The sequence below is a fragment of the Vigna umbellata genome, chromosome 10 (assembly GCF_029865625.1).
Source record: "Vigna umbellata cultivar VRB3 chromosome 10, Vumbellata_1.0, whole genome shotgun sequence".
NCBI classification, from domain to species: Eukaryota; Viridiplantae; Streptophyta; class Magnoliopsida; order Fabales; family Fabaceae; genus Vigna; species Vigna umbellata.
The window spans coordinates 18,625,101-18,695,667 of record NC_142174.1 but is presented as its reverse complement, the minus strand read 5'-3'; the positions used below and the strand labels follow the sequence as shown (position 1 = coordinate 18,695,667).

Genomic DNA, 70,567 nt, shown 5'->3' with positions numbered 1-70,567 from the left:
TTAAAATTTAATAATAGTTTAATTTAAATGAAAAATTATATTTTAATAATTATTAAAATATAAAAAAATATTAGAATTTTAAATTAAATTATAAATAAAAAATAAAGTTTTAAAATTTTGTTGCAGAGTTAAAGAAGTTTAGGATTGCTTTAAATAAAAAGAGAATAAATAAAAAAAATATTTATTAAGATTAAGAAGAAATTTTTGAAGAAAAAGTTGGAGGTACACTCTAAACTTGATGGAAAGATGTTTTCGCATTTAATTCACAATCGTGTTTTGAATGAGTTTAGCATGGTGGCCCAATAAAACTCGGGGCCATGTCGAAAATAAGCCCGTCAACTTTGAACCCACGAGATACGACCGGTGTGCATCCTGAACCGGGTTTAACCAGCAAAATTGCTTGAAACGAAGAAGCTAGTTAGAACAAACATCTGAACCGAGATCGTAGAGGAGGAAGAAGAAGAAGAAGAAAAAGAGAATGGGAACGACGGTGGCGGGTCTAGCGCCGGGTCTGTCTCGGAAGCTGAAGAAGGTTCTAGAATCGAGGATCGACACGCCTGATCTCTTGTCTTCGCTCAACACGCTCTCTTCCTTCTACGACGAGAACACTCCTCAGACGCGTCGCAACCTCCGATCCACCATCGAGAAGCGCTCTCTCTCCATCAACCATGAATTCCTCGACGCTTCCCACGCGGCGCAGCTGGTAATTCCACTTCCACCGTCGATCTTGCAAATCTTCTCTCGCCGTTTCCTCGCTTGCTTCCGCTGTTCTGATCCGGTTCATTTCTTTCTGCATTTGCTTTGCTAGGCCTTGGATAGCGTGGAGAGGGAGGTCGATGCGCTCGCTGAATGCTGCGACAGGTTTAGATTTTTTTTTCGAAGACTTCCTTAGTTGCAATTCTTTGTTTACGTTTTTATAACTAGTTGATGTGTGTGCGCTTGATACCGAATGATGTGAAGTTTAGTTCCTTAGTAGAATGATATCGTAGGAAGTATTTATGTGGATCCTAATTGCTTAGTGTCCAAGTAATTGACTGTCTCATTGTTCTTACCAATAGAATAAATTCTTTATTTTGGTATTGATCAAATTTGAGGTTTTATTCTTTTACAGGATAGCAAAGGCTTTGAATAGTTGTAGTGCTAGCACTACTGACATTATCAGTACGACAGAGAGGCTCAAACAGGAGCTTGAAACTACCACACAGCGACAAGAGATTGTGGCATGTTTCTTACGTGATTATCAGCTCTCCCCTGAAGAGGTTTAGATAAATGTTTAATGACTTGAACTATGGCTTTGTGAATTAAATGAAATACATGTATTAAAATCTTACTTACAATTAGTCGTTGATTATCTGTAGATAAACGCACTTAGAGAAGAGGAGCTGAATGAAAACTTTTTCAAGGCATTATCTCACGTCCAAGAGATTCATGCCAATTGCAAAGTATTGCTAAGGACGCATCATCAGGTAATCTGTTTGGATACACGGAGAAGAGAAATTGGTTAAGATGGTTAGAATATTTGAGTTAGTTTCTTGAGGTGTTAGATATAAATAGGAAAGAAGGAGAGGAGAGGGTGAAGGAGGTGAACTTTTGTAGATTGAGCTCTGTTCTTTTCATTCTATTCTTAAAAAACCTTTCTTTTCTTGCTCTTTTCAATTCTTAGTTCCTAACATAATCTTCTTGTCGTCTCTATCCCCCTATATTACGTGTTGTTGTGCAATACTAAACCTGCTGTTGGCAATATGAATTCTGAATCCAATTTGCGCATATAATTATGAGTTTAATTTGGAATGCTAGTCATTCTCTCGGGCAATATTTTCTCTCGTTGACTGAGTGATTATAGTTATGCTACCTCACTGTGCTGCAAAGCTGGTAATAGTGTTACAATGATGAATGTGGAAAATATTTATGTTAAATCTAGAAATTTGAAAAGTTATGGAGATTTAGAAGTGTGGCACAAACAAGTTGGTAGACATCTTTGAGACAGTAATGAAAATTTCTTGGATGCATGATCTCTGTATACTCATTCGTTTATTTTAAGTAATTAGTCCTTAATCACCTCTAGTCTTGGTTGTATGAGTTCCAAAGATTCCCATTATTGACAACTCAAAATGGACTGTAAGATGTTCTATAATTAAATGGAATTAGATAAAATGTATTCATTGACAACTTTATATTTGTACATCTGAGTTATAGATGACCAAAGCAACTAGGTCTTTCTATTTCTTCATGTCAATAATCATTTTGTTGTGCACTTTTCACTTTTCTGTGAAAATTTCCACTTTATATTTTTTTTTCTGGCAGGTTTGCCCCATACTTAGATGCTACTTTATTAGTTTAAAAGTAATTTACAATTTTATTAAATTAAGAAATTTCATTGCAGCGTGCTGGTTTAGAGTTGATGGATATGATGGCTGTTTATCAAGAAGGAGCTTATGAACGCCTATGCAGGTGAAGATTCATCTAGTTCAGCTCATATGGCTAGACTAGAACATGAATTGTATTTTATCTGAGTTACTACAAGTATGAAGTATGAATTTTAATCTCTGTACTGTTGGTATAGATGTCAAGGATAGATGTTTGTTTGTACTGAGATCAACTAGATTTATCATATATATAACTACTTATAATTTTCATTTCTAGGTGGGTTCAGGCCGAATGTAGAAAATTGGGGGACACTGACAATCCGGAAGTTAGCGAGCTTCTGAAAACAGCTGTGCGTTACCTTAGGGAAAGATCTGTTCTGTTCAAATATTGTGCAGAAGAGGTAATTCTGTCTTTGATTTAATGAACTGACTCTAAAATTGATAAGTCTTGTTTTTCTTGGGATTTCAAATTTGCCATCTTCCATGTTAGTATGGAGATATTTTGCATTCTGAAGCATGTTGTGTTACATCATCTATTGGTGTTAATTAAAAAGTTGCTAGTGGACCTCACATCATAATAATATAATATTCTTATTCTCTAATTATGGAAACTTGGTCCTTAGCTTGTGCATCAGAAATGATTGATTTGCTAATTTTGCAGGTTGCTAATATGAGACACAATGCATTATTTAGAAGATTTATATGTGCTCTTACACGTGGAGGACCTGGTGGATTGCCTCGACCAATTGAAGTTCATGCTCATGACCCACTACGGTATGTGGGTGATATGTTAGGCTGGTTGCATCAGGTATGACATGAAAGACGTGTGGATGAAGGCTTGAAGCCTCTTCTGAATGCTATTATTCTGCCATGACTTATTTGTTCATCATATGCTTTTTTGTATGTATGCAGGCCTTGGCATCTGAACGTGAACTTGTAGCTGTGTTACTTGATCCAGATGCTATTATTGATTCTGGATCAAAGCAATTCACCAACAACACTGAGAATGGATCTGCGAAGACAGAATCTGACTTGATGTTTGTTCTTGATAGAATTTTTGAAGGAGTATGTAGACCATTTAAATTGAGAGTTGAACAAGTTTTGCAGTCTCAACCAAGTCTTATAGTATCCTACAAACTCAGTAATACACTTGAATTTTATTGCTATACTGTGAGTTATCTCATCTTTGTCCTTTTTTACTTGATTTTAGTTATCCCATATATTTATATATTTATGACTTTTCACGATGTTATAGATTGCAGATTTACTTGGGCGAGAAACTGCACTTTGTAATACACTATGGGCACTGAAAGATGCTGCTCAGAAAACATGTTTTGATATTTTGAAAGTTCGAGGGGAAAAGCTTTTGCGGTATCCCCCCCTTGTAGCTGTTGATCTTTCCCCACCACCAGCAGTGAGGGAAGGGGTATCTGTACTTCTTGAAATAATTGACACCTACAACAGCATGATGGTTCCTGCTTCTGGCCAGAAACCCACTTTTGGTCCAGTTGTATCTGCTATACTGGATCCAATAATTCAGGTATGCTTCTCAATCTGTTACCTCCAGCTGATAATTGATAGCATAATCGTTCTGTGTAATCATGAAAGAAAAAGATGTGAATTTGTAAATATTGCTATAAAATTTGACCTTGGTAACATAATACGGTCACTTGCATAATCATTTGAAAATATTTGTGCTTGACATTTTAGCTATATACATGACACTGTTAGCTGGCGTATAATTCAGATATAGCAGTGCTGTCCTTGGATTCCAATGTTTTTTTTTTATGAACTTCAGAATTTTCTTCGTGGCTCTTGTGAGCTAAATCCTACTGCTAAGGATGTCTTAAATGGCTATAGGTTGGACTGCTAGTTATTTAAGATTTTTTTTTCTGTAACTTGTGTATTTGATTTTGGGTTATACTTTTAGGAATTTTTACATGTCTGGTAAAAGTTAATTTTGGGAGAAATAATCACGCCAATTGTTTCAGTTATCATAGAACGTTGGCAAAATAAGCAATTGTGTCTTTTGAAAGTTGAACCAAGTTGGCATCTTTATATTTAGCAACTGTCTTAACAATAGGCCCTTGCTGTAGACCCTTGAACTATTTGGCTTTAGAGTGATAAGAATCTCACTCAAAGAGTATTTGATATTGTGTTGTAGGAGTACGCTAGGTTTGTTTTCCCTTCGTTACCCATAGTAAAACATTCCAATTTGAAAAGAGATCTAGATTATGGTTATTCATTTTCCATTGGCTGTTTATTTAATAAATCATTGGAGATGAGAGCTTTAACTTCCACATGTTGCAGATGTGTGAACAAGCAGCGGATGCACATAAGTCAAAAGTAGTCAGCCATTCATCAAGGAGGAGTAGGACGAGTTCTGATTCTAATCAACATACTAAATCATCAGTGGATGCAATCTTGTCAAATAGCAGCTCTGCTTCATCCTCACTGGTCCGTTCTTGCTCCTCTTTTTTTTTTAACATTTTCCCTTCTCTTTTGAGTTTTGCAGATTGCTGCTTGTAGGATTTTAGTGTATTTTTTTATTTTCTCTTTAACAAACTTCTGTTTTTGCTATAAACTTTATTCCTCTGCTTTTTAATAAACCTTTATTCCTATTATATAAAAAATAGAGAGAGAGAGATAATGCTATTGGGCACTAATTAAGAAAACAAAAGTGGAGAGTATTCAGTGGAAAAGAAAGTAAATTTTCATATTGAAAATGCAGATGTCATGTAATACTTTTGTAAGTAAATAGAAACACTTAATATATTTATATTTCTTAATCAGTCTCTTCAATATACTCTTTAGTTAGACAATATAAATCCCAATGATCTGCAGCTTTTTTCGTCTACATGTGCTTTTCATTTGCCAGTTTTCTATTTTTATCAGCATTTGCCATGTTGGTACATGAGTCTGTCTACACATCCTTTTAAGATCAGTCCTACGAGCAATTGAATGAAAACTTTACTTGGAATCTAGAACCTGAAATTGAAGTAATATGTAACTTTACTGGAAATTATGTTGTAAGTGTATAATCTTGTGGACCAACAAATATAGTTCCATACTCCGTTATTCCAGGTGCGTGAAAGGAATATGGGAGAACTTAAACATATATATCTTTATAAAAAAAAATTTAAGTTCCTTGTGGAAGTTTTATGCAGTAGAATATCTTTTGTTTCTGTGCGACATTTGCATTAACTCGTGCCATATGTTGACAGACTAGTGAAACTCCTTCAAAAATCTTTCTCATTAACTGCTTGTGTGCTATTCAACAACCTCTATCTGGATACGAGGCTGTCGCTGATTACGTGAATAGACTCGGAGCAATGATTGATAATCACTTACGCGTTCTTGTGGAAAAAGAAGCCGAAGCAATCTTAAGAAGATGTAATTTGTCAGAAAAGATGCGTCTCTTGCAGAATTCAATACACAAGGAAGGGGAGAATGAAGGCGGTACCCCATTGGCTGAGAGGGAGGACACTAGTCCAGCCATTCTTTCGGAGTGTTTGAAAGCTCTGTTTGGTCTTATTTTGGGAAGTGAAAGTTCCCTGCCGGAATTTGAGCAGATGCAGGTTCCAAGATTGCGTTCTGAGGCTTCTATAGGCGTGGCCAGGTCATTGGCCGAAGCTTACGAGCTTATTTATAAGGCTATTATGGATCCCAAAAATGGTTATCCGGACCCCAGGGCGTTGGCAAGGCATCCGCCTGATCAGATAAGAACTATATTAGGAATATAAGTTGTCTTGCTTCGTTTATTTCTTTTGCACCGATCTCTTGCTCAATATGTTCATTTTGTTTGCTAATTACGTATATAAACTCTTCTATCTCATTTTGGATTGTACTGCTCTACTATTAAATAATTCTGTAATCTACTATTAGCCTTTGAGACGCTGTATTGGAATCTTTCATTGTTGTTGATGAATATAATTTCATTGAATGAACTTTCGTGTTATAAACTTCCCTTAGCACAATACTTTCTTATAAAAATTAGGGGTTTTACTTAAAAAGACTAAAATATCCGTAAGTTGTAACTGAATATCCAACCCTAATTCTTCTCCAACGTTCATCTTAGTTTTTCTCTCTTGTTCGTTCCACCCCTTCATTGCTACACCCACTCTGCAACTACTCCCATTGACGCATTCTGCTGTTGAGCATCGTTTTGTTTTTTATTTTTCTTCAAAAACTTTTTATTTTCTCAAATCATTGGATCATTGTTGTAAGTAGTCTGGTTTCATTTTACCTTCTGGATTATGTAGTTTGGAAAGGGGAGGTGTATATTTATGTAATGTTCTGGTCATTTCAAAACACCCTTTTAGATTGCTTGATGCGGAACATGTTTTCGATTTTTGGAATGTCTAAAGTATCTATTTCACATTTTGGATTAGGTGTTTTGGAAAGTAAATAATGTGTTCTAGAAAGTCTAATTCAGAATACATATTTCACATTTTGAAAAAAGTATATTTGTATTCTAGAATGCTTAATTTGGAGTACATATTTCACAGTCTGGAATGGAAAATTTTAATACGCGTTCCGTATTAGATGTTCTTGTATCTATGGATTGAGAAACTCCTGGTGGAATGTTTCTTTTTTTATAGTAGATTTCGGATTATGTACACTGAAAAATTCCATTCATAATTGGGTAATCTATAAAAAAAACAAGTGCGCAAATCATTAAAAAAAAATGCATTAGTGTTACCCAATAATATCGTTTACCGTTTACGCCTAGGGTAGGCCAACCAACTTTAAATTACCACCAAAAATTGCCAGAATCCTTAAGCTTATAGAAATTGAGTTAAAAAACAATACGGAGGGCAAGAAAAGTTACAGAAGGAATATACAACATTGAAATAAACTTTGAAGAGTGTTGCTTTCTGCACTTCACCTGTTTCACCCTACACCTCTCAATTTACATTTTTACACTTCATGTAATAAAATATAAAAAAGTGTAACGATGGTTTAATGATTTTTCATCACCAAAACTTTAATCATGTACTATTCTACTATAATCCTAACTCCCTGCATGTACCATTGCATTTCTTCACTGTTAATCCAGTACTCTAAGCTTATATATGCACCTCATCTCATTTTGCCATTGTTCCATTTCTTCTTTCTTGTTTTATTGAATTTTATTTGTGAAAGGTTATATTGTGAGGTAGTAATACATGATGATCGTGCTGTGGTGATTTTGGATAAGAAAGGTGTTGGACACTAGCTAGAGAGTACTTCACGAGGTTATTACAAGAGATTAACACACATTAAAACCTTAAGCGGCGCTGGAAGCTCGGTTTAGGATGAACCGACGTCGGGTTTTGTATTGCTGGAGTTGGAGATGCAGCAATCAAACATCGAAGTTAGGTTGTATAAGATTATGACTTTTTTTAAATATGTTATATGCTATTTATACGCTGTTATATGTTGTTTTTAAATAAAATGTTATATGTTGTTTTTAAATAAAATGTTATATGTTTTCTTTAAATATTCTGTTGTTGTTACGATTTTTTATATATAATATAATGTTTTAATTGTGTTATGATTTTATATAGATATTATACTATTTCATTTGTTTTTTATATATATTATTCTATTTCGGTTGTATAGAGTTATGGCTTTTTTTTATTATTATTTGTTTACTGTTTTTTAATTTTTTTATTTACATTGCATCTGTTAATCATATTTTTTTTATTATTTTGCATCTGTTAATCATATTTTAATCCACCGGAAAAAGTGTCACTACGCCGGCGTCGCGAAAGGGATGATTATTAGGGATGATTTTTCTGGTTTTTTGCAGGTTTCCATGGTTGCGCAAAAGGGAGTTTCGCGATTTGGGGGTTCTCAAAATAAAAGACACATGCAACTGAAAATCAACTGGTGCTTTAGGGTCCCAATTTTTCTAAACAAAACGTTCATAACTTAAGGTATTATTTGTTAGGTTCTTGGGATTGAAACCTAACTAAGCACACATTTAGTAGATAGAAACAGTAATGGAAGAATGAGATTTTTTTCTATTATTCATAGTGAAAGAAATCCCTTTTACAATGAATGGGTTGGGAGCATAACCCTCTACAACCTTAATCGTTCGGTCGTGTACCCTTACAACAGAAACCTTTTACAGCCTTAATCGTTCGGTCGTGCACCCTGTTCCCGCTACCACTCGGCCCCTCCCTTGATACCGTTTCGTTGGCCCCGTTACCGTTCGGCTTCTATCCTAAACCCCAACTATTCTATCATCCTAGATCCTAATATTATTCTTGTTTGGCAACCATCTTTAAAGCCAGTTCCCATGGTGTACGTTTTCCCAGAACCTGTCTGCAGGTAAAATGCAAAAAGAGACCATTGTAGTGGCATGTAACTTCCGTTCACATTCGAAACCGCTCGGCCTTTGAGAAATGTTTGGGAGTGAAGAGTTTATAAGAGGAGGAAGACTTCCTAACTATGAATACCGTTCGACACCGTTCGGTTATCGCGTTCGGCTACAATTAAGACCGAACGGTCTTAACAATTAATAGATACAAGCCTTCTTTGTAAGTTTCTCACATCACTTTCAAAAGTAATTCCAATTCCAAACTCTGTAAGACAATCTTTGCATCCTTGAAGCTTATCATCAACGATGAGAGGCCGAGCATGGACCGCGACCTTGACCCAACAATCTTCTGCAGCTTCCATGGGGAAGCAGCATTGTAATAGAGAAAAAATATTGTAAAACTGAATGCACTGGAAAACACTGTCTCTCGTAAGTGTACATGTGTCTGTTTATATATAGAGAGAAACAAAACACTGGGACAGCTGCGCTGCTGTTATGGATACAACTGTCTAAGGATAAGCTGACTAAACACCCTATACATGTTTCTCAGAGAGTGTGTGAATAATCAAAATGAGAATGAAAACGAGTTAGCTTTTTCAAAAGATTCGAAATTTGTTTGTTAAGCCATGGTGGGTGAATCTGGTGGCGAAAATACGTCGCCGGCAAGGAGGGGGCCGGAAAATGGAGCTCCGGCACCAAGTGAGAGTGAGAAAGTGAAGGAAAGAGATGTGAGTGATAGTGGTAAGAAGCAAATTACGTCGAAAAGTTGTCTCCCATTTGAAGCGAAAAAACGGTAACATTTCTCTCTCTCTCCGATTTTTCTAATTGTGCGTGGATAAAGGGAAAAGGTTAGAGCGGTGCATGAAAAATGGGTTGCGGCGCCGGCGTAGTGACACTTTTTCCGGTGGGAGGAAGAGAAAGGATGTTTGGTGGTGGAGGGAGGGAGAAAAGAACCGATGGCGTCGTTGCTGACGGAGGATGAAAAGAAGCGGAGGTGGTGATGGTTGTGGAGAGAAGGAGAGTTTCAAAGATTATAGTGTGACACTCCACCGTTAGTCAGCTCACCTTCTATTTAACGTCGTAGGTTTTTTAGGACGAAAAATTATGTTTTTCTAAAGGAGAAAGACCAAAAAGGACCAAAAAGTACCTTATTTTGAAAACATATTTAAACCTTTTTTATTAATATTTTATATTTTTATATTTTGGAAATTTATTTTTTTTATTTTTTATTGTTAAATAATATTTAATATGTTTTCAGAGTATGTTTAGAATTTTTTTTATTTGTTTGTTAATTTTTTTAATTAGTTGTTAGTCTACAAAATGTTAAATGACGTTAACATATAGATTTTTGTATTTGCTTTTTGGCGGATAGGTACACTGGAAGTGTAGTCAAAGAATCACCTTTACTCTTGTAACCCTTGAAACCTCTTCAGCAAATACAACCATTTAAACTAACCTGGATATGCTCTCTGTCAGCAGCTTCTTCCTCCTCCTCTCCTTCAATGTGCACAACACCACCACTACCACTGATCACAACCAACCAACACTGTATAACTTTCAACTCATAAAATAATCAAATAGTAAAAATGAAGTGAACAAAAGGCTACTGTGATGAAAGTCAAAAACTGGGAAAGAGGAAGGGGGTGCATGGTAGGGTTTATAAAATCAGAAAACATTTCGGGTTGTTGGTCATTGGGAGAATTGTTGGTGGTTAGGAAATCATTAAGTCACCATTAATTTTCTTTTGACTTAATAAATGAGGGACAAATATGTAAAATTGGAGGTGTAGGGTGAAACACCCTTACTACATTAATCCAGGTACCGTTGTTTATTTCGTCTATAACTATATATATAATAATATCCTTTTTTTGTGTAACATAGTATTCCTATTTTACCTTTTCTAATATATAACTATTTATTGATTTTTTAAACATTAACGGTTATTTTAACATATTTTTGTATAAAACTGTTTAACAATTTCTTTTTTATTCATTTATTTTACGAATTTTTATAGTGTTTGTTTCTCACATTGAGGTATCTCTTCTTATCTCAATGTCTATATAGTCAATTATAATATTAATAAAAGTAAAAAGATTAAAATATTTATAATAAAATAATATTGTGGATTACACACAAGTAATGAAGAGTGATGTTTTAAAAAAAAGTTTAATACATATTTTGGTCCCTTGGTTTGTGAGGTTTATTCAAAGTGGTCATACCTTTTTTCAGATGTTCAAAGTTCTCCTATATTTTGTAAAAATGATTCAAGTTAGTCCTTTTTTCTTACAATGTTAAAAACCTAATGATGTAATTGTCCCATGGCCAAAACTGAATGACCTGTCTAGTTAATAATTGCGTGACAAGCTAGTCAGTAAGGGACTATCATGTGTCAGTCTCCTTCCCACCCAAAACTAGAAGCTTCATCACCAGTTCTCCTTCTTTAACAATAACCCTCATCACGATTAACCAGCCATAGTGAATATCGAGCCACACCGCAACCTCCATCACAACAACCTTCGTCCCACCATCACAGCTTCACTCACTCATCACAACTTCTCCTTCATTCCACCATTGATTTGCGAAACCACCATGAGCGCCCCCGTTCAACTACGAAGCTTACCGCAAACCCTTATTCAATCCTTACATAGCCATTGAAATATCTTCGCACTAGAACCTGCAAATCTACGAACCCTAAAATTGCGAAAAACCCCAACATCGCAAGAAATCAAAATCGTGAACCATAGAACGTGAACGTCAGCCACCTAGTTTTGTCCATCATCTCCTCCGCAACAGCCTTCATCCCAACCTACAAGCACCACCACTATGTGCTGAACTTTATTCTCTTCTTTTCTTAATTGATTTAAAGAAATTTAATTATTCTTCTATTATGTTATTAGGTTATACAAATTAGGGAAAATTGGAGAAGAACTTGAAGCTCTGAAACAAACCTTTTGTGATTCTCCCTAATTGAAATTGTAAATGTCTCTTCCTGGGCTACAGTGAAATTCTAAAGCTCTAATTATGATATTATGCAAGAAAATAGATTAATATGTGTAGAAAAAGAAAAGCCTTATTTCCCAACCAAGAGGGGAGGAGGTGAATTGGTTCGTATTAAAAAATATGTTCTTTTCAAAACTTTTGAAAATCTTTAACCCTTTCTTGAAACACAAGCAAATAAAGATCGTAATGCAATAAAAGAGATAAAGGATAGAAAGACAAACACCAGGATTTTTATACAGGTTCGATCTCAATGCCTACATCCAATCCCTTTCAATCAACCTGAGATTGAAAATCACTTTACTATATAGATTGAGTTATACAACAAGAATTATAGAGACTCTCTCTTAATTCAATCTCCTCTCCAACTCCAAATCTAATATAGAAAACAAACAACACAGAAAGAACAATCCTCTTTCTACAGAAACCCTTTGAGACACCTTTCAAAGGAACCATAATCTCACGTTCTCTTCATGGCCACCGACAACACGGAAACCACAATTCACAAATTGCAAAATCAACACTGATCTGATTCAGAACACCTCGGAGTGAGGATGATGAACAACAAACAAAAGCACATAACAATTCCTTCAAGAATCCTTTGAGTCTTCCAAACTAAACGCTTCTTGATTCTTGAAGAATAAGCACCCCTGCAATTTCTTATCTTAACTCACTTTGTCATATATTAAAGATGAAAGATCAAAAGTCCTTTATGTAGAGAGCTATACGTCAATATATAGTTTTCTCAAGTCTGACGCATCTTAATCAATTACAATATTAATGTAATTGGTTAAGCAATTAACACTATTATACCAGAATTACATTAAAATAGATTTAACAGATTACACATTTAATGTAATCGATTGCACAATTAATATAGGTCAAAACAATTCAAAATATGATCGTTATGTTAGTTAAGACTTATCATGAAAATAATTTTCAGTGTGCACGAGATTTAACTGATTAAGAAAATCGTGTAATCGGTTAAGTATGACACTTAAGCAATTTTGAAAACTTTTTCATATGAAAACATATAACTGCACTCAGCAACTAGGTGTAAGCAAAGACACGAGTTTTAATCGGTTATACATATAATGTAATCGATTAAAACTTGTAGTTTGCCACAGTTAAGCATATGCTGATATCTGATGAATCTAACTAGGTGTAAGCAAAGACACGAGTTTTAATCGATTAATTCATACAAATATGCATTGTGCAAAGAGTTTTATCATTCAAAATCATGAATATGCATACCACATATATAAACTCATGTATAGCCACAATAAGTATGCAAACATAATAGTTCAAGCACCAACTAACATATAACACAACTTTGCATATTAAAACATTTTTGTTGTTGTGCAAGTAACTTATTGAAACATTTCTGTTGTTGTCATAATAAAAAACACACAAGGGTTTGGGTTTAGATTTTACATAGCTCTCCATATCAACAATATGTTATTCTGAGAATAGCAAACAATCAACATTGTATAAATTACAGAGTCAAAGCAACTTCCATAATTAATTCTAATCAGACACGAAGAATTGAAACTAGCAAAACGAGTAGGTAAGATAAAGAACCACGAACCCAATTTCAACACCAATTTTAGTAGATTCTTCAACCCCAAATCGCGAATTGATTTTAACCTAAGGGTAAGTTCATTTAACCCTCATTTATAAATTTTTCACGTCATTAAGTTTTATTTTTAAATTTTATACCTCAATTGACCTCAGCGTGTCACGTAATGAAAAATTAGACAACTCATTCAATTTTACCCAAGGGGGTAATTATGTTGTTAGCATTTTTAACACCGTAAGCAAAAAGGACCAACTTGAACCATTTTTACAAAATATGAAACATTTGAAAAAAGGTAGGACAACTTTGAACAAACCTAACAAACCGAGGGACCAAAATAAGTATTAAACAAAAAAAGTGACAAATCGTAAATAATGAAAATAATTTGAGTTATTAAATAAAAACATGTATGTGTTTTCACATGTTATTAATGTGTTGTATACAATGGATTCTACGAACAAGTAGAGTTCTTTTAGTAGTTTTAGTTGTCTAAGCACTCTTATAGCAGTTTGATTTTTAAAAGGTAAGAGAAGTTAAATACTATTGTTTTCAAGTTTTGATGTGATTAGAATTATGTGTGCATGTTTATTGGTTTGTAATTGATTGGAATTGTTGTTTTTTAGTTGATTGAATTGTTGCTAAAATATGTTTGGGGAAATTTGGTTGTGTATTGTTTGAATGACTTGATTTTGGTTGAAACTGATGTTGAGTTGATGGACTGAGTATCTGGTGATTTGAGCAAATTGGTATTCACTTTGACATTGAAACATGTTTTTAGACCAATCATTGAGTCAAGAATATCAATTTGGTCATCTAAATAGGTCTCTAGTTCGTCATAGCACAATTTGAAATGTTGCAGGTTTCTAGTATGGCGCTCAGTGCTAGTTTTCATTGCTGAGCGACCAATATGCGAATGGTCTAGCATTGAGCGGTGATAGGATATTGATGAGCGGCAGTTACCACTACAGGTCTGGAACTATTTCACTTTTTTTTCTGTTGAGCAATGAGTGGGTCTAGTCTCGCTAAGCGAGCAAAAGTGCGAGAGCTTTGGCGCTAAGCGCCAGAATTGATGTTGAGTGCTCTCTTTTGCGAGAGCTTTTACTTTGAGCGTTAGTCTGAGCATCATTGGTTTTCTGTTATTTTCTTATCTCTACTTATTTGAAGTTGTTTCTTCTAGATTCTAAGTATGTGTATTGTGAATTTGTGATGCCTCATGGGTTGTATGTATGAATAAAGTATGTTGTGAAAGGAATTTGAATGAGAAGTTTTTGGTATTGGTTTTAAGTTGTGTATGTATTGATGTAAGGATTCCTATTGAGGGTTATCTTGATGCTCTAATAACCATCAAATCTTAAGTAGAGAAGGGTGGGGTATGTGGTGAGAGGAACAAAAGGTCTTAGTGTAGAGGTTTTACCTTGGCCTAAGGCGTTAACAAACTAACCTTGTGTGTGGTATGGTGAAACTCATTGGCAATGACTCTACAAAGCAATAGAGACACCACAAGTTCATAACCTACAAGAGTTTGACATCATTACATGTATTTGGATGATCAAGTTTAGAATTAATGATTGTATACTTTAGGATTGTTTGATATACTTGTGTTTTATGTGTTAACATCTATAATTCAATTGTATGAATGTTCTTGGTAAATTAGCTTACCATTTTGTCTTTATTTGTTTCTTATTTGTTATGATTATTTTAATGGTATGAGCAAATGAGGATGTTTATGTTGACCAAGTTCAAGATGGTGAGGTAACATGAAGCATAAAGTAGGACGATAATTATGTTTTTGTAAACTCTAGTATTGCATTTTTAGTTTTAGTGTAATATAACTTTTAGTAGTATATGAATCCTTGTATATATATTTTGCTGTTATAGTTATGGTTAGATAACTATATATAATAACATCTTATTATTCTTTTTATTGAATTTTGGTCAATTGTGTAAAATTAAATTTATTGTAATATATTTATTAACTCAATTATGCAAATTAAATTATGTAAAATAGATAACTATGCAAAATATTTATTAACTCAATTATGTAAAATTCAATTTATTGTAATATATTTTTTTTGCAATAATTAATTCTTGTAATGGATTTAGATTTCCTGAGCTAGGTTTTAAGATATACTTAGATAATAATTATAGCTTAAATTTAACATTTTTAAATATATACACAATTACTAAGTTATTAAATTGACAATAAAAATTAAAAATATATTTTTATGTTATAAATTTTGGTCTAGTTCTAATAACCTACACTATGAACTCAAAAACTTTAAGTTTCAAAATATGCTAAATAGTTTCGATACAATTTTCCAAAAAAATATAAAGACTTCATCTTCTAAACTATCATTATCTTAAGTTATGAGCTTCAACTCTTTAGTCATTAACCCTATTTATTTTTATTTATGTTAAGATATTAATATACAATCATCACATTAAAAAAAACAAGCAACACAGGGAAAAAAACACGAGGGTAAGCTAATGCATTTAAAAATGTATGAAAGAAATAAATCTCACAAATAATTTAAAATTTATATCATAACATTTTGTACGAAATTTAGTTTTGTTAGATACCTACACAGTTTTTCTCCTTTTTTTTCCATCAACATTACTCAATCACTCAACCATGGAACAATTTCTATAAAAATCTAGTAAAACACTCAAGTGGTTCATATATTCATTAAAAACAACTATCCAACATCAACCCACATGGCTCTATTCGAGAACATCAATCACATTTTTGTAACATGACTCAAACAAAAGGAACACATATAAACACTACTTCTACAAGACTAGTGTACTGAATGGACTTGTGAAACTCTACATGTTATGCTTGCTTCCAAATCCTCCAATCATGTTCCAACATTCAGAACTAATGTCCTAAACAAACTAGTTTTACTAGAAAAGGTTACATAGAGTTGCTGCCTGACGCCATATAATTGTCACCCAACTGCAACAAAAACTACTTTAAGTGCAATGTAAGACATTTTCATCCAATTTTAGATAATTTTCATCTCCATCTAACCATCAACCACGATTTCTCAAGTCATAAAACACATATTTCGTCAATCAAATAGGTCTAGATACTAGCCAAGTTTTAATTAAATTTTTCCATGCTTCAAATTTCTCAAATATTAACCTTAATTATAAGGGTCATAAGTACAATCACCTTACTACATTAGAAATACTCAATCAAACATTATCCAAAGAAGTCACTTAGTCATATAATCACATAAATCACACTCATTCATAAGAGTTTTTACTAAGCCAACTCTTCAATTACCACTTTCATATTAACAATATTAACCACAATTAAACCCATCTAATCCAATAATTTCACCTACACTTGATAATTTTACATTACATACCAAGTTTTCTTCCTCTCAAATTTCTTAATTTTCTCTATACAAAAGAAAAATATCATAATTACTAACACTATTTTTTAACTTATAATTATCATAAGGAATTGTCATCTTCAGCAACACTCTATCACTGTAATCATACCACCAATTTTACCTTTCAACAACAACACATTAAATTTACAAGAAAAATAACTTTCATTAGAATTAGTCTATCTATATCTTTCTATAATCAATTCTAGCCCAATACTCCAACTCTCTCAATACCATTACAATTATACCTTAACATGTTCTCAAAACACATTACATAAATTATATTTAGCAATTTCTTACAAGCTAATAGTTCAAATGTTTTAGCACCATTCAATACACAAAACTAAAACCTGTCCGTACCAAAAACAATATAGAGCATAAAAACCACAAAGTTCCATTCAATTAGACTCCCAAACAATTTAAATATTTTGTAGATTATAAACGGTTAATTTAAAACAATTTAAGTGATTAACTTCTCTCACTTGTTTGATAACCTTTTATAATCATTATAGTACACCTTACACAATCCACCACTCAAAAGGTCATCTATCTACACCAAAAAACATCTATTTGATTATTTGATTATATCATTCAACTTATAAAACCATAAAAATTCAGTTGGACATAAAAACACTACATGCAACCAAGAAAAGTTGTATATATTCACAAATCATATTGAAACTTAAAAGAAGAAAAAAATCGACTTACACAAATAAAAAAATTGATGAGGGACTTTCATACTACTCTTAAAAAAACATTTTACTGTCTTTGATCTTCAAAAAAAGATGAAAAGTAAATAAATAATTTAAGAAATAAAAACTCCATACTTTTATAATTTTTTACAACTTAAACTTTTAAACATAATTTTTTTCCTTTTTTTTGCTCTTAAACTAATTTTCTGAGTTCTCACGCTATTGGCATTTGCAAAATTTATTTCATTGAAAGTAAATTGGTAAAAAAATATATTAAAAGGAAAAAAAAGAATACAATCTTTAAAATGAAAAATAAACAATATAATAATTAAAATTATCAATGTTAAACTATTCGTAAATACTTAATGGTATAACGTATTTAATTAAGTTGTGATGTGATTGCTCGTAAGATGAATTAAAAATATCTTTTTTAAGTGTGATAGTATGTACAAATAATATGATTAAAAATAATAACATTTTAAGTTGTCCAACGTGAAAAAAATGTTTATCGATAAAAAAATGTAAGTTATAATTTAAGTTAACAGCATAAATATACATATAGTTATTGAATGTACTAATAATTAATTTTTTGACCTCGAAATAATTTTGTAAAGAACATTAAAACCATTAATATTATTTACTAAGATACTAAGAATAATTGATAAATTTAAATTAAAAAGAGAAAAATTAATAAGAGTAAAATAGACAAATAAATTTTATAAATAATAAAAATACTTCTTAATTTATATAATTTTTTATCAAACAGAATTTTTTAAAAAAAATTGAAAATCATGAAATTTGAATAAATATGGTGACATAGATGCTATTTAAGTAAATAATGTGAATAGTAGCTGATAAAGATTTTTTTTTGGCACATTGCCAGGTGAGACAAATTCATCATTTAGTGTAATTTTAATGATCACATAAACTACTTTTTAAAGTATCTTCTCCTAATTTCATAATAAAGATTCCATTGAAAAATTTGGCAATAATACATTATTTTTTCTTTCATTCTTTTTTCCAATAATTGTAAATTTCTTTGCTTTTTCTTTGGACTACAAATTAATACATAATTTTTTCTTGCATTCTTTTTTTCCAATAAAGTAAGAAAACGTAAAACTAAAGTTCAAGATTTGTTGTTGAACTCTATTAGTTCAGAAATAAAATAATTGCGAACGAAAGAGGTGTTTTTTTAAAGAATAAAATAGCCTTGTTTCCACTTCTATATATGCATTTATTTAATTTTATATAACTCTTCTTAATTTTGATAAAATACTTCTCTCATATCAAACAATTTTAAATTATATTTTTCATTTAATTAGTAATAGATAAATATAGGTTGTATATATATCTATATATTATTCTCTTTAATTTATATTTTATTTTTAACCTCATTATGTTGCTTTCTATAAATTTCAATTTCTTTTTTTTTTTTGATCTTGTGTATTAGAACATTTTCAACGAAAGTTTTTGGCAAAACTAATATCGATAAAAATTGCTTTAATATAGTTTATAAATATGAATCTTCTAAAACTAAAAAACAATATTTATATAAGAATATTTTAAAATTCAAAATAAAACAGTATTTTTATTGAAAAAGACTTTTTTATATGGAAAATGACACTTGAACAACCATTTTTGACAACATTTAGACACGCGCACACGTGTCAAAATCTGAGTGGTCCAGTTAGAAAAATTAAATGAAAATGGACCACTCAGATTTTGACACGTGTGCGCGTGTCTAAATGTTGTCAAAAATGGTTGTTCAAGTATCATTTTCCTTTTTATATATAGAAAACTATTATTGAATATATATTAGGTTTGCATGTTACATGTGCTATGTTCTAAGAAAACACTATATACTTTCCCGTACTTCTTACACGTCCCCACATCATACGATAAGGATCCTCGGAGTTGTTGGAAAATAACTTAGAACTTACACGTCTTGTCATATCATTAATTGTTTATTGATATTTGTTTAAATAATAAAATAAAATCAATTATTTATTTAAAGATACTCAAAACACATCACATCTGTGTCTGCTGAATAACACCATTTTATTTTTTTGACTTTTTATCCTCCCAACGACTTTTGGCTGCTAAAAGCTGATAAATCCAACGGCAGATTAAATTAATAAAGAATAATAATATTTTTACAATATTTTTTTATAATATTTTAACATCATTTAGGTGTTATTCTGTAATTGATTTATGTTAATATTTATGATTATTATTATTGATGGTAAAATAATTTTGAATCAATTATAAAATGAAATATAAATAATATTAAAATGTTATAAAAGAATATTCTTAAAGTATCCATTAGTAAAATATGGTTGAATTTACAAGTTTTCTGTAATTAAAATAAGATTCTTTTATGAGTGAGGAACCTGCAGATATTGTTTTATATTCGTCTACTTCCACTTCAGATGTTTTTGGTTTAGGATAACATTATCTTTTAGCATTCTTAATAAAACATTGTGATTAGGTTGTTTATTAGTGTAAAGTATCTATTCGCAAATTGTACTAGGTATTCATATTCCTTAAAATAAAGTAACAGAGCATTACTTTATATATGAGTTGTCAGATGGTACAGAGATTACTGATAATGGATTACAATTATACACGTAGGATCCACGACATTGATTAGGATAAGACTTGTAGTACTCTCGCAAATCCAGAAAATTGATCAAATCAAAACCACCATTCAGCCCTGCTTAGCCTAAAGATTGCTACTTTTTCTTTGTTCTTGGGAGATTGTTTTCGAAGCCGGAATAAAGCATAAAATTTGGTGTTCTTCCATTCTCTGCTCACGTTTTCAAGGAGACATCCAACCACCCCATTTGAGATACTGTAATGGCAGAAGGTTTAGAATCAATGGGAGTTGTATCAGTGAGGAGTAGATCGTGGAAAGCTCATATGGGCATGACACTGTCACAGGCATTCTATGGTGGCTACCATGTAATCACAAAAGTGGCCCTTAATGTTGGGGTCAACCAACTAGTTTTCTGCTTCTACAGGGATCTCCTTGCCTTCACTATTCTTGCTCCTCTCGCTTTTTTTCTTGAAAGGCATGCTTTTTTCCCCCTTCTCCTTCAACTGTTACTGATTAGGTTCTATTGGAAGATAAAGAATCTAATTGGCATGCTATGAGAGAGTGTAAAACTTTTCTCCACAATCTCAAAATAAATTGATTTTCTTATGGAAAGTATTCGGAGAAACAGTGTTCGACATTTTCTGATTTGTTAACGTTTTCGTTGGCATCTTGCCTCAACTTTTACTGATTGATAGAAATTTGGATAATTTTTTACAATTCTTTATAGGGTTGGATCATGTGAAATTGAGCCTTAAACACCTTTGTAGCTTCGTTCATGTGGGGCTGTGGTTTTCTTCTTATTCGTAGTTAGAAAAGTATATGCGATTGGTACCATTTACTGAGCATATGCTAATTTGGGCAGTAGCATGTTTCTAATTGTTAAAGATGTATTGTGTGTTTTTCTCTAAAGGGCTGAGCTTTCGGAAAAAGTTGGTTCATGAATACTTATTGGAGCAATTATGACCAAATGGTGTAGGGTAAAATCTTGCATCCCTCATTTTTCTAATTAATTCTTAAATTTCAGCAGAAATAAGTATCATAAAACCATTCTCAAGTTTTCATCGGATGCTAGAGACGTTTGTGTACATATATATATATATATATATATATATATATATATATATATATATATATATATATATATATATATGGTTAAAGGTTAAAATGGGTAAAATTAACTTTTAATGTCAATTTTAAAGAGATTTAAGGCTGATCAAGTAAGAAATTGACCTCACACTCTGTCTAAAATAGTTGATGAGTTTTTAACTTTATAAGATGCTTATTTTTACTCAATGTGGCACTTAGATTCATATTTGGAATTCTACCAAATGACACTCCCTAATTTCATGCTTTGGAAAGTGTGAACTCCTGTTTGTCTAAAGCAAGCTCCCAAACACACCTGTGATAGTTGGTTGATGATACTAATTTTATGAAAATATACTCTGTAGAATACTGATACCTTTTTCTTTCTTGTAATTTAGATTATTCTTGGTATTTAAGTGTGCCAATTGGCTTAGACTTGTTTGAGGTTCATAATCATCATCCAATAATTGTAGAAATGTTCTACTTATACTTGTCTACTGATAATGGTTCCAGGGACCCGTCTTATGATGATGACCTGTTTTTTGTGCATTTAACTGGATACACAGTCAAACTTTAGAAATGGAAATTTAACCTGAAACATTTTTTGTGCTCTCTTGTGAGTTAGTATTTCTTTATTTCTGATAGGTGAGTATCCTAATTGTACATTTTTACCATATTGGCTGTAGAAGAACTAGACCACCCCTTACCAAGAAGCTACTGATGTCCTTCTTCATTCTTGGATTGACTGGGTAAGAATTCTTGCTATATTCACTTATTTCTTATTTTGGTATAGTATTTTATTGCACCATAATATTTATTTTTTCTCCATGATTCATCATCAGGGTATTTGGCAACCAGCTTTTGTTTCTTATTGGTTTAAGTTATACTAATCCAACTTATGCTGCTGCTGTACAGCCAACCATTCCAGTCTTCACATTTTTGTTTACTTTGATGATGGGGTCAGTTTCACTCTTATCCATTTCTTCTTAGTATTCAAATGTCTATATTAAAATATAAAATTTATTTATTGATCATTGATTCCCTTTTTCTTTTCTAGTAAAGAGAAAGAAATGCACAATCATATTGTTAGTAAAGAAATTTGTACATTCATGAAAATGTTCACACAGACCTGAACACAAAATAATGTGTGCTTAGCAAATTCAATCTTGCAGAATAGAAAAACTGAACTTGCTCACATATGAAGGTTGGGCAAAGGCTGGAGGAACTCTTTTATGTGTTTCAGGAGCCATATTTATGGTTTTTTATCGTGGTCCAGCTGTGATAGGGGATAACGAAACGAACCAAGTTACGCAAATTAAACCAAGTGGCAGAGGCCAGCCAGAGCCTTCAGTATGGTTAATCAACAGTTATCTTGATATTGGATTAGATAACTTTCAGCTTGGGGTTGTGTTCTTGATAGGGAACTGCATATGCATGGCTGCTTATCTAGCCCTTCAGGTATTCTTTTGTTTATATTCATCAAAGGAGACCTACTAAAATAAAAGTCCACTAGATGACTGCTGATTATATCTGTTCATTTCTTCCTCTATTATCAAATTACCATGCTCCTGCTTCTGTTTATTATTGCTTTGAATTCTCCTTTCCACACCAATGTTGATGACATCCATCAAGTTGTTCTTTACAAGGTTTCTCATTGAGTCTTCTGAGGTGTTCAGGTATCCCAAATTAGAAGGGAAATGGGATGAGGTCATATATGTTGCAGTATATTGATTTATTCATCCTGAAAGCAAAGCCCTTTAAAGCAAACTCTTACTTTTTCTCCAATTTCCCTCCATTTGGAATACACTCTAAATAAATCACACTTTGATTTTTGACCACATCACAACGCTGTCACATGTTTCTTTCAGTTCTTTGCATTAAACCAATAACTTTGTACTTTCTATCAGATGAATTTACTTATTGTGACAAACACCAATCTTTAACATCACGTAGTTTGTGTGAGCTGATTTATTATGAGATTTGGTTATTTTAATTGTGAGAGTGTTCGCCCGTTTAAGTTCTTGCCATTAATTATTTTCAGGCACCATTATTGAAAAAGTATCCATCAAATCTATCTGTCACAGCATATTCATTCGCCTTTGGAGTTGCACTGTTGGTGATTGCTTCATTTTTCATGGTTAACGAGTCAACTGACTGGATTTTGACACAATCAGAGATACTGGCTGTTGCATATGCTGTGAGTCACTGGAATTTTAAATGTATTTTCGTTCTCATAACATGACACATCACTAACAGATTTCTGTTTTGCTTCTGCTAACTTTAGTTCTGTATTGCTAATAATTATATAGCCACTTTCATGTCTAGCAGTCTAAAATAAAGAGGAGAAAAATTAGATCAAGTTCTTCATGATTCTATCATGAAATTCTTGAGTCAGACAATGACATGTGGATTCTCCGCCACCCAAATTCTGCAACATACTCTTGAGGGGGGAGGGTATTTAGTTTTGAAAAAATAATCCAATTTTAATAGTTTAATTTGAAAATTTGAATTGAAGAACTAGTGTGATCCTTTTCCATCTATATGAACTACACAGATAGGCAACAGCCACAACACTGCTTCTACATGGTAGTATCAATAATTTAGAGGTGAGAATAGGATATTTTGCTGTGATGTTCGTGTTAAAAAATTTGTTCTAGCTGGTGGAGCATGGTTGTTAAATGCAGGGCAAATATGACTTGAGTTCTAGCACAGAAGTCTAAGTGTAACACTCCGACTGGGATGCTACTAAGTAAAATTTGTAAATTTCAAGATCTTTTATCTCAAAAAGCAAACCCAAAATCCAAAATGTAATCCATCAAATTATAAATTCAATTCAAATCTCCCTAATACATTACTCTGAAAGAAAAGCTGCCCAAAATAAAACTCTTTTCACTAAAACCTCAGCACGTCTCTTAATCGTAACGCATATTTGTCTGCATCTGCCTTATCATTTACTAATTCTACTGAATTAAATAATCTAGGCTCTTACACTAAATCACATCAATGTGTTCATGAAAGTTGTAATTAAGTAACATGACACTGGATATAAACTACTGAAGTTGAGCAACGAAGGGTTTCTATTTTAAGGGATGAAAAAGTTCCTACATAGTTTTTAATTGATTCACCTTCCAATGGATTATTTGGTGGTTTATTAACATGTAGATTTGACAAATTTGTTCAGGGAACTATTGCATCTGCTCTTAACTACGGAATCATTTCATGGAGCACTAAGATCTTGGGGCCAGCTTTGGTTTCCCTTTACAATCCTCTTCAACCTGCATTTTCTGCCTTCCTTTCACAAATTTTCCTTGGCACTCCAATTTACCTGGGAAGGTATAGCTCTCCTTCCACTTCAACATATTTCATGCATTCTTTTCTAACTTCACCATCTCACAATAAACCTACTCGTCAATTGTAAAGGGTAAAACTTAAAAAACAAGAGTATAAAGAATACATACAATACAGACACACTAACTGCAGAAAAGTTTTTCTTTTTTTAGGAGCTTACTTTTCTTCTTGTTCTTGTTTTTTAATCCATGTGATGATAGCATCCTAGGGGGATCTTTCATCATTGCTGGTCTATATTTAGTTACTTGGGCATCTTATAGAGAAAGACAAGAAACTTATGGAGTTACTCCTAATGGCTCTTGGATCTCTGAACCACTTCTTCATGAAAAAAGTGAATACCAGAATGATCACACTCAGGGTCCTCCAGCGTAAACATCAAAGCCAAGCTCATCAGATTCGTTATTCAATAGCAATGCGTTTTGAAAAGTTTTCTCATGATTCTTGAATTTGTTTTTGAAATCTGTTTAAATGGTATGCTTGTATTTTATATTATAAATGTGAAATGTTGTTTGAGGACAAACTGGGAATGTGAAGTGTATTATGATATTTACAATTTTGATATCCTGTTCAATTTAACTGTCAACAATTCTGAGATAACTCTTCATTGCAGTGTAAAAGTAATTGAATGTTTTGTTCTGTTTCATTGGCTTTAATTAGCCATTCATTTAGAAAGGTGAGAAAGAGTTGAAAGTATATAAGATGAACAGAAGTAAATAAGAAATCAAACAAAAATTAAAAGCTCATGTTTGACTAAAAAAATACAAAGTAAAAGAAAATACAGATATTTTAATGAAAAAAATATAGAAAAATAAGCATTAGTGAATTTTACTCTATTTTTATTTTATTTTCTGTTGTCACTTATTGAAATGACTTTGTTACTGGATATGAATGTTTTTGTCTTGCATGTTGAAACTTTTTCAAACAATTTGAGATCGACTATGGTTTTTTTTTCAGAGACTTGCCTCTTGAGAATAGGAACGAGGTGCGAAAACTACAATTAAAACAAAATAAAAACTACGTAAAATTCAAAGGTTAATAAGATATTAAAAATAAAAAATTAAGTATATTATCACCAATATTATTATTATTATTATTTATGTTTAGATACTTCGTATTATATATTTTATTTTAACTATTATATTATTGAAAATGTTTATATTACTATTTCCAAATTATACTGCAATATATTCAAATTAATAGGTGAAAAATTTGCCAAATTTTTATTTATTTTTAAATATTTTTTTGTTAAACAACTCTTCCTTCCTAAGTGTCCTTTGATTTCCTCTTCCTTCTATCTTAAATTTATTATATCTTATCACCCTATATCCTATCATTACACTCCGCTGCAGAACAACCTTGTCCTCAAGGTTGGAATCGGGAAGCTTGATCTCATGGCTCCTCTTCATCATCGTGTTATTATATGAAGGAAACCCACTAGCTATTACCCCCTAATTCAGGTTTGGAGGCTTGGGTGGTGGTCTATATGAAAGAATTGTTGACTTCTTTAAGAGTTGCTTCTGTTCCATAATTCCCATGGACCATATGATTGTTCTATACTGCCTTCTGGCCTGGTGACCACTTACATGGGCCTAGATTTTAACAATTTTCTGATGAATGATCAAGAATTCTTTTCTCTTCTTCCAACCCCAAAACTTTTTTTGTATTTTTATAGCAGCAGCACTGGCTAAGCCCTCTCATTGTCCAGATTTGTTCATCCTAGAAGCTAAAAACGAAAAAACTTGTTGATCTGACCATCCAATTTCTTCATCATCATCATGTTGAGCAAACTGTTTCCTCTGAATGTTGTATTGCAGTCCTGCAAAGAAATACCCCTGCCATTGGTCTTCTGGTGTTTTATATGTTTATGACAACCATATCTTGAATTCTTGGATGAATTTTTCCCTACTCCAAACAATTGCATCTTCTACTTTATTTCCAGCCATAATAGTCACCATGTTCCCACCATATTCTGCTTTCTTTCCTCTGTCTTCATCTTCCTTCATTGTTTTGACATGTACACCACAACCTACCCTACTATCTGCCCTAAAAACAACAACTTTTTTCACTCCTTAGGCAACAACACCAACAATGTCTCCATCACAGTTTTTGTCTTCTTCAACGATATCTCTTTCCCTTTCCTTCTCCCAATTGTTTGAATTTTCCCCTCCATCTGAAGGTTTCTTGAATTTCTTGATGTCTAGCAGACTATCTTGCCCAACCTTCATCCTTATCTTTCCTTCTTTCTTTCCTTTCAAGACATCTTGAAGAAACTCCTCTCTCCTTTCTATTTTTCCTCTGTTAACATAATCTTGATCTCCATCTACAGACCTTGGACTGCTTCTAATCCTTTTTCTTGGTTCCACACTCTTCCTCCAAGAACTCGCAAGAGTTCTCTGGTTTCTTGCCGCATTTCTTGCATATTTCTTCTTCATTCTGCCATGCTCATTTTTGGTTATGTCCTACTCATTTTTTGTTCGTTGGTCCTCCTCTCCAAGGTATTGTCTCTTCCTTCCATGCCTCCACCCTTTCTTGATCACTTCTTGATCCACAACCTTTGATCCAGCCGTCCTCTACTAAGGGTATCTGGCAGGTTGGACCAATTTATTAGGTTTCTTGGTATGAAACCTGTAGAAAACGCCACATGCACACACTCAAGCAAGAACACAAAGTAACAAAGAAAGAATATGTATTGTATTCCTCTCAACTATACAATACATCCACACCTCTTAGGGAGCCAAATTATCCCTCCACTGGAACAAATATCCAGTCTATACCCAAATGAATAATCCTCCTATACAAAACACACACCTTATTTATAAAGTCTCTCTTCCCCTTCCCACTAACTAATTAACTGTCAAATCTTCCCTCCTAACTGTCCTCTCATTTTCTCTTCCTTCTATCCTAAACCCATTATATCCTACCACTTTATATCCTATCAAACACTCTAAGTCATATGCTACTAAGATACTTAGTAAAATTTGTAAATTTCAAGATCTTTTATTTAATCTCAAAAAGCAAACCCAAATTCCAAAATGTAATCCATCAAATAATCCAATTATAAATTCAATTCAAATCTCCCAAATACATTGTTGTGAAAAAAAACTGGCCAAAATAAAACTCTTTCCACTCAAACCTCATCACGTCTCTTAATCGTAATGCATATTTGTCTGCATCTGCCTTATCATTTACTAATTCTACTGAATTAAATATTCTAGAATCTTACACTAAGATCACAATGTGTTCATAAAAGTTGTAATTAAGTAACATGACACTGTATATAAACTACTGAAGTTGAGCAATGAAGGGTTTATATTTTAAGCGATGAAAAGAAGTTCCTACATAGTTTTTAATTGATTCAGCTTCTAATGGATTATTTGGTGGTTTATTAACATGTAGATTTCACAAATTTGTTCAGGGAACTATTACATCTGCTCTTAGCTATGGAATCATTTCATGGAGCATTAAGATCTTGGGGCCAGCTTTTGTTTCCCTTTAATCCTCTTCAACCTGCATTTTCTGCCTTCCTTTCCCAAATTTTCCTTGGCACGCCAATTTACATGGGAAGGTATAGCTCTCCTTCCACCTCAACATATTTCATGCATTCTTTTCTAACTTCATCTCACAACAAACCTACTCATCAATTGTAAAGGGTAAAACTTAAAAAAAAAAAGAGAGTATAATAAAGAATACATACATTGTATTTAGAAGCTTTGATTTTTTGATCCATGTGTGATGATAGCATCATAGGGTGATTTTCAATCGTTGCTGGTCTCTATGCAGTTACTTGGGCATCTTATAGAGAAAGACATGAAACTTTTGGAGTTACTGATGCCTATTTGGTCTCTGATCCACTAATTCATGAAAAAACTGCTTACCCAAGTGCTCACATTTTTCCGGATTCCTCCAGCATATCTTCAAATCTAAACTCATCAAATTATGAAAATGGATTATAGAATGCGAAATGGTGACAATTGATCTAAGATTGTTGAATATGTCAAACTTATTATAATTTTAAATGGTATGTTTGTGTTTGATCATTTAATTATTAATGTTGTTTGAAGAGAAACTGTCAATGTAAATTAATGGAATGTTACATACAAATTTTGAAATATGATATGTATATCTATATTTAGAAAACAATATTAGAATTTCAAAAATCAAGTTTTACCGGTAGGACAAAAATATCTTTATAATATTTTAATATTGGTTTATAAACAAATATAATATTATATTATTTGTATTCACAAATATCTATTATTCATAAAAAAGTTAAATTTTAATTTATATTTTATTAAGTTAAATATAATTAAATTTAAAATTAATTTATATTTTATTAAATTTAATTTAATTAAAATTAAATGTTAATTTATATTATATTTTATATATTATTTTTATAATTTTATTTTAATTTTATTTTAAAAATTTATAAAATATTTTGTTTTAAATATTTACACGTATATATAAAGCTATTTGCAAACATGAGCTGAATTTTAGGTAGATCAAAATAAACAACCAACCTTTCCCTTTTAAGCCTCTACATGTAATTAATATAAAATTTAAATTCCAATTTTGTCAAAAATTAGACTTAGATTATGATTATCTTCCTTAACTGAAAAGATTATGAGCATGTTAATTTAATATTAATATCCAAAATAACAAATTAATTAATGTTATACCATCAATAATCTGATTAAATAAAAAGTAACCTACAAAATAATTTTCATCGTACTAGTTTCTATCAATATAATTTCTCATTAAATTATAAATCCCTCGTTTATAATCATTCAATGCAAACCAAAGTTATCTATATCTATTTATTAATATAGTTTTCTAAAATTCTACATTTAACTTGATTCTGGATTATTATTACCGATTACAGATCCCTAACATAATTAGTATAAATTACAGATTTTCTTACAGGTTAAAAAATATATTAATGTTTCAGTTTGTGTGAATACCATAATTAAAATGACGGTAATAATTATTTAAAATTAATGTTTATTCTGTGAGTTCAAATTTACCAAAAGAAAAACAAATTTAGTGGATAGAAATATAAATAAATATCAACTATTTCCTTTAATTTAATATCATAATTTTAAAACTGTCCTTAAATTAAACGCTATTTCTAATAAACATAACTAAAGATAATAGTTTAAAAAATTAGGCTTTTATATAAGTTTAAAAGTTAAATAAGTTTAATTAATATAAAATAAGAAGTATTATGAAATTGAAGTTTCAGACTAATATTTTTACTTATAACCGATTGATAGAGGAAAGTTTATAAAAGTATCTCATCATCGAAAACTAAAAAAAAAATAGTAATTAGAAAGGGAAGAAATCATGCACTAAGATAATAATTTGATGATCCTGAAGTCCAATGTTTGAGAAAGTGTATCGATCTTAACCTATCCTGAAAATTCCAACACCATCGATAATTAGAAGTGTTTACTTATTTATATATTCATTATTTATTTATTTTTGTCGTGGATTGTGAACTAAGCATCAAGCATCGGGTTTGGTGTTGGCATCACTGTTTCAACGATCGAACAACTGAACCTAACCACTCCATTTGGTGTTTTAGGAGTTGTGGGATTTGTTGCAGAGTGTGGATTCATTTCAATGGCGACTGTTGGAGTTGGAGCGGGTGTGGGGGGTGATATATGGAAGTCCCATGTGTCCATGGCGATGGTACAGCTTTTCAATGGTGGCTACCATGTCATCACCAAAGTGGCCCTTAATGTTGGTATCAACCAGTTAGTCTTCTGCGTATTCCGCGATCTCATTGCCCTTTCCATCCTCGCACCCTTTGCTTATATCCGTGAAAAGTATGCTCCTTTTTTTCTTTCAAATCAACTATTCAAAAATGTGCTTGCAGTGTTTTTCAAAACCTATGAATATGCTCCCTTTTGTTCTGTTGTTTCCCTCTGTTGGATGCGATTTAAATGAATTCCTCCCTCACACTTTGGCCTTTTTGTTTTCTAAGTTTATTTATTATGTTATTGATCTACCTTCTAAAAGAGCTGAGTATTGGGGATACATTTCCATTTGGTTATTGGATACTTAGATCGGTTTGAATTGGATGCTTAAGCACATTTGTTTGTTCTGCAATTTGGAGGGTTGGTGATGTCTGCAACACTCTGATTGTTTGCATGTGCTTGATACAGCTTAGGGGAACTGAGCTGTGTTGTAAAAATATTTCTCTGATGTATGTTTTTTAAACCGTTGGAGTGTTTGGAATGTAGGTAACTTTAGTTGTATGACAATTTCCGTTCATGTTCATTTATATCTGAATCTTTCTGCCTGATAATTTAGAGCGTGCTTAATATTTAAGTAATATTATCATATAGCTCACGCTTTCGTTTGCATTGTTTTGAGGGTTTTAATTATATTCTAAAATATGGTTTTAACATTTAATGTGTGTTTGTGGACAATTCCGGAGTTCCATGATTGCTACATAAGAGGATTTGATAACTATTTTTTTTTTTTTGTGTATGTGGCAGCATATATTCCTGACCTGTACATTTAACCGTGCTTCACATTCATTCTTTAGATGTAACATTTTAACTTGCTACAATTTTTTTTTCCCTCATATGTCCTGTTATATTATTCCTTTTATTTCTATTCAATGGATATCTTGATCATACCATGTTGGACTGTAGACAGATTCGACCACCCACTACTAAGAATCTACTGGTGTCATTCTTCTTTCTTGGATTAACTGGGTTAGGCTCTTGACACTACTTATTTCCCACTTCCAGTATATATAAAAAATACAGTGCTTTATTGATGCATTCTTGATTCATGATCAGGATATTTGGCAACCAGCTTTTGTTTCTTATTGGTTTAAGCTATACTAATCCAACTTATGCGGCTGCCATACAACCGTCTATTCCAGTCTTTACCTTTATATTGGCTGTGATGATGGGGTCAGTTTCATTTCACCTGTATCAGTTATCCATTTCAATTTGTATGTGTTTGTATCCTATTACTCAAACACAACTGCACACTCTCACTTTTACTTCATATATATTTCCATTAGTACACTAAAGCAGAGACACCAGGTCACCGAAATATTTTTATCTGTACAAACCTTTTCATGCAGTACAGAAAGAGTGAACTTAGTCAGATATGATGGTCTGGCTAAAGTTGGAGGAACCATCATCTGTGTTTCTGGTGCTGTAGTGATGGTATTGTATCGTGGTCCAGCTTTGATAGGATATGCTGATATGAATCTTGCTATACAAAATGAAATAAGTGCCAAAGGTCAGCCAGAGCCATCTGGGTGGCTAATTGGTAGTTTACAGGACTTCGGGTTAGACCATTTTCATCTTGGGGTTCTGTGCTTGATAGGGAACTGCATTTGTATGGCTGCGTTTCTAGCCATTCAGGTATTATCCTTTTTTGTCATATGCATAGGTGACTGTTGAATAAATTTAGTGATCAATGACATATGTTGCCTGTTACCCTTTTACCAAGTCCCAAACTTTTTTGTGCATTCACCTGTGAGGCTGAGATGAATCTATATGCTCTTGCTTTTTAGGAATCTTCATTTCCACTCAAATCCCAATGATAAGAAACTTACGATACTTGGTCAATTGTCAACATTCCAACTTCTTTTGTGTCTCATGATTTAGGATAAAGAGTGTAGGCCTTAGATAGTTGTAATTTGGATAATTGCTTCTGTTGCAAACATTTCTTGCATCTCCTAATTCTTTCTATGAACATGGTTCCCTTCCCTAATCTTCTTCGAGTTTGGAGGTATATCAAAGTAAGGTCCACTAATTTTTGGTCAAGCGTTTTCTGAATTATGAATAACATAATTTCTTCCTTCCCTCTCCTCAATCCTCCTGTATTGAAACACACTCTTAATAAGTTTACTTAGATTAGATTGGATGACTTCTCCATGCTCGTCATGCATATTAGCACCAGGTCATGGACTCATTACTTATTCCGAATTTCTTCATTGATCAAATTAGTAGTGCTGATTCTTAAACTTAACTATTTAATTTGTTGTGATCTTAGGTTCTTTAACATGTGAAATTATTGGTGTTTCTAAATTGTTACCTTTAACTGCTTTCAGGCACCAGTATTAAAAAAATATCCTGCAAATATATCGGTCACAGCATTTTCATACTCCTTCGGAGCTTTACTAATGGTTATAGTGTCATTATTCATGAATTATGAGGCAACTGACTGGACTTTGACATCATCAGAAATCCTTGCTGTTATGTATGCTGTGAGTCACTAGAACTTTTAACAAATCCAGTCTGAAGAGCTTTTTTTGGTTATTAATGATACTTTTAAATTATTGGAGTTGTCTTCCAAATTTGGCCCTTTTTTTTATCTTTTGCATTCTCGCATTCAACACATTAGGCTTTGTTAGGCAGGGAAGTAATGAGAGGGGTAGAAAGTGTATTATAGAAAGAAATTTAAAAACGGAAGCAGTTAAGTAGTTAGTTGTTGTGGGGGGTGAGAAGGTTTTTCGTTACTGTGCAGGGACTGCCCTGTGTAAAAGGAAGAATTTTCCTTTGTTAGCAGATGCCTATGTTTTGAGTTTGATAATATTTGAATAATACAGAAAAGGGGTCTTTTTCTACGTTTTCTCTGTCTTGTTTTGTCTTTTTCTATAGAAAGCACGAAACAGGCTATCAATTATTGCCTGGTGCTTGCTTGGTAAGCGGAAGCATTCTCGCTTGTTGAAGTGGAGTCAATGTTGTAATGTAATGGTCTTTGTTCATAATCAAAGTTGTCCAAGTTTTGGGGTATACTATGAGTAGTATGAAAATCAGAAAATCTTGGAACGAAAGGTTGTTCCTTACATGTCATCAGTGTAAAAATGTGTAACAGATTCATACTGAAGATTCAATAAATCTAAATATATCAAACAAGCACATTTAATCATATTCAGATTTACAAGAATAAAAGCGGAAGCAGAAAAGACCAACCTCCAGCCATTGTTGTACGCTTGCCTAATTTCTGGTTTCTGAACCCTTGCTCTTAAAACACGATGGTGATGTATATGAAGGAAAGAGTAGGCTCAGTGACCTGATATGAAATTTTCTGAAAGAGTCTGTATTACTCCAAAAACCATCACAGAGTATATAACGTTAAAAGAGATTATCGTGGGAATAATGGCACACCCACACGTTTGAAAACGGTTTTAAAATGGACCACTTCCAGAATATTAACTGCTTTATAATATTAACTAAAAGAAATAAAATAAATGGGAAAGATATAATATTATATAATATAATATTAAAAATGTAACCTCTTTTCTGTATAAGGCTAACAATCAGAGGGAGCATTAATCTTCTTACAGATGATTTTCAAAATTACAAGAGTATATAAAGATTTACTTTTATCTGTTAGTTATGGGTGCCTTGAAATTCTAACAATGTTCTCCTCTAGCTTGCCTGGTGCAAGTAGTTTACCTTAGTTTTGGCTTTTCTCTCTCTGGATAACATTAGTGTAAACGTTTTTTTAACTATTTTTGTGAATTAATTGGTGTTACTGTCACCTTCAAAGAACAGGTCCTATGCTTATTCCATGTTGCATTTGATGATTGATTCCTCAATCTATTTTTTTCTGTAACTTTTACGATTTATGAAAGACTTAAGTTTACATATCTGTTCATATTTTGATAAATCATGTTAAAAATCTTTCTTCTTGAAATCTCGTACAGTTGATTTTGGCTCAAAGGTGATGACAACAAAAAGCAACGAGAGTGTTTTCTTAAAGGCTGAAAAGATTGAAGTATCCCATCTTCTTACAAATATTTTGGTAGATTTTTTAACGTAGAGATCTTGACATATATTTTCCTTATCTGTTCAGGGAACTGTTGCATCTGCCCTTAACTATGGACTCATTACATGGTGTAACAAAATCTTGGGGCCAGCCATGGTTTCCCTTTACAATCCGCTTCAACCTGCGTTTTCAGCCATCCTCTCCCAAATTTTCCTTGGAAGTCCAATTTACTTGGGAAGGTAAAGCTCCTTTTATTTCCAGTTGTTGATGTATTCTGTTCTACCTTGAAGGTGCATGATGATTTGAATTTAATTTAGAAGTTTCTTATTATTCTGTTTTAACATGCATGTGACGACAGCATCATAGGAGGTTCTTTTATCATTACTGGTCTATATTTAGTTACTTGGGCATCATTTAGAGAAAAACGAGCATCTCTTGGAGTTGGAGGAGCTAGTCCTTCCTCTTGGGTCTCTGAACCACTTGTTCACGACAGAATTGCACTCCAGAAAGGCCACGCTTTCTCTGGGTCCTCCTCCCTTTCCTCCAAAACCTTATCAGATTAAGGAGATGAGTTATTAAATGCCAATCAATTGTAGAAATCGGTCTCGTGGTTCAAAATTCTGTTACTGTTACAATTTTGTTACATGAATCGGTATTTGATCATACCACTGTATTCCGTGACAAACTGTCAATGCTGTCATTGTTATACCGGAATTTTGAAATCCAATGTGTTTTATCTGAATTTGGTGAGCAATTTTGAAAAGGAATATATTCCTTCTCTTCCTGGAATTGTAATAACCCTTTTAACAATCTAACATTAACCCCAAAGAAAGGTGAATTTTGTAAAACTTATTGGCAACACTGATCAATTCAAATAAAATATGGAACAGTTTGGATCACTTCTATTGTTTATACTTGTTTTGGTTATAGGATCGAGGTTATATGTTCTTCAAGTTCCGTGTGTCCTAACATTCACTGATCGTCCTTTATATTGTTAGATCCAACTGAGAGGTTACTTGTAAAAGGTATTTCGATGTCAAAGTCAATAAAAATTTGGTTAGTTCAGCAGTTAGTGTGTAGTATGCAATCACTTACCTCTTTATCTCAAACCTGTATTTATAGATTTCGGGATAAGTTTTGGATTACTGATGGCCTAATCATGGCCCAATTGATGTTAATCATGTTTTGTCATAAACTAATCTCCATCAGGCTTAATCGTTGTTTAAGAGTGATCGTTCGGTTTGTATGGTACAATCATCTGGTCTCTTGGATGGTCGTCTTGATGTTCCCAAGTGTATGAATTGTTCGGTCCAATGTTAACCGGACGGTCATGGAGTACAATACTTTAACATAGTACTGCAAAACAAAAGTTTAATTACCATTCATTATTACATTATTAAATCTAATAACTTTATTCTTGATAAATAACCGTGAAAAACTTGTTTACATAATAGATAGTCTATTTTCAACTCAACAGATTTCTTAGGTTGTGTTGTATCGCACAGCAAAGGGTTGAGCCACATGATGTAGACGTGGCTGTTGATTCCATTGGTGAATGATTATATTAGGCACAATAACAGAATTAGGAAAATGTCATTAGGATTGTGGAAGTGAGTGGAGATTATATGTTACTGAAAGTGAGTGGGGACAAAATGTGTGGATGTCATTGATTCAATATTCTCTTCCTTTTCTGTTTTCCACTCTGAAATCTACCTTCTTCTCACATTGTATTATGCTGATTTCTGTCTTGAACATGCTATATTGATAAGAATAGAAGGTTAATGCTGTTTGTAGAATTATATAATACTTAATTTGTAGTTTTTGTTTGTCCAGGGTAATCATAATATGCAGCTCTATTTTAGGCTTTTCCTGACTGACTTAAGCAACTTTAAATTCGCAATCTAGCAAAGTTTTGCATTTGTTATCAGATAATTAAATTTTAAGTACTCATAAGGGTTTAATTTTTAATTGTAAGCACAGGAAAAAAAACACTTCAGTGATTTCTGTGTCTTACATAGTTTTCGACTATAATCAAAAACACGCTCTCAATGTTTGCATATAGAAAGGTAACTTTAAATTCTAATAATGCTATATACTACAATATACAAGCAGTTTGAGAAAGGCATTTGTTATTGAAGGTTAATGTTTTGGTTAAATGATTTAAGGAAATTAAATTGGAAGAACAATTAGGGATAAAAAGAGCATACTTTAGATTTAGGGAAGGAGATAGGAAGACTTTATTGACTCCCTTTGAGGAAGTTTTTGAGAAATTTGTAAGGATTATGAAATGATGTTTTTCTTATAAAAAAAATGGTTGAGAGCAAACAGGTATTATCATATATGTGGTCATAAGCACTTGAGTTTATTACCCATAGATTTGACCTTCCATGAATTGAGAAATGTAAGTTGTTGATGTATTTGGAGTTTCAAATGTTTATGATAAGTTGTTAGACTTTAACTTTAGATACTTATCCTCAATGAACTTGGAATCGACAATTTCAACCTTAGAGACATTGGTTGTTTTGACAAGAAAATAATGCAAGTTCGTGGGGCAACCATGATTGATGGTTCTACTAGTTTATAAGCTTCCTTAGTTTGAGTATTGGGACATGAAGCCATGTGGTCAAGCTATCCATGGAAGGACCTCATGATTGGTAGAAGTTGATATCTGATGTGATCAAAGTCTGGATATAAAGCACGGAGGATCATCACCTTATAATATTTGTCAAATTTCTTCCTGATTTTCTTCAAAGATTCGACTTCCAAAAACATCTTTAGTTCTTCCATTATAGATTGAGCGTCATTCATGAAGGATACCATGTCATGGTCAGTTGATTTGAGAGATGCAAGCTTATTGGAATAATCATAAAGATGTTGGATATCATTTGGATAAATGTTTTGAGCTTTCTTCCAAAATGAGTGACATGCTTTGCAAGCTCTAAGGGACATCAATAGTCTTGGTTCTGTATACTGCTATAGTAGAACACACAAATAGGAATCAACTTGTTTTCAGTGGTCAACTTGGATGAAATTTAATCCTAACAATTGTAAATAGTCTATTTTAAATTTGTTGTTGCATATCAACGGTTTGATAAAAATAAAAGAGTTTCCATTGTGAATTTTATAGCCTAATTAAGTGCAAGAGTTGTCAAATATTGTATAAATCCTATAAAAAAAATATTTATCACTTGTTATGTACGACCAATATACTTATGTGTAATTAATTTTCCACTAACAATATAAAAAAAATTAATTATAAATAAACCTAAGATAAAAAATAAAATATAAGATATCTAAAATATGTATAATTGTAAGCATTCAAACAATAATATTTAATCAAATTCAAATTCATATATTACAAGTAAATATCTAAATTTGCTTTTGAATAATGTAAGAGTCATGACTTCTAAGAATTATGAGAAATGATCATGTTCGTTTTTGAGAATTATTTTTTAAAAGTGAAACAATATAACTTATACTCAATTTAGTGTAAATCATATTCCCAAGCTTACAATTGGATAAAATATTTCCAATATATATATATATATATATGGGTTTGTTAATTTGCATACGTTCTTTTTTCAGTTGGTACATTTTAACAATGTGTACCGGTTTTTAGTAGACAAAAATACCTTCATATATTATGGATTCTAAGTTTTAAAGTCAAGGGTATTTGAATAATTTTCATTCTCAAAACTAAAAAGAAACAAGAACCTTCAAACCCTTACTCACCTTTCTCATTCTCTCAACCCTTTCATCTCTCTCACTTCAACTTTTTCTCTATCATTCCGCTCCAATTGAAAAAATCAGAAACACTCGCCTAACCCTAATCCACCTTCCTCACTTATCCTATTTGTTTCTCTCTAATCTTCATACTCTCTCACCCACACAGCAACTCGCGACACCGCAATTTATTACTCTTCTATGTTCGTTCATTTGTTTTCCACCTTAATAACAAAATAATTTGTTGATGTTGATTTTTGATGAAAGGACTCTCTTATATCTTTTCCCTACTGATTATTATTAAATTTCGTTTTTAAATTTTAGAATTAGTAGTTTATCTTTGTCCTTGTACACTTAAACATCCTAGAGAAAGGGTTAAGAGGAACAAAGAAGGTAAGGGTTTCGGAGTTTCTTATTTTTTTTTTTAGTTTTGAAAATGAAAATTATTCAAACACCATTGATCATAAAACTTAGAATCTATAATATATGAAGGTATTTTTATCTAATAAAACCCGGTACACATTGCTAAAATGTAGCAACTAAAAGAAGAACGTATGCAAATTAGCAAACCTTTTATATATATATATATATATATATATATATATATATATATATATATATATATATATATGTATATATAAGGTTTAAATTTTGTGTTTTGTGTTGATGTAAAATCATGTGATACCTTAATTTATATAAAAAATAATTTAGAAACATATAAGGGTAGTAATATTTTGAATAATGTTACTGTTATTACTATTATAATTATTATTCAATATTTATAAAATTCGACCAAATTTTATGTAAATATAATTGTTTGATAAAAGGCACGTTTACGTGGTGTGAAGATGAGTATATCTTACACTTATGTGAATCGATTTCCTTTGTAATTTAGATAATAATCTCAGGTATTTTAATTAACGTATAGGGTTAAGTCCCTAAATTATTGTTGTTTCTCGTTTTCGTCCCTGTTTCAAAGTAAGGTACAATTTGGTCCTCATCCTTTTCGAAACGTTCGTTTTAGTCCTCGAAAACTAAAAACTGTTTAAAAATTTGGTCCTCATTTAGCAACAAATGAGGACTAAAACCAAAATTCCGAGGATTAAAACGAATGTTTTTAAAAGAATGAGGACCAAATTGTACCTTACTTTAAAAGAGCGACAAAAACCAGAAACTACCAATAGTTTAGGAACTAAAAACATATTTAACCCTAACATATATTTAACTAATATTAAAATTCAGAAGATATTTTTACAATTTATGAGATACTCGTTCGTGCATTACAGTCAAAATATCATTAAATATTAAAAAAAAAGTGTCATTACTTTATGATTCGAACATGATATTTCCGACTTCATAGATTCTATGTCTAAACGAATTTAATAAATTTAAAACCATTAACTAACTTTCTTAATTAACACAAAAGTTAATTAGTTTTATTTGGATTTAAATCCATAAGTAGTACTTTTCATACAAATCTGACTGATGAGTATCAAGACAAGAGAAGAAGGTTGTTAAAAAATACATTACATAAAACACGTAACAATTCATAATCAAAAACTAATTTTTCATTTTTAATAAAAAAAAAATCTATTTTAATAATTCATGTCACCATTATTTCCCCTCTCTCTTAAGTCCAAAATTCAGCCCTCTCACACTGTTTGTAATGGATGTGCATTGTAGCAGTTTAGCCTCTGAAAACTCCGTCTTCGTAATTCCTATGGATCAAGAAGACGACGCAACCCATTCACATTCTTTTGGTTCTTCTTCTTTTCCAACGTTTGCGCTCTAATCTGAACCCACGGGATCCAGATCCACCCATCTCTAAAAAATGGTAATCAACCCAAACCCTTCTTACCCCTAAAATCCCAATTCCGGAAATGCCATGTTTTCTTCATCCCCCACCTAACCCCACTTCTCTAATCCTTCTGGGTATTCCCCAATTCGCAAAAAGACATGGTCTTTGCTAGAATTGCTTCACTTGTCTCCACCAAATTCCCCAATTCAAACTCCTCCTCTTCTCTATCCAACAACATTCGAATTTCTCCCTCTCTCCAGGACCTCTCCTCGTACCGTCATGTTGACGCCACGGTGCCCCTTCACAAGCTTCCAACACCCTCCTCTTCCTCGCGCCGCAGATGCCTCAAAATCGTTCTCTTCATTGCATCGTTCTTCCTCCTAAGCTACCTCATCTTCTTCCTCCTTTACTCCTATTGGAACCATGGTTCCGGCAAGTACTACGTTGTACTCGATTGCGGCAGCACCGGCACGCGCGTTTTTGTCTACCACACTTCCGTTCGGTTCCAACGTCGTAGCAATCTTCCAATTGCTGTTGACTCCTCGAGGAATAGCTTGCACAAGAAGCCTCGTGGCCGAGCCTATGATCGAGTGGAGACCGAGCCTGGAATTGATAAACTAGTGCGCAACGTGTCTGGGTTGCACAAGGCGTTGAAGCCGTTGCTTAGGTGGGCCAAGAAGCAGATTCCAGTTCATGCTCATAAGTCTACTTCGTTGTTTCTTTGTGCCACTGCTGGGGTGAGGAGGCTTCCGGTTATTGATTCTATGTGGCTGTTAGATAATGCTTGGACTGTGCTTAAAAACTCTCCCTTTATGTGTGAGAGGGATTGGGTTAGGATTATCTCTGGCCCCGAGGAGGCTTATTATGGGTGGATTGCCCTTAATTATGATAATGGCATTTTGGGGGCTAGGCCTAGGAAGGCTACTTATGGCGCACTTGATTTGGGTGGCTCTTCCTTGCAGGTTACGTTTGAGAGTGATCAACAAATGAATAATGATACTAGTTTGTATGTTAGCATTGGATCTGTTAGACATCATCTCACTGCTTATTCGCTCCCGGGGTACGGTCTGAATGAGGCGTTTGGTAAGTCTGTGGACTATCTATATAGGAAGGAGTTTGCTTTAGGTAATTTTGATGTAGGTAGTAGTGGAAATATTGAGTTGAAACATCCTTGCTTGCAGGATGGGTATAGGGATGAATACTTTTGTTCTCGTTGTTCATCTGATAACAAAGGTAGGAAAGAATTGGGTGGGGGTGGAGGGTTGGGAACTTCATTAGTGCTTGTTGGTGCTCCTAATTGGAAGGAGTGCAGTGCAGTAGCGAAAGTTGCTGTGAATTTGTCTGAATGGCATGATCTTGGCGCAGGGCTTGATTGTGCAGCGCAGCCTTGTGCATTGCGTGACAGTATGCCTCGCCCCTATGGACATTTTTATGTGATTTCTGGATTTTATGTTGTATTTAGGTTTTTCAACTTGACTTCTGAGGCTACTCTTGATGATGTGTTGGCAAAGGGTAAGGATTTTTGTGAAAAGAAATGGGATGTTGCAAAGGCAAGTGTTGTTCCGCAACCCTTTATTGATCAGTATTGCTTTAGGGCACCGTACATTACTTCTCTGCTTAGGGAGGGTTTGCACATTAATGATAATCAGATAAGTGTTGGCTCCGGAAGTATCACTTGGACACTTGGGGTTGCCTTGTTGGAAGCTGGAAAGGCATTTTCCACTAGATTTGGGATTCGTGATTTGGAGTTGTTCCGGATCAAGATAAATCCTCTTGCTGTTGTGCCTATTTTGTTACTTTCTTTTATTCTACTTCTTTGTGCTTTATCATGTATTGGCAAATGGATTCCAAGGTTTGTCCGGAGGCAATATCTTCCCATTTCCAGGCATAACAGTGTTTCTGCTGCTTCTGTTCTTAACATGCCATCTCCTTTTCGGTTCCAGCATTGGAGTCCAGTGAACTCTGGTAAACTATTTATTTATGCAAATGATGATCACTACCAATCCGAAAACTTGATAGATCTAACTGTTTTGTTCAAAAAATTTCTAAGGAGAATAGAAAGTAGTCTGTTTTTGTTGTCTTTTTAGTTCATACTATTAATTATTAAATGTATGGAATGATGACAACGTTCATTTGTATATCTTGGATGCCACTGCGACTTGTTTTGGCCATGTTTTCACCAATTATCAAAGCTTGCTGTTGTCACAAATGTACATGCAATAATTGTAGAGTTAACCTCAATTCAATTTGCACCTATGATACTGCAGGGGATGGAAGGTCAAAAATGCCACTCAGCCCAAAAATTACAGATTCACAACAAAGTCCGTTTAATCTGGGGCATGGACTTGACGACAACAATGGTGGCATCGAGCTTATGGAGTCTTCATCGTACCCATCAGCCAGTAATGTTTCACACAGTTATTCCTCAAACAGTTTAGGGCAGATGCAGTTTGACAGTAGCAACATGGGTGCCTTCTGGTCCTCCTACAGGACTCAGATGCATCTGCAGAGTAGGCGATCGCAGTCTCGAGAAGATCTCAATTCCTCATTGGCTGAAGTTCATCTGGTCAAGAGTTAGGTCAACTTCTGAAAACATCGGTATGATTTCGACAATAACATCCTTTTTTAATACATCATTATTTCCTTTGAGTTTTGCTTTATCAAATTTTTCCGAGGGATTCTTCTCTGTAACATACTGACATCTGTAAGTAAGTGATAGTCAAGCATTACATATTTTTTGTTGAATATTCTTTCTGTATTTAATTAAGATTTCCACACATTTCCCCCTAGTTTGTAAATTTTTTTTGTAAATAGCAACAAATTTCATGGATTGTTGATTATAAGTTGTAGGCCAATTAAACGGCAGTGCCCGACCAAGATGATTTCTTTCTTGGCATTGAGTCGCAACAACATCCACGAGTTGTTAAGCACAAACAAACACTTATTCTATGCAAACTCTCCTTGGTGGCTTCTCGATGTCTCCAAGTTCTGCTGCTCCGAGCCCTTCGGAAGACAAGTCAAGCATAAAGCCTGCCATGATCCATTCATTTTGTGCCTGTTCCTGTACCATTCTTTCAACTCATTAACAGCTATTACCATAGAGAATTTCTAGTTTCATAACTGTTGACTGATGACTTGTGAAATCCGTTAGAAAAGATGAACATCACAGAGAAGTTGTAACAGAGAACAATCCTCACCCGCTTTAAAGTCAAATAAGCTACTGAGTTCACTTAACATGTGCAACTTTCCAAGCTACTTACTAGCTTCCCAAAGGTGGAAAAAAATTAGATACAGTATCTCAGGTACTATTAAATCTATTCTCATATTAGATTTGGAATTGAACCTTGATAATATGTGATGACATTTAATAAAATAATTTATAAACTCCATTGGATAATAATAATGCCAAAAGGACCATGCATCCAAGTTCTGCATGTACTTTTATTCTTTTTCTACTAATTTTGTTCATTGATTCTAATGTCTGACATCAAATTATACCTCAATATCTAACTTTTCTTCTAAATGTTAATATTTTCAATGTAATTTTTTTGTTTAGAGTTTAATAATATTTTATCAAGCAACCGTACGTCATCCATTTACTATAATTGGTGAACAATACAACGTTTACTTCTCTTTTTTTCGTCGAACAACGGATTTGGTTCCTAATATTTCCATGATCAATTAATTGTGACTATTACTATAGACTTTTTTTATTTGTAGAAAGGAAAAAAAGGGTAAAAATAGTGAAAAAAGTTATTTAGACAAAGGGAAAGTGAGTGAAAGATAGGATTAAAGTTTGTAGTAGATTTAGTTTTAATGTAATAGAATAAATTTGGTTGTATATTAATGTTCAGAAAATAATTTATAAACAAATTTTTTAAAATATAAATTTTAGTCAAATAAAATTCTATTACAAAATTTAATAAACAAAAAACATATATTTCAAAAAAAAATATATTAAAATAAATTATAAAAATTTAAATGAATTGATTTAATTTATTAATGTTTTTATTTTAAATATTTATATATTTTAATATAAAAATTTATTAACAAAATATTAAATTTATTTCATTAATTATTTTAACATTTTTCATTTAATATTCATTTTATTATAATAATAAAATACACTTGTAATATTTAATTATCATATATTACATACGAATTTTAAAATATGTAATTATTATAATACTAAATTATATTTGCAATATTCAATTATTATACATTACATATCAATTTTAAAATATGTAACAATATTAATTTAAAAATCAATTGATTAAATTTAATTTTTCTTAAGAGATTAAGTATTTAATATTAAAATAATTTATTTTACATTTATCCATATGTAATAGAGTATTCCAGTATTATATACTTTATAGATCGATACTCCAATTTTCGTGGCTTTTCTTCATGTATGGTGTTTCCATTTTTCGGGACCAACAAACCTAACTACCATTACACATAACTGCCATTACTTGTCTACAGAGAAATAGATGAAAAAGAGTTGTTAGATATGACTTGTGATTACTATATTAGATATGAAAGAGTTATTTTTTATATTTTTGAGCAGTATACTTCTTTTTATACGGAGAAAACAACAAAAGCTATAAATTTATAATGATGTTCCAAGTGTTGTTAAGTAAGCAATACCTATCACAAGTCGTGACGTTATAATAATGTATTTATTCTATACATATACTAGATAAGCTAAATAGGTTATAGTAACTGATTTAATTATGAAGTAAAAAGAAAAGGTAGTATGTTTAGTTGATTAACACTCGATAAAAAAAACATCATGAATTTAATTACACTGAAGTGTAAAAATAAATAAAACAAAAAGACATCATACGATAAACAGTTATCCGATAATTTTATCACCGTATTATTGATCGAAATATCACATGTTGAACAATGATGCCATCCTACGTGGTGTACGATAATGTTATATCTGCTGGGAACCCCCAGATCTATGGCATAGATCTTGTCGCATCTCTACAGGACTCTGTTTCTTCCATTCCCATCTCCTTTATTTATTTACTTCTTTACCCCTGTCATTAATATCTCTGTGCTACCATTTAACTAGTGTGACGGTGAACAATGGTGTTGAGAGAAGGAATAATAATGGTGCCAATCTATATACATCATACACTGACACAAGCCCCACACGTCAATCATCACAACGACACCGTTTTCCTAAGATCACTTTCCTTCACGAACAAACCATGAAAACCGTACGGAACCCGCCGTGGAAGCTTCACCTCCGCCACCACGTCCAGCTCCGGCGACTTCGTGTCCATCACCAAGAACGTTGACTCTCTCTTCCTCTCGTCGTGCACGTACGTCACCAAGTACCCATCGTCCTCCTCACCCCCTTCCTCCTTCGCCACGAAGAACGGTTCCCCGCCGTAGCACCCCTCGCCGAACATCCTGCATCCCACCGTACAGTCCCTCCGCTCATTCGCCTTCGACACGTCCAGCTTCACCACCCCCGAGATCTTCGGCATCGGGTCGCCCACCGCCGCGTAAACGAACCTGTTCTTCTTCCCAACGAACGCCGGGTTTATAACCGCGAAATCAAGGTTCCGCGCCGACACCGGTTGCCGCGTCACAATCCCCGTCTCCAGATCGATCTTCACCTTCTCCACCATCGCGTGAACCAGCTCCATTCTTTCCAGTGCGTGCTCCACCGACAGAACATTTGGCGCAACCAGCACCACCGTTCTTCCCCCGTCCTCTTCCCACGCGTTTATCGCGTGAACTATGTTAAACCCCGGCACGTCGAACCACTTCATCTTGGATTCGTCCTTAGCATCACTGTAATAACAGTTAAATCCGAAATAATGAAACTACATTTATATACAGTTGAAAGGGTTTGGCTTTATAGTGTTTTTTAGTACTGTTACACACATCTAAACTAATCAGAATTTAATTTCTATAGTTTGCGTGCATACACACACGTACCGAGGAAGAATTCCGATCCTTGGGACCTTGGAAGCGACGGAGCCGACGGGGGAGCCACCGGCGATCATGTCGAGAGGATTCATTCCGAGCTGAATGTCGCAGAAGACTGCATAGTTCTTGGTGATGGCGAAGTCGTGGAGAAACGAAGGTGAAGTCATGGAGAAGATAGGCACGTCGTCGTATTTGTTCCCGTTACGGTCAAAACGGAAGTAGGTTAGGAACGGGGGAACGGGGCCGTAACGGAAGGCGAAGCATTCCCCTGTGTCGGGGTCTATCTTCGGATGCGCCGTCATGCTGAACGTAAGTTTGCCGTTGAAGTCGTAACGGCCGATTGTTTCGACGTCGCCGTTACTGGTAACATTGACAGCGTAGGGGAGGTCAGATTCGCCTAACGCGAAGAGACGGTTACCGAAGAAGGCTAAGCTGGTGTTGGCCAACCCAATGCCATTAGAAGGATTGAACTGTCCGGTGACGATCCTCGCCGCGGAGAGAGAGCCACGCGCCGCGGAGGCAACGAGGGAGTTGAAGCCGGAGAAGACGTTGGGGATGAGTGGGAAACCGGCGTCGTTTTCCATAGTGTATTTGTAGGTTTTGACGTAGCGGCTACAGAGAGTGGGTTTGCCTTGGGATATGCGTAGCGCGTGTAACATGCCGTCGCCGTCGAAGAGGTGATAGGGCCCACGCGGGAGGAACTGAGGGTTTGGGCCGTTTCGAATGTACGCGCCGTCGAGGCATGGCGGGAGGGCGCCCTGGACGACTTGGCACTCCGTGGGAGGGAGTTCATCGACGGGGGCGAAGTTTTGGGACAGGACGTATCTGGGGTCTAAGGAGGGTTTGAGCGGAGGGTCAATGAAGTTGTTGATGATGTTGTCCAACGCGTTCAGCATTAGCGCTGCTGGCGCCCATGAATTCGTTTTCCTTTTTAGTTCCAGTCGTTGCTGCGGCGTTGTTTTGATGGATGGAACTGGGTTCGTTTTCGGAGTGGTGGTAGACGGTGGGGGAAGGGTGGTGGTTTGGGGTTTTTCTTCTGTTTTAACGGTTGATACTGCGGTTTTTAGGAGAGGGTTGGGCGGAGAAGAGACCGGTGGTGGTGGTCTTGTCACTATGACTGGTTTAGGGACCATTTTTGTAGGATAAGACTAATTCTTTCTCTGTGGCTGGTTATATCGGGTGAAGAACTCGCTTCTTCGATATTATTATGTCTCTTACATTCCTCTTTTATATATAAAAAATTCTTATCTATATATATTTATTTAACTTTATTTCCATTTATTTAGAAAAAAAAATAGATATTTTCATTTTCTGTAGATAAATTAATTATATTTCCAATAAGAAGGAACATCCAAGCAAAACATACTGTTCCATCACCACTTGTTTGTTTTTCATGGCAAGTAAGAGAGGCGTATACATCCTGTGAGGTCCCTGTCTATATATGACTTCTTTTTAGCATAATTCTTTCTTCTTCATAAATCAAATTTATGTGAGATATTTTAAGTAACTAGTCCATTTCACTACTCAAAAAATCAAATTTTCTTTTCTACGTCAAGAATTAAGAGATATATTTCACCAAAAAAAATACACTTATAAATTTAAAAAGAATAAAAGGTCTCTAGGAGAATAAAATCTATTATTTTCAAAATGTGATAAAAAATTTTAAAAACAATTTAAATCCACCGAAAATTAGTTTTGATGTAAAATAATAAGATGAAATGTTTGGTCGAATTTGTGGTCACAAATGAATCAATCAGTTGTTGATATTTTGTACTGTGCAATTCATAATAACCCATTACCAGAAATCAAAATTGTATTATATAATGGCTTGGGTGGTTAATGGATCGGCGGTCGGTCATACAATCAGCAACTAACAACCTATCAGAGTAATTAATCAGAATAATGAAAACTATTTATCGCTAATTAATAAGAATAATAAAAATTATTAATAAATAATTAATGATATGATTTAATTAGAAACTCATTACAAGGTTTATAAATATAGGTTTAACATTGAAGTAATGGACATTTTTTATAATTTAGTCTTATTATAGAATATTGAGAAAAATCACTAATTTTAGAATTAGAATATTTTCTACAGGTAACTCCCAGACAGACCGAATGACTCGACCGTATTTACAAACTATTTGATGATCAAGACTTAGGAATGTGGAATAGTGGATTAAGGAAGTTGATCCTCGATCTCTTAAACCTAAACATTTTGACTCCTACCATAGGGTCCGAGGACGAGAGAAGAAACCTGATGGTGACCACGAGAAACATGGGAGAACAGTCGGATCCGACGGAGTTAATTCGAGAGATGTAGTAACAAATGTAGGAGATGTAAAGGAGAAATGATGCTGAGATAACAACTTTAAGAGTCGAACATACTCTCGAACGTACTGCAGGACAAAGTGAGTAGTCCGCCCAACCGTCAGTATTGCTTACCCCTACCCCTGCGAGGGAGAATAGTCAAGCAAGAGAACCAAACCCTTCTGGTTTTATATAATTGTCAGAAGGAGAAATGGTCTCTTAATGAGCTTATTTCATATTGTGTTCAAGAAGAAGAGAGACTGAAGTAATAAAGGAGTGAAAGTGCTCACTTAACTAGTACCTTTAATGACAAGGGAAAAAAGAACAAAATTGAGAATCTCAAGAATGATGTTGCTAAAGATCCATCACAAAAGAAACAAAACAGTGTGATAAATGTTTCTTTTTCAATAAAGTTGGACACATAAAGAATGATTGTGCGAAATATCATGTTTGGCGTACAAAGAAAGAGTTGCCTAAGCTACCAGAAGACAATTGATTTTGAAATATGTATCTATTTGGAGATGTCAAATCGGTAGAGATAGAAGTCATAGAATGTTTTAGATTATTATTTTGTAGTGATTTTCTATTATTATTATTTTTTGAAAGGCACTTCAGTTGTACTGTCATTTAGGCGAGATTTAATTTTATTTGTTTATTTTGACAAATTTTGTTAATTATATTAGTTTGGAAATAATGAATTCAGATTGTTTTTAAATTCAAGTTTTTTTAAACCAATTCACTTTTGGAAAATAATAATCTATATATATTCTTCATACGGTGACTTCCTATTATAAATCCTTAAATATGGAATTTCATGATACTAAGCATAATATTCTTTAAGGATATTGAGTTTAGGGGGAAGAATAAAGTTTAGAGGAAAAATCGTTGGAAGTGATTTGATTCATAAAGTTTAAAACCTCTAGTATGTTCAGAACCTCTATAAGAACAAACTCAAGATCCTCATAAAACTGTGTTTCCCGAGGAGTATAAATCTATACAAGACAATAAGGTTTGAGAACTTGTCCCATTACCAGAAGGCATGAACTTCATTGGTAATAAATGTATATTTAAGACCAAAAGGGATTTTAATGGTATAAAGTTTGTCTTGTGGCGAAGGGAAATGAAGGGGTTTATATGTTAATGACATACATAAAGCTTTTAGCGTGAAGGATATAAATCAGGGGATTCTCCAATTGCTAAGGGAGACAAATTCAATCTCAATCAATGCCCAAAAGGAAATTTAAAAATTCAAGAAATGCAGAAGATTCCCTATGTTTCAATGGTAGGGAATTTGATGTATGTCCAAGTATGTACGCATCCAAATATAACATACATAATTGGGGTTTTAGGCAGATTTTTAAGCAATTCATGAATGTATCTTTGAAAGTAGCCAATAAAGTTATGAGGTTTTTTCAAAAGAACAAAAGTTTATAAGCTCACGTATATAGGATCAGACCAGTTAGATATCATCAAGTATTTTGACAATTTTGCAGGATGCCAAGATAGTATAAGATCCACTTTAGGTTACATTATCATGTTAACTGATGGTGTGGTTTCTTGGCTCAATACCAAGCAAACCCTTATGGTTTTATCCACTATGATTGCAAAATTTGTAGCATCTTATGAGGCATCAAATCAGGGTATATAATTGATTTTTTGTCACAGGGTTGTGTATTACGAAAGGAATTGAAAGACCACTTAGGTTATAATGAGACATCAAATCAGTTGTTAAAGACACAGTACAGAGTGGATAGGTTTCCATAAAGCACTTAGGGACAAACTCCTTGATGATATATCCTCATAATAAGACTCTTAGACCAAAGGTCTTTCCCGAGCATATTGCTTATATGAGTGTTTTACAGTTTAAGTAATTTTTGGTTCAGTGAGAGTTAATTATTTTTGTGTGTTTGTGTTCTATGTTTGGTTTTCATGTATGCATATATTCTGGTTGATTATTCAGAAATTACACTTCATATATTAAGGTTATTATATCGATCTCATTGAGATAAAGTAAGGACCAGTTGAAAATAGACGTCTACATGTCACATTCACGTAATTTTTATGCTACACATTCATGTCATTTGGTTCTGTCAGCATTAATGATCACTGTTGGATTTGGTTGTTTTGTTGCAATTAAAACTCCTTTGATTCTACATGTGGATATAATCAATGGACGACAATTTTAGATATGCTTAAGGTATATAATGACAATTTTGAGCTCATAAAGTCTAATACATTTATTAGGATTTCTATGGATATATATATATATATATATATATATATATATATATATATATATATATATATATATATATATATATATATATATATATATATATATATATGGGGTTTGCTAACGCGCGTACGCCTGTTTTTCAGTTGGTACATTTTAGCAATGTGTACCGGGTTTTAGTAGACAAAAATGTCCTTATATATCATGGATTCTAAGTTTTAAGGTTAAGGGTATCTTAATAATTTTCATTCTCAAAACTAAAAAAAAAAAAAAAGAAACCCCCGAAACCCTTACTCACCTCTTTCATTCCTCTCAACCCTTTCTCTTTTCTCTTTCTCACTCCAATCTTTTCTCTGTCATCCCTATAGCCCCAATTGAAAAAATCAGAAACAGTTGCCGTTAAACAATCTTACAAAAAAATGATTTTATAATGAGTTTTCATCTTATAATTTTTGTCTTATCTAATTTTATCCAATTTTCACAAGCATAAAGGAATTTATAATTGACCTGGAAAAAAATCAGAAATACTCTGTTAAACAATTTGTTACAAAAAATGATTTTATAATGAGTTTTTATTTTATAATTTAGCAATCTTACAAAAAAATGATTTTATAATGAGTTTTCATCTTATAATTTTTGTCTTATTTAATTTTATCCAATTTTCACAAGCATAAAGGAATTGGTAATTGACCTGGAAAAAAATCAGAAATACTCACTGTTAAACAATTTCTTACAAAAAATGATTTTATAATGTTTTTATTTTATAATTTTTGTCTTATCTAATTTTATCTAATTTTCACAAGCATAATGACATCAAGGGAATTGGTAATTGGCCTGGAAAAAAATCAGAAACACTCAATTGTTAAACAATTTCTTACAAAAAAATGACTTTATAATGAGTTTTCATTTTATAATTTTTGTCGTATATAATTTTATCTAATTTTCACAAGCATAATGACGTCTGAAAGAATTGGTAGTTGGCTTGGAGGGTTTTTTTAGAGATGATGATTCAAAAAGATGATTAAATTAGAGAGGTTAGTGAAGATGGTGAAATTGAAGAGATCTTGAATGAACGTTTGCCTTGAAGGGTGAATATGTCAATGACTCAACTCTTTACAAAGGAAAATTTTTTATTTCTGATTTTTTTTTCAATTGGGACTACAATAGGGATGACAGAGAAAAAGGTTGGAGTGAGAGAGATGAAAGAGAAAGGATTGAGAGGAATGAGAGAGGTCAGTAAGGGTTTGGGGGGTTTCTTTTTTTTTTTTTAGTTTTGAGAATGAAAATTATTAAAATACCCTTAACCTTAAAACTTAGAATCCATGATATATAAGGATATTTTTGTCTACTAAAACCCGGTACACATTGCTAAAATGTACCAACTGAAAAACAGGCGTACGCGCGTTAGCAAACCCATATATATATATATATATATACATATACATATATATATATATATATATGTATATATATATATATATACATGTATATACATGTATATATACATGTATATACATGTATATATACATGTATATACATGTATATATACATGTATATATACATGTATATATACATGTATATATACATGTATATATACATGTATATACACATGTATATATACATGTATATATACATGTATATATACATGTATATACATGTATATACATGTATATACATGTGTATATATATGTATATCTATATATATATGTATATATGTATACATACATGTATATATATGTATACATATATATGTATATATGTATATATATATATATATGTATATATGTATATATATATGTATATATATATATATATATATATACATATATATATTTGTAACCGGTGGATTGTTAACAATTTTGGGTCATTCATGTATATATATAACAAATCATTAAATGTGTTAGGTTCATTGTATTTTATTAGTCAATTATAAAGTGATATAATTAAGTAAATGTAGTTAAGGGCATATATGTCATGAAAGAGTTATTGTGTAGATACCACCAATAATTTTAATTTGTTGAAGGGGGAAAATTATAATTATTTAAACTAAAGAAGAGTAATCGTAAGATGTTACATAAAGGGTCATGGTCCATCTATGAGCACGCGTATCATTCATGTTTCTTTCTTTTTATCTCCATTAAAAGAGAAAATTCAGAGAAAATTAAAAATGTTCTACAAAAGGAAGATCAGAGACCAAATTAAGTTGCATATTAATTGTTGGGAATTGCTCTATTTACAAGGGTTTATTGCTTATAATATTTACAAGGGTTTAATGCTTATAATTATTATTAATATCTGTGAATCATAAATCTAACTTAACAAATAATAAAAATAAGAAAAAAAGTTGAGTTGGATCAAGAAAGTTGAAAGACTAAAAAAAATGTTTAATGTTTCGGTAGGTCCCTATTTTCGTTCAGAATCGGTCTCATTCTTTTTCGGCGTCTCAATTGGGTCTTATTTTTATAAAATTGAATTAAATAGAGGTTTGCCGTCAAATTAAAAAGACGCAGTTAAGGAAGGTGTTATGTGGCATGCTGACAGTGTCTTTTTAAATTATGTGACATTAAAAACATGTGTGAAATGAATTTTTTTAATTTGTGAATTAAAAAAATGGAATGCAAAGAAGGGAAATAAAATTGAAATAAGGGCAAAGTGGGGAAAACCAATTAAATTAAGTGCAGCAACCCCTTTCTCTGCAATTGCAAAATCGAAATAAAAATTGGGGAAGGTGAGTTTTAGGGTTTGTGGGAGGTGGTGCTACCGGCGGATTTGAACCGGAACACAGGAGTGGTTCACGTACCCTGGCGTCTAGACCACCTACATCCTCATCCTTTTCTTTTCTTGGATCCTCATTCTCTTCATCTTCGGTTGCTCCCCTGGCATCGCATGGACCATCGTTAATCTCGCACATTTTGTTGTATCTTTCTTTTTCTACTTCTTTTAATCAATTAATTTAATCACTGCCTTTTGTTCTGAGAAAATGAAATTGAGTTTTGGGTCTTTGATTTGTTACCTGATTTATCTCTGGTCTTGATGACCCTAGGGTTTAAGGCTTTTTAGGGTAAGCACAATATGTGAAGTTGAATGCCATCTTACATGGATTTTAGTTGTGATTGACCTGGATAGAATTGAGGTGTTAAATTGTTTCATTCGTCATTATTAAGTATGTGATTATAATCCAATTGGCACAATACATGGTTTTAATATTCCGAAACATTGACTGCGAGAGAGGTTGAGTGGGGAAGGGAATTACCTTTATCCTGCAATTGTGAAATCAAATTATGTTTGGAAGACCTAAAAGAAAAAGAAGACTGAAACCTAAAATTCACCTTCTACATTTCATTATCCTTCTCTTCCAATCAAACAAAAAACGATTTTTTTTCTCCCAGGAACCTTAATACGAAGCTCCAATCTTCTTTCCCCATTGTAGGACTGCACTTAATTTATTTTCTTTTACCCAGTTTGCCCTTAAGTAAATCTGATTTCACCTCTTTGCAATCTATTTTTTGATACAAAATACAATCCAAACTCATTTTTAGTGCCACGTTTGATTAAACAATACAATGACCATGTCACGTAACTCAATCTTAAATGATCGTTTGTCCAATTTGACGGCAAGTCTCTATTTGATTTAATCTTACAAAAATAAAAATCAATTGAGGTGCCGAAAAAGAAGGAAACCTATTTGAGATTCTAACGAAAATAGAAACACAAAAACAAAAAAAAAATTATATATGTAAACTTTTTTAAATATATATGCCAAAAAAGTTAAATTAGCATAGCATTATGCATATTTTTTATCACAACTCATATTAACAATATTTTATGATTGATTATGGATATCATATAATCAATTAAAGATATCACATAATCAATTAGAAACCTATTTTTTATTTCTTGTTTTATTTTTAATATATATATATATATATATATATATATATATATATATATATATTACAATAATAATACATTAAAAATTAAAAATTTTATTTTACACTCATTTTTCTTTCACACTTTTTCATTTTCCACCTAAATATCTAAATATAATATAAAACAACAATTTAAACACGGTTTTCTTGATGTTTAATATCTTTAAATGGAAATCCAAACTCAAAAATTTACCGACTTAATTAAGATATGAAGGATGGTAGAGATAGATGACAGCCATTGCAGGTAAGACTTATCAATAATGTGTTTATCGGATAGGAAGTTTTATTTATATTTATTTTGTTATTCATGTGAAGTATATCTACAGAACAATTGTTTTAAATTACGAATATTTAAGAATTTTTTTTATAAAATAAATTATTTAAAACATTTTTTATGGCACTTTTTAATTATTACAAACAAACTTATTTAAATTATAAAAATTTATTATTTTTAAAATATAAATTCAAACAAAAGTTCTATCATAAGACATATTATCTGTAAACATGAATAATAAGAAAATACATTAATAAGTAATAAACTAAACAATGATAAAATAAAATTCATTCTCATTCTATTGTGTAATTAATATGCATAGTAATCTTCTAGTTAAGTATTTTTTTACTCAAATGTTTCTTCCCAAAGCTGGCCCGAATCGTTTTTCTTTTATCGGATATAAAATAACATAAAATTATATTTAAAAAATGGTCATTTTTAAAGGATTTTTCAAGAGATAAAGAAAATACAATACCCACAAGATATGATTTAATCTATATAAATTTACTTTTAACCCAAAAAAAATGTAAATGTTTATCTGTTTCGATTCTCAGTATTCAACTTTTCCATATTTATTAAATGTGAAACTTAAACTGGCAATTTTTAACCATCTTTTCATAAGTTTTTTTCTATGTTAGTACACTCTTGAATAAAATCATTTTTAACCATAAACAGTTCTATCACCATTCAATTTAACAATATACATTTACCTTCTCAAAAAGACTTTGATACACAAACTTAAAGTTATCAAAATTAGTCCATCTGACCAACACAAGTTGTATTAGCTCAATTCAACTCACTTTTTAATACATAAAAATTTTGTATATTTTATACAATGATGGAATCAAATTATTCAGATAATTATCCAGATATTATTATAAAAATAGTAATTAAAAATTAAAGTATAATTTATATAACTTGGCAAACAAAATTAAACATCCAAAGTATTTAAATATTATTGAACAATATTTCGATACTTAAAAAAATCAAATTGTGAACCTATATAATTAAAAAATAATAAATAATTTTAATAAAAAACTAATAAAAAAAAAGTCATATTATTGTTGATGAATAACGAGATTAACCTACCCTCAGTTCAGTTCAAATTCATGAGTTAAACAAGTCAGATTCAATTCAAATTAAATTCAATAAAATAAAAATATTTACAATCCAATTAAACTCGAACTATTTATGAAAACTCATTTTGACATATCTGCATATATGTATTATATTTATATGAGCCGTCTGAAAAAGTAACCTTCAACCCTAATATAACTATTTAAAATAATTTGAATATGATTCGTTGAATGGATAAAGAGATTTTTTATATGTTTGATGGTTGTAAACGGGAATAAAATGTCCCAATGAAGGAGGAAGGAGATAAGAAGACAGTTGTGTGGCTCTGGTTTTAGTAACACTTCCTTTCAATTTCACTATTTGTTCAAAGATGAATCAAATCATAAGTGGAGTGTAAGGTACCACCATTTCTGTTACTTCACTTTTTGTGGTCCACAATTTCTATAACGTGTAAGGAATTTCTCATGCCTTCTTGGAGTTTTCTCATATATTTTAAGATCACACGTTATTTTTATATTTCACTAACTATTTAAATCACTTTTAAAGATAATATACCATCACAAAATCAATTTTTATAAATTTCTGTACCCATGTATATATTGATTTACTTTTTAAATTACAAATATTGATTATTTTAATATTTATATTTAATGTAGGTTGTTAGTAATTCTACCTATGAGTTGTTAGTATTAATTATTTAGATTTTTTTTATATATAAATAACAAAGATCAATTGATAGATAATTAATGTTTTAAACTTTTTTATATATATTTTTAGTCTTAAGTTAGTATATTACTCACATTCTTAGTGTGTTATCTTATTAATAAAATGTTTTCTTCTATTTTGGATAATAAAGTTTTATATTTTATTGTGTTTTAAATGAAAGTTTCGTATTTCTTTTCAAGTTTTTGGTTGAATGTGTTTAGTATATGATATGTGTGTTGGGATTTGGATAAACTTTCAACTTGAATTATCAAATATATTTTTTTAAGACACTTTTGAGTTAAAAAATGGTGTTGATGTTATTTATCTAATACCAATAGACATTACATATATTCAAGTGTCACTTTTTTTTAATAAACTCTTTTCTTGTTTTTCTCCACAAACGATGCTAACTTGTCCTAGGAATTTTATCTTTGCTTTTAGTTGAATCTTTTGTGTATCTTACTCCTACCTAACATTGTTCTAACATCTCTGCATAATTCAAATTCTTCTCATTAATCAAATTTACTTGGACAATCTCTTCCTCCTCTTATCATCTCCCAACAACTAACTTCAATTACTGATATAGTGTAACACAGTGAGTCCTCTTCATCAAGTTTTTCACCATCATCATTTCATATTATATCTCCTAACAATGAGGATTCTAGTTAACTTATTGCTATTCACAAAAGTACTCGCTTTATACAAAACTCTTATTCTATATATAATTTTTTAACTTATCATTGTGTTTCAATTTTATTTTTCTTGTCTTTAATGTATCTTCTATTACCATTCATAAACTCATGGACTTCATTATAGTGATATTTTTTCCTTTAATGGCCAAAATGATTAGTATTAAACTTTTTATTATCATGGTAGTCATTTGTTATTGGTCTCTTCATCAATTAAATATTGTTCTATGTGATGTTTTTCATCAATTAGATATTAATTTTTCACTACACAAACTTTTTATTTTTTATTTTTCAAATTTTTTTTCTTTTCCACTTACCCTCCCTTTTTCCTTTCTACCAAACGACAATCGGAAAGTTACAAATTCTAGTCGGTTGGCTTGCAATGCAATTTTCAAGTATATGATATGCTATTATTGGATGAGGTTGTGATTACCCTTTTAATTTTTTAGCAGTATCAAATCAACCATTCGGAATTCTCACTTACAATTATGAAGAATATCCGATACTTTTGACCTTGTATTTCATTTCAGCTAGGTTTTAAACTATACTACTTATTTTCTTCTGCCTAAGGATTTCGAGGCCTCAGTTTATACAATATTATGTAAATAACACTTAGATATTCATTCCTTTGGGAAACTTCTAAAGCAATTTGAAAAAAATATATATATAAGAAGGTTGGGGTATCCATTCAACATTTTTTTACACTGTTAATGTACAATAATATACTTTCATACAGTTAATTCATGTTTGAGTACTGCCACAAGCAATTCTTAATTTTTTAACCAGAGATTCCCGGGGCTGCATTCCAGCTGCCTGCATCTGATACAGAAACTTAACAGCTTCAATGTAGAAACCATTCCTTGTGTAACCCGAAAGCATAGCATTCCAGCAATCAACCTTTTTCTCCTCTCGGATCATCTCAAACACTTGTTTTGCATCTCTTAACAACCCACATCTTCCATACATGGCAATCAAACTACACTGCACATAGTGATCCGAGACCAGCCCAAGTTTGATGGCATCAGCATGGACTTGTTCACCACATCGTTCCTGATTCAACATCTTTCCACACGCCTTGAGAACACTAGAAAACGTGAAGCAGTCCTTCTTCACCCCTCGCATTCCCATCTCCCTGAAGTCGCCAAAAACCTCAGAGAAATGACTTTCCCTGCAACCACTAACGATTTTAGCCGTCCAAGTCAGCGTGTTATGCCGCGACACCCCATTGAAGACCGCACTCGCATCTTTCAGGCTCGTGAATCTCCCGTAAAAGTTTATCAAAGAGCTGCTGAGAAGCACATGATCACAAGTACCCAACTTCAACAACCAGCCATGAACTTGCAATCCCAGAGGGATATTCAAAGTGCATGCACAAGCCCTGAGAAGACAAGCCCATATCCACGGAGGAAACTCCAACGTACCCAATTGGCCTAACATGTTGACAAAAACAGCTGTAGCCTCGTCATAATCAGCATTATCATAGTACGCAACAAACAAGGTCGCCCAAGAGTTGAAGTCCCTAACACGCATTTTGTCAAACATGTGGCGTGCATTTTCCAACAGGCCACAGGACACAAACATAATGAGAATCCGATTGAGGAAAGGCAAGGGGGGTTTCATGCCGCTCTTGGAGATGTGGGTGTACAACTCAATGGCAGTTTCTGGGTCACCGGAAACAGTGCACTCTTTTATCAATGAGGTATAGATGTCAACGGGTATAGGAAAAGGTAGAGCGTCCATCAAGTGCAATATGTCTGAGGTTGTAGCCTCTTTTCTTTTCTTTTTCTTTGGCTCCTTCATGGTGAAAGTAGTTGTTTGAGGAATGAGGGGACGCGGAAAAGTGTGAATGGGGTAGCGCAGCGGTGGTAGAAGCTCGAGTTGATGGCTGGGAGAAGGCAAACTACTTAGGTTGTTCTTCTTCAGATCAAGGTTTTGGTCGAAGAATAGGTGGTGGGTTGCTACTGTTGCTACAGGTGCAGTGATGCGTACCATTCTTCAAGTGATGAATGTTTCTTCTATCAGGTTTCTGTCTCTTCCTTTCCAGAAATTAACAGAGCACTTCAAAATTATTTTTATTTTAAAGTATTTACAGTTTCAAAAACAAACTAATACTTTTTTTTTATTTTAGCTTAGAGTAAAAAAATACTGTAAATTAATATATTTAGAAAATAAAAAATTGCGTACATTTAAACATTTCAAACCACTTAAATATGAGGTTATTTACATAAAATAATTCATCCCAGGTTAACTTTTTTTAATCTCACACTGTTCTTTTCACGTGAAAAAAATCCACACTCCTCGTAGCTACTTAAATTTTTTTTTTTAAATCCTCAATTGTTATGTTGAAAATTTCAAGTTTTTTTGTTAAAAATTATCTCAGATTTTAAATTTTGTAAAATCCTAATGATTACGTTATTTTTAGTTAAAATGTGATAATATGATGCATTATAAATATGCTTACGTGATAATTTTATTATATAGAAATATGATTTAAATTATAATATGAAATTAAAATTTTTTTATTCAAACACTTTTACAAACATAAAGCTCATTTTAGTTCAAAAAAAATTACAGCACCATCACCGTCTTTCTCACCTCTTACTTATCTTTCTTTCCGTGTTGAACTCCTTTTCTCTTTGGGAACACAATAGCCTTTACAACACCATTGTCTTCTTTGTTTACATAAAATTTCCCCCTCATCGTCTTTTTTCTTCCCTCCTAACTCAAATATATCAAGATTAATTTTTTTTTCTCAAAAACATTTCCCTGGATCTCACCCAAGTTTAAATTTTCAAAACCTCAAAATTTACAATTACCCTGAACAAGACATTATTGGAAAGTGTTTAAATGAAAAATGTAGCAGAATCCGACCGGCTCCAACACATCATTGTCTTCTTCGTTCACACAAAACTTCCCCATCATCTTTCTTCGTCCCTCCTAATCGGACCTGCAACAACAAAACCCAAGAACATGAAACTGCAATCTCCATCGTGTCTGAAAACCCTAACTCGCGTAATCTTCCATGGGAACTCAAGTCAATCCAGAGAACGTGAATCGCGAGTCTTCATTCTTGCGCAACCATGGTGAATCCATCAACCTGCAAACAAATCATCAAACCTAATTGCAACCATGGAAAAAAAAACCTCAATTGAAACGCGAAATCGCATCTCCTTTAATCGTCTCATCTTCGAATTCCTTTTGAAATCCTTCCTTCTCTAAACCCTATTTAGTTTACAAATCCTTAATCTGAAGTGCACAAAATCTCATGTCAAAAACTAATATACCATCTTAATTTAAATATTAATTAAACATAATAAAACCATTAACATCAGTATATTTACTACAATAACAAAAAGTTTTAATTATTACGATTTTATAAAATTTAAAACTCAATTGAAATCATTTTAAACAAGAGAATCCAATATTTTTCAATAAATATGACGATGAGGCAAGGTTTAAACTGTTTTTTTTCTTAGCAAATTTGCTTCCAATACTTCGCTAAAAGTATTTATTATTATTATTAAAAATAATGATAATAAATGACTTTGAAACATGATACACAACTACTAGTCATACTTTAATTCATGCGAAACTTAAAGTCAATAGCTTCTTTCATCAGTCTTATATATTGTCTTATATAATGATATTATCTTTGAAGAATTTAATGATAATTATTACTATGACACTAGCCTTATTGGAACAGTTAACATTTTTTTTGACATCACACATGAAATGAATGGGAGTAGTGAAACATGACAACTTCTGCATCTATAAATAGATATAGAAAAAAGATAAACACAAAAAGTAACCCATTCTGAATATGTGGTTATTTGGTAGAAAAAACCATTTAGATACTAGCAAAATTTAAGGGCTAAAACCAAATTCTAAGAATTTTCAACAAATAAAATAAAATATTGAAAAGAAGCATCTTGCACCCACGTGATTGTGACAGATAATTATGCTGTCGCATGGCTATCATCATATAGATTGTCCACGTTGTTAAACATGACAACACTTAATGGATTCCATTCAACAAACCAAAACACATGACGAAAATGAGGGTAATAATCTTCAGAAACCAAAAGCAAAATTCAAGAATTTAATAGATAAAGAAACTGTTAAATATAATTTTGAAAAAATATAATAAAAAACTATATATAGGATTAATCTCATTTGAATATACACATTTGAATTGAATATACACATAGATCCTTTATTTATAATAGAAAAAATATGGATTAATTCTAAAATATAAAATAAAATAATAACAAACCAACTAAAGATAAAAGATAAATATAAAATAAAGATAATATATCTAACATTCCCTCCGAAACTAGTGCATACAAATTGTATATCAAGTACTCGAGTGACACCAAATTGCTAATGATTTGCAAAACGACATAGAAGACGAAATACCAATCCAAAAGACTCCTCCTGAGCAACAAATTTGGGAGGTTACTCCATGTAAATCTCTTCTTGCAAATCGCCGTTGAGGATAACCACATGTGGATAAAGAGGTAATTATTGAAGAGCTATAAATAAACTAACAAAAACTATCTTTTCCATGGAAAAAAAAAAGCATACATGGACGAGTCAAACACAATGGTGAGTGAGGAAAGAGAAGTCAGAAGAGACAAGAAGTCATGGATGAACACGAGAGAAAAACTATAAAAATCAAATATTCTCAAATTCAACCTTATTATTCATAATCATTTTTATCCCACATTTTAGCTTTTTCATATAACACACTTAAAAAAGGGTCGTCTAAAATAAAACAAAAATATAATAATTTCCTCACTTCAGTAATACAGAACATTTTTCCCTAACAGAAACATCCATAATTTATCTTGAGAACAGATGCTAAACAGTTTATGGATATTGCAGAACACAAATGTATAAAACAATGGGTTGTTTGTGGCACTAGACACAGCACAACCTGTCTTGGGACAATTTGCTCAACAAGACAGCAAGCCCAGCAATAAGGGTGAAAAGAACATGGTAATGGGAAAAATGGGCATCATGTGTTAGAAATGAAGGACAAAATTGTGGTGGCACTAGGCAAAGTCATGTCACCGTCGAACAAGTAGCTGCACGTTTTGAGAAACACTGTTTCCTGAAGGAGTTTGATGAAGTACCATTTACTTTTGGTCTTCAGCATTCACTTGAATTCAATTCATTAAATATGGCCGGCTGAGAAATGAGAATTCATCAAGATTCATAATCATCAGGATCTGAATCTATCTCCTCAGCCAATTTATCCTTTAGCAATGGACTTGGAGTAGATCGAAATTGAATAGATTGTAAGAAGTTGAAATAAGCATACTTAATATCGAACTGCATATCGTACCCTGCACAAGACATATGTAGCATCAAAATTCTGATTAAAATTGAACCTGGAACTGAAAAGGGAAGGTTGGGTCCTTACAATAATTAACTGCAATAGTTAATCCTCCATCATCCGCACTCTGTCTAACATGATGGAACCACATGCTAGGCCTGCATTAGTTTGCTCCTTCAGCATATACCTCAGAAAGGATAATCAATAGGCAAACTAAAGTCTAGGTTAATTCCCACTTCCAATATTCTTCTTTCAAGCTAACAATCAGGTACTAATGGTGATTAGTAAGCGTGGCAAAGATCTTTAAGTGAGTTGGATTATTCTAGTAAACTATAAAATGACTCAATCACTGTATCCATTAAGTATACATTATTAGACGAAATGGATTAGTTGAAAGTTATACTGCATGAACTAGGAACATAACGTAGATATGTAACTTCAACTAACATCCTGCCTAGTGACCTAATCATAAGTTCAAACTTACTATCTAAGAGTTCATAACTTTTTTCTCTACTTCAGAATTCGAAATGAAGAGTTTAGAAGCTGTTAGGCTCAGAAGGGGAATAAAAAATCTCCTGCTCCACAAAACAATTTGAGAATGAAATACCCCGTGTTTCATGAGCTTTACATATAGCAAGATCAAGTTGCTTAATCACGAATTGAACATGTTATGGCATCACAAAATGGTTAGACAAGAGAATGGCATCACAAGATTGGCACAAATGATAAAGAACATCCTACGAAAGAGCAAGGGAATCTTACAAATAGAGAACCTCCCCAGCCTTCACAGTACATTCAAAAGGCCGAGGGCCATTGAAGTACAGGGGAAATTTGGCCATCTCATCATCCACGGTCTCCTCAGAAGGATAAGGATCCACACTGCACCAAGGCACATACCTTGTTGGCCTCTCAAGCTCCAAATCGAACTCTCCTGTATCCTACAAACAAACTCAACACCCAAACCAAATCAACTCCAAAAACTGACACTTCTTATAGTAAACCCAAGACCCCGTCAACAATAGTAGACAAAGAGCCCAATTCATCCCAAAAACAACATTCTGCTGAAACAGAAATGGGCCACAATGCACATCCTGCTACCTCGTTTTTGCATTTCAGAATATAGTTAGAATTCTTCTAGAATATGATGAGCTGTATTGTGGTTATGCTCTTGTACAATGTTCTGATTTCTTTTATTCCTTCTTATCCACATGTTATAGCAGTATATATGGTGTACCTTTCTTTTATCAATATACAGGGCATATAAAATTTATACGTTGATAGCCTCAGCATAGTTACTTGTCAGAAACTTCAAGTATAAATGATGGTACCAACCTATGAAATGAATAGAAAGAAAAGTACTTATTTTCTTGAATAAAAAACGATGGGATGAAAATACCGAAGAATATGTGTAAGTGGCAGCAGGGTACTGTCGAATGTACAAGCGATGAACATCAGTGGGTGGCAGCAAGATGAAGTGCTTCTCCCCAGTGACAACAGCGTAGAGATTCTCGTAATGATCCTTGTGGAACGAGGTTTGGGAATGTTGGTTACCAATCCAAAGGTTCACAGCTTCGGGCTCAGAGCCAATAGCTTCGGTGGCCCAACCGAGGTCGGGGTCACAGTCAGCGGCGAGAGACGAATACTCAGAGCGAAAGCAATCGTTTTGTTGCTGCGCATAAGCCACAAGCTTGCGGGGTTCGGAATTGGAGATGAGGCTAAGGGCTTCGGGGAAGGGCACGTGCTGCACGTGCGCGGAGGCGAAGCAGAGGGAGGAGTGGAGAGGAGAGAGGGCGTCGGCGGCGCCGGTGGGGGTGAGGTGGAGGGAGATGGCGGCGGCGGAGAGGGTTTGGGAGAGGTAGGAGTGGTTGGGCCAGGAAGAGAGTGCGGGCCAGTGAGAGATGGCGTTGGAGATTATGCATGGTTTGTTTGGGGTGATGAAGTCTCTCAGGAACTCAACTGGGTTAGGTGGACAATCTAGTCTCTCTACTCTTCCACTGTTTCCCAAGCTCAAATCCCTCACTTCCCTCCACAGTTCCTCTATCTCCTTCATCTTTCTAACCATCACTTTCCCAGGAACACGGTTCTAGAGCGTTTTATACGTAATGTGGGGTTTATGATAACGTGAAACGAAAATGGAAGCAGGTACATAGTTTTTGATCGAGATATGAAATTTATTATTCGTTTCCCTACGTTCTGGATAAGTTAAACAACCAAGAGGCCATTGATTCTATAGCATTTTTCATTCTAAAGATCTCTGCGCTCTTTCTCTACAAGACTACATTTTGTTTTTACAATTCAGTAAATGGTTAGATCATGTTTTGCTTTTTAGGTAAAACATAAAGGCAATGGCCAGACAGCATTTGTGGCAAGGACAATAACTGTTTAGATACATAAAATATGTGAAACGAAATGCATTTGTATGAGATTTTGCTGAACTGTAGCATATATTATACAGGTTTGGTTGCGATACAAGAAAAAATGTCGACTGTTTAAATGCACAACTCAATCTATCCATGGGGTGCAATCTCATCAAAAGTAAAAGCTGTGTTGTTTCCCAGCCAAGTGACTGTTTCCGGGTCAGTCCATTTCCCTGACAATGAGAATAGGCAAAGTGGGTGTTTCGCCACACCATGTCACCATATGGCTTCAACTAGTTGTGGCCTATCTTGGCGCCATTCACTCTGTTGCAAGCATTGCAAGCGTGGGATGCACTGCTCAAACAACGATGGCCAAGAACCAACCACTCCTGATCTTCAAGACATGTTGAGTCCAACTAGCTTCCCCAAGCAGTTATGCAAGTGGTCAGGAATGAAAACCACCAGTCTTTGGCCATGTCAGCTACTCACCGAGTTTGAGGATGCTGTGTCACCAATGCGAATCCTATTTGGCAATGGCCTTGCAATAAGCCCGTCTGTGACCCAACCTACCGATTCTCCATCATTTTTAACATGGTTGAATTCCCTTTCTGCGTAATCCAGAGATGTATGCAACCTCCCACCAGGTTTGGAATCATTCAGGGTTCCTTTTCCTCCAATTCCTGCGTTCTTTTCTAGCCAATAAAGGTAATTGACCTGGAACAGTGCCTTCAGCATGTCTTGCTGTGAACAGTTTTCTTTCAGTACAACCTGAACCAGAAACACACATTATTAGACCCATGATACACACCCGCAAAAATTAAAATATAAAATAGCCTTTCAAATTGAGAAAAGAGTAAACTTGATATACTATTTTGCTAATAATACTTCAAGGGGAAAACCGTTTGACAAATAAACCACGACATTTTCAGGCAATAACTTTAGATTTTTATAGACAGGAAAAGAACAGACCAGCTCAGAAAGGAAAAGAAAAGCTACAAGATAAAAAATGAATTGGTAGCCTTTTCTGTTGTTTCATTGTGTATTACAGATATGTCGTTACATTTGGAGCTCCCCACTGCATAAATTTATTAATAAAAAAAACTTCAGAAATAGATGGAACCAAAAACAAGGATAACAGCTGTAAACATTTTGTAACAACGGTAACTGACAAGAAAAGTTAACGTGGCTTTTTAGTTCTAAAGTCTTGGACTCATTTGTTTCTTATTTTTCAAAAAGTCTTTTCGTTGCCAACTTACACAGAATTTTCCCATGTGCTCAGACAAGATGTACCCTTCACTTTTATAAAGCCCGAAGAGGGCAAGCACATCTTCCTTGCCGTTGACAATTTCACTGAGCTTCGATCCAAGCTGCAGACGACGTTCAATTTCTGCAGCTGCGTCTTTTGCTTCAGATGATAAAGCAATTGATTGTACCTATTACAGAAGTAAACAAGCCAAAATATTTAAAAAATTATTTAATGCTAAACATAATATCAATCATTTCTGACACTCGTCCATCCTATAGGGCAGCCTAATCAAATTGATGTTGGAAGAGAATAGATGCTGTAATGTTATTGTAAATAACAGTACCTTTTATTGGTCACTCTTACATGTTTTATTTTTCGAATTCCTATACTCAACTAGCATTGAGAAAATTAGTGAACTTACAGGTGGCATAAGAACAACCAACCTATTAAAACTCTAATAAAATGCAAAATGTAAGTTTTCGAACAAGTTATCATCATCATAACAAGGGACACACGGACATATGACCTGATACTCCCCATCCTGAACTGAGAAGTGATAAGGGCTATTAGAAGACGACAGAAAGAACCTTAAAATTACACAAGCCATTACCAAAAAGAAAAAGAAACACAATATAGCAAGCAGAAACTTTTGAACCTGGAAGACATGAGCTTTCATTTCAGAGGTTTAAATTTCACAACTTTAACACACGCAATAGTAACTCACCTTGTTTGCAAAAGTTGCATTTAATATGGGTACTGCTGGAAATAGTGGCTCCTCGTCATTTACATCTTTAACTGGAGGTGCCTGGCCACTGAGTAGATATTCACTGAAAACCAAACCTGTCAAAATAATCAACAAAACACATAAAGTTTTGACCTTTTGAGGAAAAATCAGTCCCTAGTAGCATTTCCAGATTTCCAAGCCCTCGAAAAAATATTGCAACCAAAGAAAACTTCCAATGTTATAACAAAATTAAATCCCCACAGGGAAAACATTACAGAGTATTCCATATGATATAGAATTTAGTCGGAAGAGATGAAAGAAACAGAAAGACAGAGACAGATGAGGGGAAGAGAGAACAAAACAGAATGGGGTGGTTTAAGGGAAAGAGGAGAGAACAGAGAAAGGTCAAACAATATGCGCACCCACTTATGTCATAAACAATCAATCTAGATTCACCCGTCTAGAATACAAGAATCTTCCTTACTTATAAGCAGCTACCAGACAGCTATGAACTAACAATACCTGACCAACATTCCTATGTTATTGATATTTACATATCACCATATTTCATGGACAGTATAAAGTAAACCAATTATTTCTGAAAGAGAAACAGTACCACAGCTCTCACATGATTGTGTTCAAGCAGGCGTAAGCTAGGGAGAAGAAATTACTTGCACGATAAGGATTTAAAGTCCGTAATTGAATGGATTGGTATGACTTCAGATTGCAGTACATGTGGATCCAAGTCAAGACACAAAATGAAGCAAGAACAAGGGGTGTGGAGGAGCCTATGCAGTTACCCAATCCTATACCAAGCCCAATACCGATAAACCGGCTTGCCATTCCTTGCACTTCCCCTTTAGCAATTACCTATAAATCCACCGTCATTTTCAGAAGAATATAGGTAAAAACACGTATGTCAAATGAATACTCATGAATCATGTCACTTGTAGCATTAGATGGATACCAAAATAAGAAAATGAAATGACCATTGTGTTGCGTCAATAACTTAATACTCCTAGTCAATAAAGAAGAAATGATCAAGTTTTCACCTCTGCAAAATTCCTTTGAGCAGCAAAACCAGCAAAGAAACAGCTCCTGGTAGAGGCCTGTGAAGACAAAATCAGTACAAACCTCCAATGTTAGTTATCATACAAGAAACGACCAACTCGGTAAGGCTAGAACAAACAAATTAATCACTTTATACATACCATATCATTGCTATACTTAAACACTTGGTTTCAACATGCATTGTATTCGTTTAAACATTTTATTGATACACTAGCACAATTGAAATTGAATCATAATGTAAAGTACAGATTACTACACAAGACATAGGTGGCTTGACCAACACTCTCTAGACAAAAAGGTTGCTCATATCAAATGATAAAAATTTCTGGTTGGCCAAATCAAAATTATTTCAAATTGCACGATTCGATCTGCAAATCATGATCCTAATAACTATGCTGAATCATTCACACATTTGGAAACAAAAATCAAAAAGGTAAGAACTTTGTGCAGATCATTATCATTATAATACTTAAACACTTCATTTCAATGAGCATCACTCTTACTTAAACCAGAACGGCCAAAACATTCTCTTCCCGGGTTAAACAAAAAGACTTGAAAGACATAGCAAAACCTTCATACACTAAAAACTGGCATAACCTGAATCAGTGAAGCAGCAGAGCGAGAGGCCCCAGCCACAGCACCAATGAGCACAAAAAACTGAGGGAAAGCGGGAGTACACATCTCCAAACCAAAGGCAGCATTTTCAAGAAGGTCAGCAAACAATCTCCACCCTTTGGGGTTAACATCAAAATGGCGACCAAAGTTTGACAACATGATCTTACTGAGGTACCCAATTCCATCCTTGAGCACCCAATTGATGGCAGCAGCAGTTGGAATAGCCCCTTTTCCCAGTCCAACAGCATAAAGCAACGATTGCGTTGCCAGCACTCCACTAACCTGGCAAGCTACACCCTGAACTGCTCTCCAAAGAGAATACTCCAAGTAATCACTCGTCACACTCTCGGGAAAACCCTCTGGAAGCATTAATCGCGTGAAGATGTCCCTACACTTGAGCCACACGAAGGTTGAAAATTGTGAAGGCTTGAGGGATTGTAACTCCGCCAACAACCCCGGGTTTGCGGAGACAAAGACATCGTTGGTGGGATCAGGGACAAGCCTGGTCCACTTGCCACCTCTGACTTCCCAAACGGGTTCAGACGAAAGCTCGTTGTCGGTAGAGGAAGACCAGGTTTTGGCGTTTGCAAGTTTAACCTGGAGGAGGTGGCAGAAGAAACATACGGAGGAAGAACATAGGAGCGAAAGGAAAAGGATGCGATGAGAATTTGAATTTGAATCTGAATCGTTGGAATCAAAGGGGTTACCCCAACTACCACCGTTGCCATTGTTATTATTGTTGTTGTTGTTTCCGCTGCCTTGGAATAACAGAGGAAGGGCCGAAAGGCGAGAGGTATGAGAAGGAGTTTGTTGTTTAGGACGAAAGGAGACGGCGGAGGCGAAATGTGGCGGCGACGGTGGAAGACGGTGGCGAAGTGGAAGAGAAGTGAAGAGAGAGGCGGATAAGGGCGTGCTGGCGCAGCCCATTTCGGTGGTTCCGCCGGCACGGGAATAGGGAAGGAAGAAAGGTCAAAACTTTGACATCATCGCATTTAGGGTAATAATATTCAGTCAATGTGACCGGTTATGCTCATTGTTCATGCCGCTACTATACAGTCTTTGTTTTCTTCACACTGTTCGCGATCGTGTTTTAAACTAAACAACTTTGATTGAATAAATTATAGATGTAAATTATAGTTAGAAAAATAGTTTGTTTTGCCACCTGTTTTAAAAATGTATTATGATATAAAATCAATTAATAATTTGTGTAGAAGATTTAAAAGAAATAACAGCATATTTATATTTTATTTACGGTAATAAAAATTATTTTTTAAATAAGACAGTTTTTATGAAAATAAAAAATGCATACTGGGTTTAATTAAATTTTAATGTTTCAGTTTTTATGATTTAGAAAATCGAAATCAAAGGATGAAACTATTTTAAAAAATATTTTATGTAACTCTCCTCGCAATTAAATACTACCAATTACTAATAAGAGCATAGATACTAAAAGGATACATAAAATATAAAAGGTTTAATGTTTCATATCTTATTTTCTTTCCGAATTTTAAATAGATTTTTTTTTTCAATTTGGTCCTTATTTTTGTTAATTTGTTGAAAATAAATTATTTCCATCAATTTTATCAAAAGTGTGTGACATGATCTGATGATAATGCATTTTCAATATACATGTTAATAAAAATATGTGTGAATGCGATTTTTTAAAATTTAAAACTAAAAAATTAAGTAAATATATTATAATTTTTGCTGAAATTAATTAAAGAAAGGACAAAGATGAAAAATGATATTATTTTTTTCTGAAACATCCATTTTCTCTGCAAAATACTGTGATGTCTGTATCTTTCTTAAATATAACTCTTCTTTCTTATATATATATATATATATATATATATATATATATATATATATATATATATATATATATATATATATATATATATATTATAGATATATCTATAATTAATTTTTGAGATTATTAAATTTTTTTTTAGATATTATTTAGAATTATCATTTACAGTGTTTGGTTCAATATATTTACTATTTTTGTCTAAAGGACTGATGTTTGCATATATTAATTTAGGTGGACCTCCTTTCAATAGATGCATTGGTTATAGATTTAAAAATATTTTTAAAATAGTTTATATTTATTTTGAACCATTATAAAGCCTCGTTGCCATGATCATAGAACACCAGTTATTTGTAGTTCAACCAAACTAGTTTTTTACAGAAGGCTCTTTACTTCCATTTTGTAACTCTTAAAAGGGCAAGCACAAAAAGCCACTTAAAAAAATAAATAAAAAACTAATTTGGTCTATAAAGTTAAAAGGCTGCAATGAGATCTATATCAAAAAGATAACCGAACAAGAATTATATTAACGACACAACTAACTAAATGCACTGGGATTATAGATAACTTTTTATATAAAGTATATCATGCCAGTGGAAACAGACATTTGCT

At 33.1% G+C, this 70,567-nt stretch overlaps 8 protein-coding genes across 12 annotated transcripts; 4 read left to right on the top strand and 4 right to left on the bottom strand.

The window, feature by feature from the left end:
• Positions 1–375: 375 nt before the first annotated feature.
• LOC124824795 (oligomeric golgi complex subunit) lies at positions 376–6,313 on the top strand. The gene is made up of 11 exons (XM_047297296.2): positions 376–703; positions 809–861; positions 1,112–1,259; positions 1,359–1,466; positions 2,384–2,451; positions 2,644–2,767; positions 3,028–3,174; positions 3,279–3,536; positions 3,622–3,906; positions 4,677–4,823; positions 5,591–6,313. The coding sequence occupies exons 1-11, from the start codon at positions 479–481 to the stop codon at positions 6,107–6,109; spliced, it is 2,082 nt and encodes a 693-aa protein (XP_047153252.2). The 5' UTR covers positions 376–478; the 3' UTR covers positions 6,110–6,313.
• A 13,625-nt stretch (positions 6,314–19,938) lies between these two features.
• Positions 19,939–25,004, top strand: LOC124824796 (WAT1-related protein At4g19185-like). 2 transcript variants are annotated; one of them, XM_088100685.1, is made up of 8 exons: positions 20,266–20,407; positions 20,843–20,909; positions 21,661–21,764; positions 21,858–21,974; positions 22,188–22,473; positions 23,057–23,212; positions 24,197–24,348; positions 24,564–25,004. In XM_088100685.1, exons 2-8 carry the CDS (start codon positions 20,892–20,894, stop codon positions 24,733–24,735), a joined length of 1,005 nt encoding a protein of 334 aa, XP_087956811.1. In that variant the 5' UTR covers positions 20,266–20,407; positions 20,843–20,891; the 3' UTR covers positions 24,736–25,004. The 2 variants fall into 2 exon arrangements, with proteins under 2 accessions (XP_047153253.1, XP_087956811.1); XM_047297297.2 differs by lacking the exon at positions 20,843–20,909 and having other exon boundaries at positions 19,939–20,407; positions 21,702–21,764.
• Positions 25,005–29,696: 4,692 nt separating this feature from the next.
• LOC124824797 (WAT1-related protein At4g19185-like) lies at positions 29,697–34,886 on the top strand. Its single transcript, XM_047297300.2, has 7 exons — positions 29,697–30,188; positions 31,023–31,085; positions 31,173–31,289; positions 31,466–31,751; positions 32,444–32,599; positions 34,195–34,346; positions 34,466–34,886. The coding sequence occupies exons 1-7, from the start codon at positions 29,983–29,985 to the stop codon at positions 34,668–34,670; spliced, it is 1,185 nt and encodes a 394-aa protein (XP_047153256.1). The 5' UTR covers positions 29,697–29,982; the 3' UTR covers positions 34,671–34,886.
• A 4,578-nt stretch (positions 34,887–39,464) lies between these two features.
• Positions 39,465–42,864, top strand: LOC124824798 (putative apyrase 7). Of its 2 annotated transcripts, none has more exons than XM_047297306.2 (3): positions 39,465–41,593; positions 41,896–42,226; positions 42,473–42,864. In XM_047297306.2, exons 1-2 carry the CDS (start codon positions 39,787–39,789, stop codon positions 42,204–42,206), a joined length of 2,118 nt encoding a protein of 705 aa, XP_047153262.1. In that variant the 5' UTR covers positions 39,465–39,786; the 3' UTR covers positions 42,207–42,226; positions 42,473–42,864. The 2 variants fall into 2 exon arrangements, with proteins under 2 accessions (XP_047153262.1, XP_047153260.1); XM_047297304.2 differs by having other exon boundaries at positions 39,466–41,593; positions 42,479–42,864.
• Positions 42,865–44,367: 1,503 nt separating this feature from the next.
• NCED4 (nine-cis-epoxycarotenoid dioxygenase 4) lies at positions 44,368–46,779 on the bottom strand. The gene is made up of 2 exons (XM_047297307.2): positions 45,587–46,779; positions 44,368–45,439 (listed from the first exon to the last, which is right to left on the bottom strand). Exons 1-2 carry the CDS (start codon positions 46,708–46,710, stop codon positions 44,800–44,802), a joined length of 1,764 nt encoding a protein of 587 aa, XP_047153263.1. The 5' UTR covers positions 46,711–46,779; the 3' UTR covers positions 44,368–44,799.
• A 10,655-nt stretch (positions 46,780–57,434) lies between these two features.
• LOC124824800 (Tetratricopeptide repeat (TPR)-like superfamily protein) lies at positions 57,435–60,090 on the bottom strand. Its single transcript, XM_047297309.2, has one exon. It carries the CDS (start codon positions 58,787–58,789, stop codon positions 57,539–57,541), a length of 1,251 nt encoding a protein of 416 aa, XP_047153265.2. The 5' UTR covers positions 58,790–60,090; the 3' UTR covers positions 57,435–57,538.
• Positions 60,091–61,562: 1,472 nt separating this feature from the next.
• Positions 61,563–64,389, bottom strand: LOC124824802 (2-oxoglutarate (2OG) and Fe(II)-dependent oxygenase superfamily protein). The gene is made up of 4 exons (XM_047297311.2): positions 63,532–64,389; positions 62,898–63,073; positions 62,223–62,293; positions 61,563–62,145 (listed from the first exon to the last, which is right to left on the bottom strand). The coding sequence occupies exons 1-4, from the start codon at positions 64,195–64,197 to the stop codon at positions 62,006–62,008; spliced, it is 1,053 nt and encodes a 350-aa protein (XP_047153267.2). The 5' UTR covers positions 64,198–64,389; the 3' UTR covers positions 61,563–62,005.
• Positions 64,390–64,502: 113 nt separating this feature from the next.
• RUS1 (root UVB sensitive-like protein (Protein of unknown function, DUF647)) lies at positions 64,503–69,217 on the bottom strand. 3 transcript variants are annotated; one of them, XM_088100511.1, is made up of 7 exons: positions 68,131–69,217; positions 67,515–67,571; positions 67,134–67,332; positions 66,463–66,578; positions 65,749–65,925; positions 65,489–65,567; positions 65,122–65,260 (listed from the first exon to the last, which is right to left on the bottom strand). In XM_088100511.1, exons 1-6 carry the CDS (start codon positions 69,073–69,075, stop codon positions 65,535–65,537), a joined length of 1,527 nt encoding a protein of 508 aa, XP_087956637.1. In that variant the 5' UTR covers positions 69,076–69,217; the 3' UTR covers positions 65,122–65,260; positions 65,489–65,534. The 3 variants fall into 3 exon arrangements, 2 of the variants coding, with proteins under 2 accessions (XP_047153266.2, XP_087956637.1); XR_015782622.1 differs by having other exon boundaries at positions 65,124–65,260; positions 65,462–65,567; XM_047297310.2 differs by lacking the exon at positions 65,489–65,567 and having other exon boundaries at positions 64,503–65,260; positions 68,131–69,214.
• Positions 69,218–70,567: the final 1,350 nt, after the last annotated feature.

Excerpts from the sequence above, each read along its gene's own strand:
- LOC124824798 (XM_047297306.2), top strand. The coding sequence starts at position 39,787 with ATGGTCTTTGCTAGAATTGCTTCACTTGTCTCCACCAAATTCCCCAAT. Across the intron at positions 41,594-41,895 it reads TTGGAGTCCAGTGAACTCTG|GGGATGGAAGGTCAAAAATG; the intron begins GTAAACTATTTA and ends ATGATACTGCAG.
- LOC124824796 (XM_047297297.2), top strand. The coding sequence starts at position 20,193 with ATGGCAGAAGGTTTAGAATCAATGGGAGTTGTATCAGTGAGGAGTAGA. Across the intron at positions 21,765-21,857 it reads TTCATTCTTGGATTGACTGG|GGTATTTGGCAACCAGCTTT; the intron begins GTAAGAATTCTT and ends ATTCATCATCAG. Across the intron at positions 22,474-23,056 it reads CTGCTTATCTAGCCCTTCAG|GCACCATTATTGAAAAAGTA; the intron begins GTATTCTTTTGT and ends AATTATTTTCAG.
- LOC124824800 (XM_047297309.2), bottom strand. The coding sequence starts at position 58,789 with ATGGTACGCATCACTGCACCTGTAGCAACAGTAGCAACCCACCACCTA.
- NCED4 (XM_047297307.2), bottom strand. The coding sequence starts at position 46,710 with ATGGTCCCTAAACCAGTCATAGTGACAAGACCACCACCACCGGTCTCT. Across the intron at positions 45,440-45,586 it reads AGGATCGGAATTCTTCCTCG|TGATGCTAAGGACGAATCCA; the intron begins GTACGTGTGTGT and ends CTGTTATTACAG.
- LOC124824802 (XM_047297311.2), bottom strand. The coding sequence starts at position 64,197 with ATGGTTAGAAAGATGAAGGAGATAGAGGAACTGTGGAGGGAAGTGAGG. Across the intron at positions 63,074-63,531 it reads CCACTTACACATATTCTTCG|GATACAGGAGAGTTCGATTT; the intron begins GTATTTTCATCC and ends GTTTGTTTGTAG. Across the intron at positions 62,294-62,897 it reads GCTGGGGAGGTTCTCTATTT|GCCTAGCATGTGGTTCCATC; the intron begins GTAAGATTCCCT and ends AAACTAATGCAG.
- LOC124824795 (XM_047297296.2), top strand. The coding sequence starts at position 479 with ATGGGAACGACGGTGGCGGGTCTAGCGCCGGGTCTGTCTCGGAAGCTG. Across the intron at positions 862-1,111 it reads CTCGCTGAATGCTGCGACAG|GATAGCAAAGGCTTTGAATA; the intron begins GTTTAGATTTTT and ends ATTCTTTTACAG. Across the intron at positions 3,537-3,621 it reads TTGAATTTTATTGCTATACT|ATTGCAGATTTACTTGGGCG; the intron begins GTGAGTTATCTC and ends ACGATGTTATAG.
- LOC124824797 (XM_047297300.2), top strand. The coding sequence starts at position 29,983 with ATGGCGACTGTTGGAGTTGGAGCGGGTGTGGGGGGTGATATATGGAAG. Across the intron at positions 32,600-34,194 it reads TCCTTGCTGTTATGTATGCT|GGAACTGTTGCATCTGCCCT; the intron begins GTGAGTCACTAG and ends TTATCTGTTCAG. Across the intron at positions 34,347-34,465 it reads AGTCCAATTTACTTGGGAAG|CATCATAGGAGGTTCTTTTA; the intron begins GTAAAGCTCCTT and ends ATGTGACGACAG.
- RUS1 (XM_047297310.2), bottom strand. The coding sequence starts at position 69,075 with ATGGGCTGCGCCAGCACGCCCTTATCCGCCTCTCTCTTCACTTCTCTT. Across the intron at positions 66,579-67,133 it reads TTTAAATCCTTATCGTGCAA|GTTTGGTTTTCAGTGAATAT; the intron begins GTAATTTCTTCT and ends TTATTTTGACAG. Across the intron at positions 65,261-65,748 it reads AGCACATGGGAAAATTCTGT|GTTGTACTGAAAGAAAACTG; the intron begins GTAAGTTGGCAA and ends TTTCTGGTTCAG.